At 44.6% G+C, this 60,001-nt stretch overlaps 1 protein-coding gene across 1 annotated transcript; it reads left to right on the top strand.

The window, feature by feature from the left end:
* Nucleotides 1-20,978: 20,978 nt before the first annotated feature.
* On the top strand, nt 20,979-36,368 carry LOC119376484 (growth hormone-inducible transmembrane protein-like). The gene is given in 5 exon segments (XM_037646294.2): nt 20,979-21,156; nt 22,209-22,300; nt 22,302-22,504; nt 33,164-33,335; nt 36,105-36,368. Coding segments are annotated over 5 exon segments (711 nt in total). The 5' UTR covers nt 20,979-20,997; the 3' UTR covers nt 36,190-36,368.
* The last annotated feature ends 23,633 nt before the right edge of the window (nt 36,369-60,001 follow it).

Here is a 60,001-nt window from a genome sequence, read left to right as displayed (position 1 = left end):
GCGTCCGTAAAACGGGCTGTAGTTTGAAATCGATAGGTTTTCTGGAAGTATTGGGCCCTTGCTCTCCTTCTGCCGCTGTGTAGGTTAGGGTCCATGTTGCGTGGAATTGGGGCAACGTGATAGCCCTCCCGGACATGACGAGGTATCTCGCAGGTTTCCTGGGCTCTCGTTGTCGAGGCTTGGAATCCTGGGGTTTTTAGGACCTGCTGGCCCATGCAAGTACGCTCAAGTCTCTGTTGTTGTGAGATGTGAAGGGCTTCAACAAGTTCGCCGAGGGTTTTATGAAGCCCCAGTGCCATCAATTTCTCTGTGGATGTACTCGTCGGCAGACGGAGAGCACTCTTGAATGCCATTCTCAAGAGGTTGTCGGCCCGTCTGGTCTCAGATTGTGTGAGATTATAATAAGGTAGGCTATATGTTATTCGGCTTACCACCAGGCTTCGAACAAGTCGAAAAGTGTCTCCTTCCTTCATCCCTCTTTTCTTAGATGTCACCCGAGATATCATGCGTGATATAGCCTTGACGCTGGTTTGGAGGAGCATAAGGGTGTGGGTGGCTCGTTGGTTACTCTGCAGCCACATGCCCAGGATCCTGATCAATGGTTTCTCTGGTATGAGGTTTCCATTGAGGTATACCTCAAGTTTTTGTGATGGGTCTGTGGAGGCTGCGTGGTTACGTCTGCTTCGCCATACACATAAGATTTCAGATTTCTCTGGGGAGCACTGTAGACCCCGCTGGCTGACATATTCTTGGATGATGTGAGCTGGAGTTTGCAGGCGCTCTTCCTTTTCAGCGAGTTGTCCTTTTGTGGTCCAGAGTGTCATGTCGTCTGCATAGAAGGCGTGTCGGAGCCCTTCTACCTCCTGCAGTTTTCTGGCAAGGCCGACCATGGCTACGTTGAAGAGCGTGGGTGATATTACTCCTCCTTGCGGCGTGCCCTTGTTGGGAGGTTGGTATGCAGGAGTCTGGAGCTCTCCGATATTCAACTCCACTGTGCGTTGGCTTCAGGGGCGGATCCAGGCGCTTGCTTTGGGGGGGGCGGTTGGTTGTTGGGGGGGGGGGGGGGGGGGGGGGGGGGGGGCGTTGCCCAACTTTAAAACTTCACGTTAGTAACCAAATGCTCATTATTTTTGTTCTCAGTTGCATTGCTCAGTGCCATTTCATTATCTAAAATAATATCTCGTAGAAAACCACGTGCAGTTTTGAAAACAATTTATTGACATGATGGGCATGGTCAAATCTTGTAATATCACAAAAACCTAAAAGTTTACGCAGGAATCTGAGTAATATCGGCGACAAATATGAACACAAGAGAGAATGCAAATCACGCAAGCAGCATTAACCAGCATAGAGCGGCGATTTGTACGTTTACACGAAGTCTCACCGAGCTTTGTACATAGGAAAGTAGAGCGACACTCATCATTCATGAGTCATACACAAGAAGTACAATGAGGTATCTAGAGTGATACAAAACAACTACAATAATGTTTACTAAAAGTAAACATAACTGCATTATACAGGGTTGATGGCAACTTTGAAGAAAACAATTCAAGGGTTTTTAAGGACTTTCAAGCACCTAACGAAGAATTTTCAAGGACTTCAAGCAACACTTGTTGAGATCGTAGAAAAAGGAAACACCAGCTTTTACAGCATGAAGCACATCCTTCATTGCACACAAGCCAAAGTAGGAATATTTTCACAATTAATAGCTAACTAAAGGAATTCTCACCGTTCCTTTTTCGCTCATATTTTTTACACTGTTTTCCACGGGTTTCAGTGTTCTTCTGCTAAGTTGCTTAAACTGATTCACCTCACAATATGGATGTATTGCGTGAGCGCGTGTGCACATGACACATACACAAAATGTGCATTGCCAGCCTTAAAATTTTTTCAACTTATATGTATATAAGACATAATCGCCGCTAATATAACACAAAAACGCAAGAAAAAACACAAACATGACAACATGGGCAGCACTTGCAACTTATTTTGTGACATTTTAGGGGCAATTATGTCACATATAGCAAGTACCAACTAGGCGATGAACACGTTCACCTGTTGAGCATATATGCCCACACACACACACATATGCAAAGGGGTCGGGCTCCCTTCACTCTCTACTGCCACAAAATAAAATCCTCGTCAACCCTCTGATCAAAAGTAGGCTCGTGCAAACATAACTTTCTAGGCTCAAAGTGAATGGCAATTAGTGTCGAATAATTTTGTAGTGATTTCATATAGTAGCGGGATTTGAATTGTAGTAGGATGCAAACTATATGTGGAAAAATAATTTAAGTTTTAAAATTTCTCATACGTAAGCAATATAAGACGATAATAAAAGGAATGACTGAAGTGCAGAAGTGTGGCTTCGCGCTGGGACGCATTTCCCCTGACAAGGTGGTTTTTCGGCACAGCAGTCCCGTGTTGCAGTGAAACCATCTTTAAAGCGGGTTACATGTGTTAGAATATGTCTGTTCGTTCTTTTTAAATACTTTCAAATTCTAAATTAATGTCATAGCGAATTGGAACCGTGTAATATGAGCTCGATTATTGGCACAGAACTATCCAAAATGCAATTGCTAAAAATTGGCTCAACAAAAGTGTATTGACAAAATTCAAGGACATTTAGGGACCTACAAGAATTTAAGAGTTTTCAAGGCCTTAAAAGTGCTATTTCAAAATTCCAGGGTTTTCAAGGGTTTCAAGGACAGCTACGACCCCTGTAGCATAAGAAAAGGCGGCAATCTTAACCAACGAAACAAAAGTCGGAAAGAAACATGTGCAGCAGAAAAACGATATTTACACACGAATGAATGTGTATATTCGTGATAAAAAGGTTCACAGGTTTGTTAGAAAAGCATGCGGGGTTGGCATCTTCGGCAATTAAGCTTGTAAAGACTCAAACTATGGAGGCTGGTTAAATCACAAGCTCTAACCTCCGCTGTCCGCTACATTTGGTTGCGAACCGCTCAATCACTTTACTCGTGTCAATGGTAATGTCCCTATAAGCATGTAATAATGCCAGCCCAGTCAAATGCTCTTCACCCATTTGAGAGCGCATCCACGTCTTCAGACGTCGTAAAGCAGAAAAAGACCTTTCGGCACTGGCCACACTTACGGGTAGAGTGGCCAGTATCTGAAGAAATGTGTGAATTAAAGGAAAGATTTCCCTGTCGCACGTGTCCAGTGCTCCCGCAGCGGTAGTGGGAACTTCCCTTCCGTCTTCGGCCTCGCGCATCCATTTCTGTCGCCATAAACCTAGCTCAGCTTCAGCCATCTTTGCTGTCGTTGACACATTTGTGCCCATGAAAGCGGAATAGCGCCGAGAAATGTTTGCGAGATACTTTTTGTCGTCCTCTTTTGTGGCGTGACTTTGGGACGGCACAAAAAGAAAAAGTTCGTAGGCACTTTCCGCACAACAGTGAATCGCGATTTTAAGTCAGTCAACACATTGTCCAGTAATGGAGCGTAGACTGCCGTCCTATAGTAGCTCTCTACATCAGGCATAGGGGCGTTGCATCTGTACGTCTGTCTTTTAGTAATGCGTGGCGACCGAATCTCTGTTTCCAGTTCATCTGCCAGGACGACGGCGTCCTTGTAGAGTTGCGAAAATGTTTCGGCAGAGTCCACTCTTCGCTTATCAAGAACAGCCATGGTGTCCACCAATGCGTTCTTGGCCGTTCGGACGTCAATACACTGTCTCTGGAAGAGACGACTGAGCGGAAGCGTATGGGCCAGCATGTCGGCCAAGCAGATAATAGTAACCAGGAATTCGCCGTCTTTTATGGCGGCAAGGAGCGTTTTAGCTTTCGCCGAACTGTGCATTTCAGTCCTAGTGGAGATGCTCTCCAAAGCCTTGGCCACGCTCCCAAGCGAATCACGAAATCTCATAACGCCGTCGTGCCTCTCAATCCATCTCGTTTCGCAAAGACCTTTCAGTTGACCACCAAGGATGGTTTTCAAAACAATATTTCGTTTCGGTGACGCTGTAAAAAAAGAAATCACCTCTTTCATAACACCAACAGCATTTCTAATGGACTGTAGCCTTGATGATTTTGACAGCGACAAGTTTAGTGCGTGGTTGAAGCAAGGACAGTGCACAGCATTGGGTGCCGAGCGTTTAATTCAGATACAGCGCCACAAATCTGAGAGACCATGACGCTGCAGCCATCGGTACCTATACCAACGCACTTTTCGAGATCAACTCCTAATGCCTTCAGTGCCTTAATAACTTGTTGCCCGAGCGTTATTCCTGTCACAACGGGCTCACTTATGCCAGAGCCAACAGCCGTGCTACCAATATCACTACGAATGTCTACGAACTGTACGAAGTCTTCTCGAATGACGTTGTTGTGGACATATCGCAGAACAAGACACAATTGTGACATATGAGCAACGTCAGTAGTTTCATCAAACATAACACTGTACATGCCGGATTCTTGTACCTGTTGAATTATCATAGAAAGCACTTCTTCCGCACAGCACGTGATTAGTTCATTCTGGGTTGTCTTGCTTATATATGTTGCCCGAGATGACGCATTGGCGAGATGCCTCTCGAGTTCCTTGTCACCACTGGAGACCCGAAAGCGCAATAGTTCACGAAAGTTTCCCTCGTTAGCGACTGGTGAAGCCTCTTGTGAGTTGTCGAGAAGCGAGCCATCGTCTCTATGTCCACGAAGCGGTATGCCTTGACGCCCTAGAAATATGATGCTTTCTATGATGGGTATCAGACGGTTTCTATTCTCAGTCACTTGAAGTAGACGCTGTTTGGACACTTGGTTCGCGACATCTCTTTCCGGTGCACCAGCACAAGCAAGAAAGTTTTTTGCGGCTTCCACTGCTTCCTTGTGGTATCTGGTGGCTTCATGCCGAGGAAGATCGCCATCCTTGCCTAGTAGCCTCGCAAATGTCCTGAGCGGTCTCGTCACAAGTTCCTGAAGTGGAACATTTCTTTGGTAGCCTCCAACGGCGCCTGTTGCGAACAATGCGCAGTATTTGCAATATAGACCTTTCTGACTGTTCGACAGAACAAGCCACTTAAATTTAAGCAAATGTGCACTGCTCAAATATCTTTTTTCCTCTTTGCCCCCTTTCTTGTGGATGGAGTGCGGGAAGCTATAATTTTGTGGCGGCTGCCAATGGGACTCCAGCAAACACCTCTTGGAGAAGTTGTCAACTTGCTTTTCCACGAAGTTTGCAATGTCCAAAGAACCCGACACCATGGCAGTGCCTCCACTGTCGCTGGCTGTCAAGAGCGTGGCGTCCGATCTTTTGCTTTCGTGTTCGGCATTCTGCATGCAGACAACATTCGCATCAATCTCATCTACGTGCAACGAAGGAGCGGGAAATGGAGTCTCCGTACGACTGGCTTGAGAGTCTTCTTGGCGAGTCTTCTTGGCAGCTGGACGGAAGAAACTGTCGATCGTTTTAGTACTCGCCCGCTTCATTCTTCACAGTAACTGTAAAAAGAAAGGAAATTCGCACTAAACGTTTTTCACTATCGAAGAAAAAGATGTAGGCAAAACAAAGCTGAATTTTTTTTTCAACATTTCTTTTGGAATGGTTTCAGAAGTGCAGATAAGAAATTGTAAAACAGTTTTCATTTTCAAACGGTATTACACAAACGTACAAAATCGTTTGCAAGCGTGGTAGCAATACAAGAAACGAATAGAGCGTTTTAGAAAATTACGGTAATACCGTGCCATATATGGTACAGTATTACCGCACCACTCCTCCTTTCTAGCTCGTTGTGTTTTTGCAGCTCCCCGTACCAGTTACTGTGCGTCCCCCGAACAACAGGTTCCTCCTTCACCATACAAAGACTGAGAGGCAGCACTTAGGCGTGACAATTTCATAGTCATTTTTGAAGAAAAGCATTTGTAGAGCTGATGTACCCTCACTGGAATTAGGAGCGGCAAATGCACAAGAGAGAAAGGAGGAGTGGTGCGGTAATACCGTACCGTATAGGGCACGGTATTAGCGTAACTTGCTAAAAACACTAATAGAGCGTTTTAGCAAGTTACTGAAATACGGTACGCAAATCGGTAAGGCAGTATGGTAGCGTTCCTCCTTTCCCGCTGGTTCTTTTGCCGCTCCCCGTTCCAGTGACAGTGCGTACCCCAAACGACAGGTGTCTCGTTAACAATGTGTAGGCTGACAGGCAACGATCAGGCGTGACAACCCCACAGTAATTTTTGAAAAAGCTTTTGTGGTGTTGGGGTTTATATAGGTGATTCTGTTCAGAAATAAGAAGTGGGGTTTGGTGTGCACGATAACTGTCTCTCGAATAGGACACCTCAACCAGTACACACACGGGGAAAGGGGATGAAAAGAAGACAGAGAGGAGGAAAGACACTAAAGGAGAACTTGCGGGAAGGTAGGACGTGCCTTCACTGGCAAAAGGTCGACGACCGGGAAAGGAGGAGCGGTACCGCCATACGGTAGCTCCCACGCTCAAGTTTGCGCAGCGCCGTCCACCGCCCCAGCGGAGAGAAAGGAAACCTCTGGTAGCTCGGACCGGGCGCGCTTGCTTGGTTTTCCCATTGCGCGCGCGGAGAACGTGCTCTCCGGGGCTTTTATTTCGCATTTTTCACGCTATGGGTGCAGCTCCTTCCTCGTACTGGAAAGCAGGCACGCAGCCCTGCTGCATTGTGAACTGTCACAGAAGTTTAAAAATGATGAAGAGCCAAAAACTCCCCGTCAAGTTCTACCGTTTGCAATGCAAGCAGTGCGAGGAGCAGAGGCGTCAAGAGTGGATTATGGCAGTTAGCCGCACTAAGAGAGGAGCTTTCGCAGTCTTGTCACCTTGAAGCAATTTTTTGTTCTACACAGTATTACGAACTATTAATGGGGAGAAACGCGATGATCGTGCTCATTTGAAAGGGAAGTGCGTTTGTGAACCGAAGCTACAACAAATAGACAACCGCTGTACATTTCGAGATTGCGCGCTTGTTTCCGAGTCAACCATTTGTAATGTGACAGCAGCGGAGCATGTTGGCTTAATGCACAACAGTTTAAATACCGCACCGTGAGTACTGCAAGTGTTTTATTCAGCTGATTGCGGTACATTTCCTGTCGCGGCTAACTGTAAACAGAATTAAGCTGCATGTTTGCACTGAGCGTTTATATTAATTGGCCTTGCATGCAACACGCCGTGATTGCTTAGCAGGCTGAGGTGTTGCGCTGCTAAGTTCGAGGTCATGGGTTCGATTCCCGCATACGGCACCTGCATTTCGAAGGGAGCGAAATGCAGTAACACCGGCGTACTTAGATTTAAGTGCACGTTAAAGAATCCCAGGTGGCCGAAATTAATCCGAAGTCCCCCACCACGGCGTGACTCATAATAATGTCATGGTTTCGAATAGTAAAATATTATAGGCTTGCATGCGCGCGAGCCGCGGGCGATATACAGCTGCCGCTTTGGAAACGAGCTGACAAAAAAACCAAGGCGGCAGTTAAATTTTCGATTGATTGAAATAACTTTAATGTGATTGAAATGACTTTAATTTTCGATGGCTTCGCGAAATCAGACGGGCTTAGCATCGGGCACAAAGCTCGGCATTATCATAAATATGCGCGATCCCAGTGGGTATTGTATAGTATGATGCTGACAAAGCGAGCTGTCGAAACAACCAAAGTGACATTCGAATCAGCGAACAAGGTGCATTATCAGGCTTCGATATTATCCAAAATGAAACAAGACTCTGCAAGAAACATGCTTGGTCGAAGTGGGTATGAAACATTTTTTGCTCGCATCATTATGCTATCCAAGGGAGCTCTAAAAAAATTCAAGGCGATCCGACGTTGTTATCATCCGATGCAAACCTCGGCAAAAGTGAAACTCCCACGAAACTGAACACTGCATGCGCATTGCGATCCTGCCAGGGCAGATGTAAAATTTATGCTCTTCACGCTGAGCTCATAATAAATTTAAAGACATGCGACAAACTTGGCATCCAAGCAATCGAAAGTTATCAATCGAAAGCGCACGCGAAAGCGTGGTGGTTGTTTGCTGACAGCAGACACGACTGCCGCAACGAAGGTGTGTTTTACCGGTAACATATAATTACAGAACTCGCGCAGTCACCTCGCTATTCATGTCATAGAACTGTGGCCTTTCACCATCGGCACGCACGTAGCGCTTGCCCAAACAGCATCGTCCTTGACGACCTGCTCGGTCCCGCAAAGGTGGTCGATCAACCGCTCTCCTCTGGTGAGATTTACACCGTGAAAACGTTTTTCCATCTTTTCTACCCTTCTAAACCTTCAGAGCAAGCGACAAGTGAAGCTGCACGTGCAAGGCGAGCAGAGAACAGCGCGTGCAGGGTGCGTGAACGTGCTGAGACAGCGCAGTCAAAAGGCAGGTGCGGGGAGAGCAGCGACCGGTTTTTGCAAGAAAGGCGGCGAAACGCGCGCGACGCAGCGTCCCCTGGCCGAGCTTGGGAGGCCTGGCCGGGTAGACTGCACGTGCGCACGCTTCTTTCCTTAGCGAGCGCGCACGTGCAGTCTAGCCCGGCCGTGCCGTAACTAGCTAAAAAAGGAACAAGAAAACACTGCATTTTAAGCACAACACTCGACTTCGCCATTTTTTTTCGCAAATGTATCGCATTTTTAACTTTAGAAAATTTCGGGAAGTAATCAAAACCATTTTCTCCTGTCCCCTCCTGGCAGCTAAACTCTTAAAAAACAAAGGTCGGCAACATCACTAACCTAATACTAACCGTTTACTAGTCACAAAAGCACTACCGTCTTGGCAATGGAAGATAATAAAATGCGGGTTAGTGAAATTCACTACCGGGCTAGCAAGTGAATAGTAATAACTCGAACGATTAGCCCATTCTAAGTTCTTCGTACGCATAGGTCGGCAAAAAATGTGGAGCTCACTCAGACTCACTCACTAAACATATCTTACCCTTAGGGCTCACTCGGACTCAGACTCACCAAAATATAATTCATTCGAACTCACTCAGACTCAGGCTCATGGCTCGATCTGAGTCTGAGTGAGTCTGAGTGAGTCGACTCATGAGTCCGCTAGCCTATAATTAGCCTTTTTCTAACATAATGTCAATGCTCTTTAACGCCAATATCTCGCATAATCGGTGCGCTACTTAGCATCTTTTGATTTCGTACCTTCAAATACGAGTTATCTGAGTTTGTAGTTTCAATAAGGACCTTTTTATTGAATGAGATGACTAAAACACGAGATATTTTTATCAGTAACTTCCCGTGAAAAAGTTTGGGGGAGAGGTCAAGGCGACTCCTCCCCCTCTCCCTCCTCAACTCACGCATCTGATCAATAAATATTGAGCTGACCTATGAACGGTAGCGCGTTGAAGTATGTGGGACTATACGTGAGTATAAACGTGAGACGACATAAGGCTGATAGCAATGCTGAAGTTGAGTAGACAGGACCATAGGTCGGCAAAAAATGTGGAGCTCACTCAGACTCACTCATGCAATATATTTTGGCCTTTGGGCTCACTCGGACTCAGACTCGCCAAAATTTTTTTCTAACCGGACTCACTCGGACTCAGACTCACCAAAATTTTTCCCCGACCGAACTCACTCGGACTCAGACTCACAAAAACTCTACTCACCCGGAGTCACTGAGACTCAGACTCACGTCTCGATATGAGTCTGAGTGAGTCTGAGTGAGTCGACTCATGAGTGAGTTTGCCGACCTATGTTCGTACGGCACAGCCATGGAATTTAGACTACAACTGATCGGAACGGCCTGCCCCGCGACATTGCCGAAATCACCCGTTCAACAACATTTACAATAAAACTAAGATCTAGCACCACTTAATAAATGTATGGAGCCACGAATTTGAAGAACTTTGTAAACCCCACTTCTCATGTAATACCTCAAATGTGACGTTTGTAAGGAAAATAAAGTGAAGTAAAGTGATGTGAAGGGATGATCAATATTTGATACCTGATAAACGCAAAATATGGCTTTCACTTCATTAAAACCTTGCTAGGTGACACACAAAGGACAGCGCCATACATTTTACCCGCAGCATTTCATATGCAAGGATTAATAATAACAAAATTTTGAAAAACTTACGCATTGGTCGCCGCAGTAGGCACCCAGGAAACTCGGATAAAAAGCTGGTCACCGGCGGTTCACTCTTCCAAGTGCTAGTAGGCCGGAGTAACGGTTCCTTCCATGGGTGCCCGAAGACCACGATGGAGATTGGGCGGAGACGAAAAATGGGACTTCGGAGCTGACACTCTACAGTGGCACCTGAGAGTCCTCACTGAGAGTACCCTCTGACAGTATTGCGCTGCTGCTTAAATACTGGTCCAAGGCAGGTGCCGCCGAGCAAGCTTGCGAGAGCAATTGAGCGTTGTCGAATCAGTCCATTCAACAAAATTCAGCAGGCATTCGTCAATTCCCCCTCGGTGCATGTATAACCGTGTACTTGGGAGGACCTTTTTGCAAGTGTGCGGGGTATAATCGAGCGCGACTCCGAAAGCTCCGTTTGACCGTCCTTAGGCTGCGGAGATAGAAAAGGGCATTTTCTGGCAACACGACCGGCCAGAAACGTTTCCGAGAAAAAAAAGAGAAAAAAACAGGGGTGGTAGGACCATTAGATCGCAGAAGTCTTCTTCATTCTTAAAGTGGATAAGTAAGTTGCCCAGCGGTCGTTAACTTTCGGATAAAGTAGGGATGGATTATCTTGGTGCTTACTAAAATGACCCGCCACGTGTAAGGGCTAGCCACGAGAGGTCAAAAGCGTTTTTTTTTTTTCATGTGCTCTGGGATGAATAAAAAATGTCAGTTGCCAGTTAGCGCCAGTGCCGTCGCCTCGTCTTCGGGCTCCCCGTTTCTTGTGCACATTTTTTCTTCCAATGATACCAAGGAGCCCAACATTCCAGTCTCCTCAAAAAAAAAAGGCAATGGGGAGGAGGGGGCGGGGTAACAAAGGGAGGCTTACTCCGAAACTACGTTCAAGGAATACTAGAGCTCGCCGTTGTGGGAATACTCATTTATCGAGCAGGTGGCCTGCCCTTCCCTCTTTCACCCTCCTCTTACCAACAACACTGATACGTGTTCCCCAATGTTTAGCGGAAATATGCGTTTTCTTCATCATCAAACCAATACTGTTCATTCATTAAGTGGCAGCGCCAACCCAAGACAATGAACGAGAATGGAATGCAAGGGACCAGACAAGCGCCGACTCGTTGCTCAGTTTACTGCGGAAAGGCAGTTACATGAATATGCAAACTCTAGTAGCGCACGTGAGCAAGGCCATACAAAAAAAAGGTATCACATTGTACAACCAATTTGCAAAATAAAGTATTTTGTCTACAAAAACCACAAAATAATCACGTGACACTGCCACAGGAAAATTCTTCGTTAGTAAGCTTTACGGCTCGCTTACGCAGTTATCTGAACGTCTCCTGATATGTAAGGCATCTGTTATATTACGTGCAATTTTGTTTCTGTAAGCAAAGAACATCTTTGAATCAGGCCAAACTGGCTCACAAATTGACACTCTTTGCAATGATCAGCTAAGTGTGAGTAATTAATTATTTTTGCCTGGTGGTTGTCCATGCTGTTTCAACCGGCTGTTATTATACCAGCCGGTCTAAACGATGTAAACATTATCGTAAGTTGGTGGCTACATGTAAACTACATCCAGCTGAATATCTTTTGTTTTAAGACGCAGAATTTTCGTTGTTTCTTTTGTCGTTTTTTATCGCCCGCACGGCAGATTCGTTTAAAGGTATCGGGGGCATTAAAAACATTAAAGGTATCGGGGGCATTAATGCCGAAACGGCTGCTTGCGTCCGTGGAAAAAAGCGATGTATACATAAGGCAGAGCAGTGATGCGTTTACGTTGCGGCTTGCGTGTCGTTTCTTACACTATTGTGCTGTGGTGCAACAGGTTTCATTATCTCAATTATTCTTTAAGCCACTCACAAGTAATGTTTCCGCTAATCAAGCCGCTTTGAGTGGGTTAATTTGACGTGAAAATGCCAGATGCATTTTATAAGGGCACGATTTTTAACAAAGAACAAAAAATATAATTGCAGCACGAGGCTCCAATTACGTTTTTTTATACTTTTATAATGGCCTGAGTTATGTTTAAGAAGTGATTTTATTGGTGTTAATTCATATGAGCAACAACGGTGTTTGGAGGTTAGCTGTGGTGACAAGTAAGGAGATGTAATTCTTTATGCTGTGCAAGTTCATTTGCGAAACTAAAGTCGATGCCATTATCGCGGAACACTTTTAACGCATCAAGAACAATGCACCCTCGTACAGCTTTGACATAATAATCAAATAATCATCTAAAAACCGAAAAAACGTTTTAAGTAAACCATTTCCAATCTTTCTGTAAACTCTGGCCAAGCAAATAGCCCTGAACATTGAGGCAACGTCGAGCCAGTACATAACCCATAATTCTGGCCATACGTGGCGCTTTCGTATCTGATAAATATATATTTTACATCGGAAGCTACAATTTCAAACAATGTTTAGCAGATCTTGTGCCATTATTTCCGAACTTGTCTTTCACAGATACTCAATATGCAGCTTGTTAGCTAGTGTGAAGAATCGAGTAGTAGAAGTGCATGTATAGTGAAAACACCACAACCCACTGGATTTTTTCTCTGAAATGCCTGACGACCACTTCAGAATTCGGTATGACAAGTGGGTCGCAGATCTTTAGCCTCGAAAGCTGATCCTGAATAAAGTGTGCTATATGTTGTCGCCACGTGGTTCTTTGAGTAAAAGTGGCTCTAAATGGCCTTGTTTTTGCGCTTTTTGCAAGAAAATTACCTTCAAGTTCAATATGAATGTTTTCATTGGTTTATGGGGTTTAACTTCCGAAAGCGACTCAAGGTATGAGAGATGCCTTAGTGGAGAGCTTCGAATAATTTCGACCGCCTGGAGCTCTTTATATGTGCAGAAATCGCACAGTATACGGGTCTCTAGCTGTTTAATTGCCTCCATAGAAATGCGAGCCGGCCGTGGTTGAATTCTGCGTCGTTCGGGTTAGTAGCCTTCCACCATAACCATTAAGCCATTGCGGCGGCTCTTCAAGGTGCATATTTCTTGTTTTCTTAACCGAAGAATACAGACGTTCTGAAGTGATCAACAAGTAATTCCACAGCGTGATGCTTAACCTTCTGCAGTCTGTCGTCTATTTTCCCTTTTTTTATTGGCATCACCATGGTTTTATACAAAACATGTCATGCGACATTAATGCACAAAGCCGCCTTCTTTTTACTAGCAGTGATAATACGCCTAGAAGCGAGATCAACCTTCGGGGCGTTGTCCATCGTCACCCCAGCTATCGCAAAATGCATCTAGCATTTTCACGTTAAATTAACAGATTCAAATAGGCTGGATTGATAAGATAATAAAAACTGCTGAACCAGAGCACTCTAGTGTAAGAAGCGATACGCAACGTAAGCGCGTCACTGTTCGCCTCATATACAGTCGGCGTCAAAAGTTTAGAGACGACTAAGTCTGCATCTGACAAAACTTTGAATTTAGTGATTTGTGAGTGTATTCGGTCGAAATACACAGTACATGTTGTTAGCACATTTTTAACACTGCGGAAATCTAAATTCAACGGTGCCTGCCAAAGCAATCGGAATATTCAGCTTTTACATATGTTTCATGGTCCACAAACTTTTGACGCTGGCTGCACATGTATACATCTCATTTTCCACGGAGTTAAGCACGCAAGCAGCCGTTTCGGCATTAACGTTTGTTTTTAATGCCCCCATACCTTTAAACGAATCTGCCGTGCGGGCGATAAAAAAACGACAAAGAACAACGAAAATTGTGCGTCTTAAAACAAAAGATATTCAGCTGGATGTAGTTTACATGTAGCCACCAACTTACGATAATGTTTACATCGTTTAGACCGGCTGGTATAATAACAGCCGGTTGAAACAGCATGGACAACCACCAGGCAAAATAATTAATTACTCACACTTAGCTGATCATTGCAAAAGAGTGTCAAATTTGTGAGCCAGTTTGGCCTGATTCAAAGATGTTCTTTGCTTACAGAAACAAAATTGCACGTAATATAACAGAAGCCTTACATATCAGGAGACGTTCATATAACTGCGTAAGCGAGCCGTAAAGCTTACTAACGAAGAATTTTCCCGTGGCAGTGTCACGTGATTATTTTGTGGTTTTTGTAGACAAAATACTTTATTTTGCAAATTGGTTGTACAATGTGATACCTTTTTTTTGTATGGCCTTGCTCACGTGCGCTACTAGAGTTTGCATATTCATGTAACTGCCTTTCCGCAGTAAGCTGAGCAACGAGTCGGCGCTTGTCTGGTCCCTTGCATTCCATTCTCGTTCATGTCTTGGGTTGGCGCTGCCACTTAATGAATGAACAGTATTGGTTTGATGAAGAAGAAAACGCATATTTCCGCTAAACATTGGGGAACCGTATCAGTGTTGTTGGTAAGAGGAGGGTGAAGAGGGAAGGGCAGGCCACCTGCTCGATAAATGAGTATCCCACAACGGCGAGCTCTAGTATTCCTTGAACGTAGTTTCGGAGTAAGCCTCCCTTGTTACCCCGCCCCCTCCTCCCCATTGCCTTTTTTCTGGCCGGTCGTGTTGCCAGAAAATGCCCTTTCTATCTCCGCAGCCTAAGGACGGTCAAACGGAGCTTTCGGAGTCGCGCTCGATTATACCCCGCGCACGTGCTCTCGGAGGCTTGCTCGGTACTTCGGCGAATATAATTCACAGCACCACTGCCTGCCTTCCTTCTTTTTTTTTTTTTGGACCAGCCGCTGAAGGTTGACTAAAAGGTAACTTGTTCTGCACGCTTTGTGGGACCACGGCCGGGCTAGACTGCACGTGCGCGCTCAAGCGCGCACGTGCAGTCTAGCCCGGCCGTGGTGGGACGAAAGATGCCAGTTTGATGACACAGAACAGACTCCTGTCTCTGAGAAAAAGATGGGAGAATTTGAAGAACCCCTCGCTTTGCTGAAGAGCTGATGGCCCTGGGAGTGGGGAGGAAACTTTAGCTCGCTTCCATAAAGGGCAGCAGTTTGTTTAGCAAAATAGTTGAGGCTTGTGCTCGTCGGTGCCTATTGTGAAAGATGCAGGACGCAGAAGAAATCTTTTCTAGAAAGCCTGTTTCGCTCTTAACAAACGCTGGGCTGTGTGAGGGGTGCTTCCCTAGTCTCGGATTGGGGATGGACACAGCGACCACCTGAAAAAATTCTACGTTCTGAAAAATGGCCTTCAGTGAGGTGAAAAGCGGGGGGGGGGGGTTGGGTTGGCTTATAGCTTTGGGGGGGCGATCGCCCAATCGCCCCCCCCCCCCCCCTGGATCCGCCACTGGTTGGCTTAAGAAGCTCTGAATGTACTTGTATGGTCTTTCACCACAGTTGGTGTTTTGCGAGCCCCTCCAGTATTCCTTGGTGGCTGATGTTGTCGAAAGCCCCTTTAATGTCGATGGCTAAGAGGACGTGTTAACCGTTGCGGTGGAACGTTTGCTGAGGAAACTCTTCCTTGATTGTATAGTAGTACGACCTGCGACGACAGGCCAGCACGGAAACGCAACATGGGGTCGGGCAGGTGCTTATTATCTTCCAAGTGCTTCTGCAGTCTTGTGTTATGATTCTTCGCGTACACCTTGCCGAGGGCAGGATGTCAGCGAAATGGTCTGAGGTCTGAGGTCTGATGTCCGATTGTAAGTGGTCCCTAGATTTTCAATATACTTCACCTCATCACACCCCGGTATATTGCGGCACAAGCTGCCTTTCAAGCTCTGTTACGGTCGACCTTAGCCAAAAGACAGTCAACGTCCTGTTCACCGGTGTTAGAATAGGTTAGGTTGTACCGACGTTCCGCCTCCGCCGCGCAGCCTCCTCCGCCGAACATGGGGTACGCGCTTCACGTTTTTTCTCCGACAGAGGCGCTGGGTGTATCGAGGCTCAGGTCAGCCGCTTCAACTGGGGCCGGCGTCGCCTACAAGAGCTGCATTTGCGACAACTCTTCAGCTGCTGGCTCAGGGTAACCGCACATATCAATCTGATTTGAAAGTAAATGCACAACATCAAGAAATTCAGTGGCTGTAGCCAACAGATGGAAATACATAGGAAATAGAGCTTCTGCAAATAGCGATAATAGGTTTACAGGTGACACGAATTTCAAAAATATTTTAGCTCGTGCACAATAAGGCCACCGTGGCAAATTGGTTGAGGCCGCCGCGACAATCTGGTTAATACTAAATCTGGTGTTTTACGTCCCAAAACCACGATATCATTATGAGAGACGCCGTAGCGGAGGGCTCCGGAAATTTCGACCATCTGGTGTTCTTAACGTGCACTGACATCGCACAGGCCTCTACCATTTCGCCTCTACCGAAATGCGACCGCCGCGGCCAGAATCGAAACCCGCGACAACGAAACACCGTGCCTGCGACCTTCGGGTCAGCAGCCGAGCACCTTTGCCATGGTCCACCGTGGCAGACCCGAACTGGGTTAGTCAAAAAGAAAAAGGTATTCCCTGAAAAGAAAGCGGGGTTGAGGGGGGTTGACGTCTCACTATATGATGCTTGTAAGAAGAAAGCAACACATTTGACAATGGTAGGTTAGAAATTCCTTTCATGGGTTGTCGTTGTGCATGCACCATCGCATGGATTCAAGCAGCCGCCCACGGTGTTAGTTGTTCAGCCGCCTTTGCAACGTTTACACGTGCTGGCTGGCGCGTGGTAGGGAAGATTAACGTCCGTTTACCGACCAATCCATCAGACTCACCATGTGCCATTCTGATTCTGCCTCTCGTTATTTGTCACAGACATGCTGTTTGTTGCAGTAGCAGAGTAGAACTTTGTGCCCTGCTCTGGGTGCCCAAACGTGAAATGGTCGTGCCGTTTCCTTTTCAGCGTCCTAACCATTGCTTTCCGGTTTCTTCTTTCGGGAATGACAGGAATCGAGAGTGACACCATATTCCGTGACGTCACCCGTTAAAACTAACACGCCAAACCAGACGAGGCCCCATTCGTGCACATACGTTCGCCAGTCGAAACGCCTGCCGCCTAAACGCTATAGCCTATTTGAAATAGCTTATCCTTGTTCATCGTGTCCTTATTTACACAACTTATATTGTCCAGATGGGAAAGAAGTGCTTTGGGCCGCGATGCAACTCGGGCTACAAATCGTGGAAAAAATTTTTAGCGCTGCAAAGTTGAGGACGAAAAACACATGGACAACACAGACGAAGCGCATGCGCTTCGTCTGTGTTGTCCATGTGTTTTTCGTCCTCAACTTTGCAGCGCTAAAAAATTTTTCTACAGTATGTTCCAACTAGCCCCCACCCAAGCTCTTCTACAAATCGTGCACGGAGAAAATTTGCTTTTGCGCTGCTCCGAAGGATAGTGACCGCTTGAAAATGTGGCCACTGCTATTCCACGGAAAAATCGCGAGTTGCAAACAAACACATTTTGTTTGTGAAAAACATTTTGATGCGCGATTTGTGACCAAATCATGAGAAGCGCTATTTAAAAGGACACGCGTTCTTGTGAGGAAACATTCTCTCGTATCATTTAGCCGCACCATACAATACTCGAGCTAAAGCAGCTTTTTTGGGCAAAAATATGTAAAATTCGTAGATAGTGCCAATACTGTGATAAAATTCTCGGCGCACCATAACGTATATCTTGCAGTCTATTTATTTTGAATATGTCAAAGAGCGGCTTCGTAGTCATCGGCCACAAGCTGTCGCCCACTTCATTGCATCTCTTTCAATCATGTATTTTCCGACGTGGGAGCGGCGCGTCACCTGCTAGTGCACTAACGTCGAAGTCTGGGTCAGTTTCGGGGCGTGCACTAGCACGCCCCGAAAGACCTAAATAGATTTTTTATTCCATTACGTCAAAGCGTCCGTCTTCTCGCAAATGTTTACGGAATTTGCAAATAAGTGGTTCGTAGTAAAAGATTCTGAAGGCTCACTTGATCTCATATGCGAAATGCCCCTTAACATGACACCTGCTCTTTATATGATGTTGACCGCAAATACATTAATTAATCTTTCGAGGGCAAATGAAGGGTGAATTCAACACGCGTCACGCAACTGCAGATTTACATTTGTAGACAAATGCGGGCACGATCGCCTAGGCCATGGTGTTGCCGAGGCCGAGGTGGTGTTTATGAGCTTCACGCCGCATGCCGAACCGTCATGCATAAAAACACTACTAAGTGTTTATATCTAACTTATGTATATGATATTACATACCACACAATCCTCACAGGGCCTTGCGATATTGCTAAACACGCTAAAACACCGAATGTTAGAAGCGTCAGTTGTGCTGGGTATAGCCAGGTGGCCACCGTCCCGCGCGCGCCTCCTTCGGCAAGAAAGGGAAAGAGGTCCCCGATTTCTCCTCATTCCAATGCGCCGTTGCTCCACCTAAACTATTCTAACACCGTGGTCCTGTTAGAAGTGGTCCCTAGATTTTCAGTATGCTTCACCTCATCACAACCCCGTATTGCGGCAAAGCTGCCTTTCAAGCTGCGCTGCGGTCGCAAATGTACTAACTCAAGAAAACGCTGGTTCCAACATGAGAGAAAGATGTGGCAGAGGTGGGGGCTCAATTTATGCTGTTTTGGACCTGAAATTCGGGCAGGAAGTCCAAATAATTGGAAGCCGAAGCTTTTTAGCATCCAAAATTTCAGATGTTCTTATATTTGACGTCTATGAGACATATTTGGAACTCCGGACTTGAAGGGAGCACACCCTTGTCCGCCACATCGGTTGGGCTTCCACAGAAGTTGAAAGAGGAGGAGAGGCTGAGGAAATGGCATCTTTGCCTATCAGGTGTAAAGTGTTGTCGGCAACCTTTTGGTTGCACCAAATCATGTACATAAATAGAATTCGGCCTCTACATTGCCTCATTCTTGATAAGACAACTATGAAACACCACCCCGCCAGTGCTTCATCAACCTTCACCACGTGGATATGCTGTGATTTTTTCTGCAATTTCGCTTCAAAGTATTTGAAAAATATTTGATTCGATTCGCACTCACACTTCAATATTCGAATTCGCTTCGCACCCAAAATTTTGCTATTCGCACAGGTCTACTTTTTAGTAATGAATGTCGTTGACCATCTTCACTGTCAGCAAGCCATTGAGAGAATGACGGCATTCTGTCTGGAAAGGGGCGTTTTCTGGACATGTAAGTTTTTTTCCATTAGATTAGAAATGAACAAAAGTTTCCAAGTCTTGCAGTCTCCAACCAATTCTTGTGCTTTGTCACGGCATCGCCAATAGCCCCATTAGCCTTTTATTTGTATGCACGTAATGATGACTATTCGAGACTCCCTGTAGTGCGCTGTTCTATCTTTCGGACTATGCCTTTGGGACAGCATGAAGACACGGGCATTACTGCAAGCAGAACGCAATTTAAAATGTAAACGTCTTGCTTTGCTACATTGCCAGTGCATCCTCGAAACCAAAGAAGTGCAAGAATGCAATTTTAATTTACACATGTTTGTTTTTAAGCAAAATGAGCCTACCTGCGAGGATTTCTGGTCCTAGCAGTAGATTGAACCACATCGGCGTTGGGTGACGCTAGCGGTTATTCTTTCACGATTTTCAACATCGAATTAAAAATATAATTCCTTTTTTATGGGACAAAAGCATGCTCGTTGCCGCCGATGTGACGAACGGTCTTCTCATTTTCACCACAATCAGAAAAATTTTTCCGAGCAGTAGACAGTCCCTTTAAGATTAATCAGTTACGCACAATGTAAGTAGCAAGAAATTAACAATAGATGCGAAAATTAGCACAAGAATCACACTTCACTAACGGTTCAAAGTATATGGTCAACAGTGGTTAGCTGAAGCAAATGTTCAAAAGTAAACAACAGATGGCATGCAATGACCGGGTAACGTTCATGAGTCCCAAAAGCCAAGAAGTCTAGCAATCTCACAGAGTGCTGGCAAGTCTCCTTGCATAGAGTGGGATTGCAGTGCCTTTTTTGCCAGGAGTCTAGTTCTGAAGGCCACTGTCGAGCAGGTTGAATAACTTAAGATGTACCATAGACTTCTGCAGCCGCACCCCACTTTCTTGAAAGATAAAACCCTTTCATTGTCAAGCTACAATGGTGTTTAACAATGCCGACTCTACAGCTTATAATCCCCATCCTGCTAGTCAACGATACTTGCTCCTTGATGGTCGCACAGGAGCGCGGCACCCATTAATGAGTGTGACGTCAGGTCGCAAAAAATGGCAATCCGTGACGCCATGTTTATATGGCCAGCATGACAGTGGCCAGAGAGAGTATGCTGGCCTGGTGGCATCTTTATGTAAGCATGGGTACACAGCTGTAAATTCGCAAGCTCTCCTGGCCACTTCAAAAATAAACACAATTTCTTGCTGCAGTAAGTTCTTGCTTTTGCATTTTGTTTTCGCTAACTTTTGTTGTTTGGCATTTCTGGAAATTTCTGCCAAGTCTGAATAATTCATCAGCTATTGTATATCACCGTATATCAGTGTGCAAACGTAATTTCAGTCTTTTGGGGCATGGAACCCCAATGGCACCTTTGCCTTATGATTGAATGAACATGGTAGTTGAATGGAAAATAGCTACTGAAGAGGTTGCGCAATCTTTTTCGTTATAGTTGAGCAAGGTGGTTTGCTGGGCCAGTTAGTGCATAGCACTGTCCTGTGTGTTTTCTTTTCCAAGTGCTTGCGTAGCACGTGCTGAAACCATCGCACAGTTTTTTTTTTTGTGAATATTTTCTGTATTGACCTCAAGCAAATAACTAGCCTTGCAAATTTTGAGTGGAAGCAATTCTTTCACTTGCCAAGTCAAAATGGGAGAGACTTCCCCTTTTGTTTACATTATGTTGTGGCTGCATCGTCTTTATTTTTATATACTATGAGGCGTGAAGTTTTGTTAGACCCAGCAGTTGCGTTTCTAAGCTCACACTCTGAGTGGTTATTCCTCCTTCATGTGCACTCTCTGATCTCACTTTTCTTTTAGTTTTGAATGAGTGTTGCATGAAAAAACATTGCAGGGTGTGGCCAGAGTACGTGCGGCAGAGGGTGCGTGACACCTACACCTACTTTGGAGGTAGCATTGTCATCACGGCAGCTTCAGCATTGGCAGTGAGCCGGCATCCAGCCATGCTGAACTTGGTGATGCGCAACTCGTGGCTGGTGAGTGTGGTGTTATCCAGGAGATGTGCAGGAGAGGGTGATTCAGTCTTCCTGTGCATGCATCCTCCTCAAGGCGACAGGTAGCCAAATGCATAGGAAGCCGGTACCCCTTGCAGGCAGAGTTCTTCACTCATACCAGTTGCGAAACTCTATTCCAAGATCCGGACATGCCCATGGACAACATCGCGGAAGATAGCGAACTGACGCGGCACCTGGGAGTGACGGTAGAAAACACACATCAGTGCCACGATCGCTGCAGTCTTCGCTGTCATTACACGAGTTGCCATGGCGAGAATTAAGAATCACTTTCAAGAAAGGTCGCGAATAGTTCTACGGCTGCAGTACCATCTGCAAGTTGCAAGCTGCAAACATAAACACACGGCTCGCTTCATCAAACAGCATTGCTTACGGGCTTGTGCAATGCAACACAAAATGCCATTTATTTGCTTGTTTTTCCGCATACGGGTGCCACTAAAATCTGAAGACCTTCTCAGTTTTTGCTAATGGCATGTGCGTATTTGGATACATGGAGCCAATAGGGAGCTTCACAGCTCGTATAAGTGCAGAACTCTGCTTCGCAGGTAATCTGTGGGGAGGGGGGGTACAAAGGTCGGGCAAGCTGAGACAACTGGTAGCTACATGTGCACTATTTCCTCGCATGCCTAGTATAGGTAGTTGGGCTGTGTCAAAAGCTTCAGAGGCAACTGACACAACGTTTTTCTGGAAGGCGCAAGAAAGTTTGTTCAAAATAACCTTAAAGTAGCTTTTAGAGTTTGAATTCATGGGACTTTTTTGTTCGAATGCCTACATCCTTTCAGTAACCAATTGTGCAGTTCGAATTTAGAGGTGCCCAATTATTGAGATTATATTGTAGTGTAATTCCATCCTTTGCACCTTCCCATGAGAAGCGGCATAACAAATGTAGTTGGCTTCTCCTTGTCACCTGTGCTGTGCAGACAGTGTTATGTCGTGTTCCACTGCCTTGCAAAGCTTTTCTTCTCCTTTTGTGCCATACTGATGAACATTGCTTCTGTCTCCTTGCAATAATGCAGGCCATAGGGGCAAGCTTTGCAGCCATGATCGGCACAGGCATGGTCGCTCGCTCGCTGCCCTACAGAGAAGGGCTGGGTACCAAACAGGCGGCCGGGCTTGCACTGTGGCGTCATGGGTGCCCTTGTGGCCCCCCTCTGCCTCTTGGGTGGCCCTATAATGATGCGTGCTGCATGCTACACTGCTGGCGTGGTGACGGGCCTGTCCACGGTGGCTGCCTGTGCCCCAAGTGACAAATTCCTCAACATGGGTGGGCCCCTCGCCATCGGACTGGGATTTGTGTTCGCCTCCTCTCTTGGTGCGTGCCTTTCTCTTGCTTCTTGGCGTGTGTTTCTGGTCCGACGATAGGCAACTAATAAGTGGATCCTGCATTGAAAGTCACAAATCTTGAGGCATGTTAGGTTTCATTAGCAGGCACCAAGATAAACTGCTAAAATTGAGTTTCAAGCTGTCTGTAGTGTAAAGTTGAACTCCTTTTATAAGAGACACTCACAGGGGAGCAGTTCTTGTCACTCTCAGTTTGTAAGGCTTGGGTCAGTTACAGTGTATACTTTGAAGTGCAGTACATTAGTGATTGAAAGGGGTTGTCAGAAGAGGGGGGGGGGGGGAGCGCACTGCGCAAGAGTTGCTTCGCTGCATGTCATTATAGTGATTGCACCCGTCTTCGTTCACTTCTTGTTCGTGTTTCCTTTGTGCAGCGCCCTGTTTAATGATGTACGACCGACTCACCCAGCAACATGCATTATTGTCATTATGTTCCTCATAATCAGGTTATTGATTTGGCGTATAAAACCAGAACTTCTTTTTATCTGTACACCTACAGTAAAACCTCATTAATTCGAACTCGGTTATTTCGAAATCCCGCTTAATTCGAAGGGTTTCTGCGGTCCCGTATTTTGCAATGTAAATCTGAGTGGATATTTGAAGCGGCGGTCAGCGCCAGCCCGGTTAATTCGAAAACTTTGGGTGCCATGTGCCAATTCCGATCCCGATTTCGCCGCAACTCCGCGGAAGCGACGGCCGTTAGGAGCCACAAGGCAATGCAGTGTAGCGATCTTAATGAGTGACAGTTGAAGCAACCCAGCCTTGCTAGTGCTAGCGCAAAAAAAAAGTAATAAAGAAAAAAAACGCGGTCTCGTAGTCAGCTGCAATGTGCGCCGGCTGAAAATAAGACGGCTTCACTGCAGCACAGCGGGGACACGCGGGAAGCATGTCACATGCTTCTCACAACGTCAGCGCGTCATGAATTACCCATTCTTTTGGGAAAAGAAAAGATAATAAAGGACGACCTAACAGAATTCATGATGTACGCGAATCTCCGACTGGCGGTTGCTCCGGCAATTTGCGCACTTGCACTGCTGGCGGAGTTCTTGCCTGTAACGCCTACTTCGAAAACTTCAATGATGATGTTTTCCAGCCAGAACAGATCGCGGATTCCGTCACACTGGCCATTATCATATCTTTATTTTACCAGAAAGAATGGGCGAATGGTCGCATCATGACTCCGTGACGCTGCGAGGAGCAGGTGACATGCTGCCCGCGTGTCACCACTGTGCTGCAGTGAAGCACGCCGTTTTTTTCCGCAGGCACGCATTTCAGCTGACCACGAGACTTCTTTTTTTCTTTTCTTTTCTTTTTTTGCGCTGACAGCAGCGAGGCTTGCCGTTTCCCGGGTTTGCGGCAAAAAGGGGACGGGTATTGCTGAAAACAACCCTTGGAGCCGCAAAATAGAAGGCCAAACGACCACCTCTGATTACTTTAGTAATTCAAATTCCTTGCATCCCGCTTTTTGTATGTTCGTTAATTCAAAAAACCGCTTAATTCGAAAGTTTTTCACAGTCCCAGTGACTTTGAATTAACGAGGTTTTACTGTATAACTCGAACTTTATTTCTGAGGCTCGTTGAAAAAGCATGCAAGCAAACCTAAAAATTGCACACTGAGCTCTTATCGTTTTCTTCAAAACGTTCACTGCTGCAGCTCAATGTCTATATGGTGCTCTGCTGCTCAGCGCAAGGTCATCGGTTCCATTCTCGGCCACTGCTATTGCACCTCGATGGCGGTGGAGTACAAAAAAAGCACCCACATACCGTGCCTTGGGTGCACATTAAAAAATAACACCTCATTGTCAAAACCAATCCAGAGCTTTCCACTACGGAGTCTGTCATAATGCACTGTGCAGCTTCGGGACATTGAACCTCACAATGCCACTGGGAGATGTAAAAATTGGTGCCGATGAGCTGCATGTAATGCGTCATGCGTTACTCAAGCATACAAAAGTTGTCTCCTTTTGATTACTTTTCATGATGCTTCCACTCATATTTCAAACAAAATTTTGCATGAACTCATGCTTTATATTTAGGGCTCCTTGTTCTCGGATAAATAAAAAGAAAAAAACTATAAGCGCTAAAATTTTAATGTTTAACTGTAAATTTTTGACAATTCGGAGTTATCCGATCAACTCCAATTATATAAGGCTAGAGCTGTGCGAATAGCAAAATTTTGGGTGCGAAGCGAATTCAAATATTGAGGTGTGAGTGCGAATCGAATATTTTTCAAATATTTCTAGAATATTTCTAGAATATTTTCGAATACTTCAAAGCAAAATTGCAGAAGAAAAAGTTAGAGAGGATTCCTAAGCATATTCTTATGAGATAGCAACATGAAAGTGTTTCTTTTCGCTAGGTTGATGAAGCACTGGCGGGGTGGTGTTTCATAGTTGTCTTATCAAGAATGAGGCAATGTAGAGGCCGAATTCTATTTATACATGATTTGGTGCAGCCAAAGTGTTGCCGACAACACTTTACACGTGATAGGCAAGGATGCCATTTCCTCAGCCTCTCCTCCTCTTTCAACTTGTGGAAGCCCAACTGATGTGGCGGACAAGGGTGTGCTCCCTTCAAGTCCAGAGTTCCAAATCTGCCTCGTAGACGTCGATATATAAGACATCTGAATTTTTGGATGCTAAAAAGCTTCGGCGTCCGATTTTCAGACTTCCTGCCCAAATTTCAGGCCAAAAACAGCATTAATTGAGCCCCCAACTCTGCCACATCTTTCATCTCCATGTTGGACCAGCGTTTCTTGAGTTAATACATTTGCGACGTAGCGGGGCTTGAAAGGCAGCTTTGCCGCAATACCGGGGTGTGATGAGGTGAAGCATATTGAAAATCTAGCGACCCTTTCAATCGGACGTTGACTGTGTCTTGGCAAAGTTCGACCGTAACAGAGCTCGAAAGGCAGCTTTGCCGCAATACGAGAGTATAATGAAGTGAAGCATATTAAAATAGCTAGGGACCACTTCCAATCGGACGTTGACTGTGTCTTCGCAAAGTTCGACCGTAGCGGAGCTCGAAAGGCAGCTTTGCCGCAATACGAGAGTATAATGAAGTGAAGCATATTGAAAATCTAGGGACCACTTCCAATCGGACGTTGACTGTGTCTTGGCAAAGTTCGACCGTAACGGAGCTTGAAAGGCAGCCTTGCCGCAATACCGGGGTGTGATGAGGTGAAGCATATTAAAAATCTAGGGACCACTTCTAATCAGACGTTGACTGTGTCTTGGCAAAGTTCGACCGTAACGGAGCTTGAAAGGCAGCTTTGCCGCAATATCGGGGTGTGTTATCGGGGTGTGATGAGGTGAAGCATATTGAAAACCTAGGGACCACTTCCAATCGGACGTTGACTGTGCCTTGGCAAAGTTCGACATTAACGGAGCTTGAAAGGCAGCTTTGCCGCAGTACGTCAGTGTAATGAGGTGAAGCATTTTGAAAATTTGAAGGGGTCACTTTCAATCGGACGTTGACTGTACTTGTTTTTGGGAAGTTCGAATAGTAAAATTCAGTGCGAATCGAATCGAATAGCAAACATTATTCGAAAAATATTCGAAATTTCGAATATTCGCACACCCCTAATAAAGGCCAATATGACCGTCTTCCATTCTTTATCCAGGGTGGAAGTGCTGCGCCATTTGCGCCACGCTGCGCCAATGCGCTTCTGCTGCGCCAATCTGCTCCAAAACGCATTATTGCGCCGAAACTGCTCCCAGGTGGCCTTTGTTGCCTTCATGTGCCGTTGTCATCCTCGGCGTGGCGCGCCCGAGTGAGCTCATATCAACCTGGCGCGCTCTCCGTGACACTCGTGACGGCACGAAAAAGCTAGCGAGCAGAAAAGGGCAGGAGAGAGCTGGCTACTGGAAAGTAGCTGCTCAGTCGCTTTTCCGTTGTCACACCAGTGGTGACGGAATATTTTGAAGATTTCAGTTCTCTCGTCTTCTCATTTGTACATTTCAGCTAGTGTTTCGTTAATATGAACATAAAAAAAAATCTCGGAAGTGTAGTCAGGTTTAGCTACGCAGTGCATTGCTTATCTATATTTTCCTGTGGGTTATCATGTCGGCTGTGGGGCTTTAAGAACGGGAGCATTGGCTTTTTAAAGGTATATTTGTCGAGTCTCATTGTGTCTAGAATAAAGGTAACCTTTATTAGCTTAAATGTTGTCTTTCTTCAGTTGTTCATGTCAGCTGCGGAACATGAACGTTTACCGTAAAATTCAGAGCAAGTGCCCCCCCCCCCCCCAACAAGCCAAAATATCGGCAAAGTGGGGGTCGGAAGGCGGATTCCTGGAACGGCACGTAAATTCAAGATGGCGGCTGCAAATTTCGCCCGAAAAATAAAAATAAAAGATGCATGCGGACTTCCTCACAAGTCTTCCGCTTTCCTTCGTGGCACGACGCATAACAACGGCCCTCGAGCACAACAAACGCAATGGCAACGCGATCAAACCGCGGGAAGCATGACATGGAAGCACCCGATGATGTTCCAACGCAGCAGCGCTAAGCAACAAACACCGGTCTGGAAGGCCTTACATTAGCTGACTACATCGTCATAGTTACGACCTTGGAATATAGATCTCGAAGGCCATGCTTTTGCTCACGGGACCCTGAAAATCGTCATGGATGCCTTGCGCTAAGTGCGGGGTGCAATCATTATTCGGGAGAACAAAGAATCATTTTTACAACATTTCACCCGCAGGCGCTTAGAGATTGGGCTGCTAAGCAGGTTTGGATGGGATTCAAGGAGGCTACCGTTGCGTTGACGCTTACGTAATCGGGGTACGAAAAAGGGCGGGGGGGGGGGGGGTGAGCTTTCCCGGAACTGCGTGAAAATGTGAAATTAGCAGTGGAATTTGAAACGGCGCTTGCTCGAAATTTTACGGTAGTGCAGCTATCCAAAGCATCGCTTATCTGTTGTTTTATCTTAGTTACTGCTGCGCAAGCTGTGATGATTTATCATGGAAACATATTTTGTGGCAAGTATGGTCGGTTCATCAATATTCAATGTTTGGTAAAAACCATTCGAATTTTTTTTGTTTACCTGAAACAGAAATTTCAATTAACAATGATGTTTTACCCTAGAATGTGCTCCAAAACTAACTTGCATTGCTCCAAAACACACGTTTTGGTGCTCCAAAGCTGCTCCAAAAGACTGAAGCCCGCTTCCACCCCTGTTTATCGAAAGGACATGTTCTGAGCAGTAATTGATAAATGGGCCGGTTTGGCTGATATAAAGTTTGCTTCACATCAACAGTATCTCGCAGACTGCAACCCATCACACATTTAACAAGGGCTTGTCGTGCACATTGTGAGAGACGTCATGTATGTAGGGCCCCGGAAGCGCGAGATGACATCTTGATATACGGTCCCCTGGTGGCACTGGGCATGCCAGACGACATCGAAATACGGACCTCTTAAAGTATGCTTGCATCTATTACAGCAAGCTATAAGGTTGTAATATGCACAAACGTAGGTGTTTTGTAATCAAGTACTTGTGCTTTTGTATATGTGTTTGTGTGTTCATACCTTCCAAACAAGTGAAATACGCTTCATGTGTTCTGATGTTTTCGTTTTCAGATATCATTTCATCTAAAATTCGAGTATTGAGAATAATGCAAAGTTAAGCTCCGAATTTCGGAGAATTGGCGATCTATGAGAAATAACTCCGATAAATGCCGAATGTCTGCCAAAAATAAACTCCTAAACTCCTTCGAACTTCAAGAAAATAACTCCGAAAACACGGAGCCCTACTTAGAGCATATCTACAGTGTCTGATACTGTGCTCTCTACACAGTCCCTTCTTTTTTTAAATGGCCTTTAAATCCACAAAGCATACTGTATTATTTTTTGTTACACTGAGTTTGATGGCTCAGATTAAATTTTGGCCACGTGAAACATTGCAAAAAGCCCTGTAACAGCTTCAGCAAACTTATTTGCCAAAGCAAGTTTAGAAGTTAATAATTATTGCTCTAATTACCGCGTGTTTCCAATTACAAGTAGACTCCAAAATATCCCGACAACCCCCTAATTTGCAACCCCTTTAGTTAACTCAGAGCACACCTAAAGCTGTGGCTCTAGCTCACAAAAGGTTTGCAGAAGATCGAGTCCAGCAAAGAAACATCTATTTGTCCGTGAGAAATCACTTACAACTCGTCGCTTGAGAGAAGGATGCAGTCGCGGTCATTGCCATCGTGTGAGCCACTGCGGCTACTCGCCATGGGCAGCGGTGCCGGCTGTACCGAGATGCCGCACTTGGAAAACTCCACATGGACCATGTCGGTTGGCAGTCCATACCAGGCATCGCTTACCTATTGCACCACTTTTCTCAGAGAAGTACGCTTCAGTCGCCCTGTCGGTGTCTTCAGGTTTTCCTGTTGGAGTCATTCGTTGTAGAAGGTGCCGGTGAGGTCTTTTAATGGCTTATTCAGCGCCACGTCGAGCGGCTGAACAATAGGTGTCAGTCTGCCCAGAATGACGACCAGCTCACATCCAGAGTCCGCAATCGCTTTCTTCCGCTCGATCCGTGACGTGGCCGCAGAAAAAATCTAGGATGACCATGCTACGGGGCTCCTGCACCACACAAGACGAAACCATTCGAGGACGTTTCATCGTTAAAGAACCCCGTTTCATTCGTGCGCATGATAACTTTCGGCAGGAGCTTTTCTTTCATTGAGATTATTTTCCTTTGGAACAGAAGAAATAGTGGTAGCTGGTGCCCGTCGCCGTACAGCACAATATGACAGTGAAATGGTTGGGCATGTTGCCCATTGTTACAGGGGAACCTGGCGCTCCCATTTTACAGACACAGTCCTCTTGAGGCAGGACTGAATGTTTACCATCGGGTACTCGTGTAACGTAAAAACGCGCTTTCCTTCTTCTTTCTCTTTTCTCTCTCTCTTTTTTTTTATGCTTTGTGTACATTTGGCATACGATCATGCATCCTCTTAGGCTCAGGCCATTGTGCTTTGTGAAGTTCGTGATCCATTGCTTGGATACTTTGAACTCAGTTTGCAAGATGCATGTATCCTCCGTGACAGTACGTTCTTTTGCTTTAATATTATCATAGCAAACACTCAGGCTTTTGCTTCTGTGGTCCTGAACCTAATCTCGAACTGCCTCCTCAACGGCAGGATATCGTCTTGACCTCGGTCCACGAAAAAGACCGGCCTTTAGCAGCACACGCAAAGACCTTGCTTCTCTGTTTTCTGCATTCCTAACACTTTTTTTTGACACATCGAACTTGCACCTTGTTGCAACGTTTTCCAACTCTACCTGGAGTCACTTGCTGCTTGAAAGCAGTGCTGTACTGTTGCTGGTGTGGTGGCAGTATTTGGCGTCTGTTGAGCAGCAACAAAAATCGCACACTACTATTTGCAAGCGAAGCATAATGCAGAATGGAAAAAAGGCACGCAAAGAGTGCAAAACATGCGAGAACGCTTGTGGGTGCATGGGTCTGGTCATGCGGTTTAGTTCCCCACGAAGTGCTGCCAGCTTTTCCGTGGAACGCCCACTGTCTGTCAACAAAGTGTTTCTATCGTGTGTAAACAAAACTTTGTGGCAAATCATAAGATAAACACCTCTTTTAACATCGAAGCCGTTTAAGCTAGCCATAATGTGTCCGACCCTATCTCGAAAATAAATGGGTATGTGCCACAGAAATTGGGTAAATCCCGCTACTCACCTCTGGTCCAATAAAATGAAGAAGGCAACAGTTAGCCCAACAAACGGGTATGTGCACAGAAATGCGTAAATCCCACTGCTCACCACTGGTCCACTAAAAATGAAGGCAATAGCTAGCCCAACTGTAGTGAATGGAAAAGGCAACGGTGGCTATGAGAAGACCCCAAAGCGATTGAAGGCCTACACCAACGACGACGTGCCCATAGATCTATAAGAGGTGCGAACGTTTGGTTTCAGCGCGGGTTTCTGTCTCTGGAGTTTGGACATCCGTGTCGTGTCTGTGACTGTGTGTGGTTTAACTCGAACCTCTCTGCGCTGAAAATCAACGTAGAAACAACCTAGCATCACCTAGCGAAAGCCCAGCAACGGCCTAGAAGCAACCTAGGAACGGCCCTCATCACCTAGAAGCAACCAGATTAGTCTTAGAATCGTCCAGTTTCGCTGTTTCAAGGCTTGCGCGGCTTAGTGCTTAGTATAAGCTTGGCCAATTTTTTTTAAGCGGCCTGCTTTCGCACCTTGTGTGATGGCTATTGCAGAATTATGCAAGCACAGTGTGTTATACTACCTGCAGCTTGATCAAAACTACTTTCACCCCCACAGACAATTTGACTCTACGGCTCCGATTAAAGGTCGACCCCCAAACTTTAGAAGGTCATTTTATGAAAAAAAAATGTCGACTTATAATCTGCAATATACGATAATTTTTGTTCAAGTAATATATCATCGTTTAATTGTTTACTGATGTACTCTTCATGTTCAGAAACAAAGGTGAACATATTGTCCCGATTTTTCATATCAGATTCATACCAGGTTAGTGAAGCTGTTGCTTGCAGCATTTGTGCACTACCTTATATAGATAATTAAATTGAAGAGCCATGGGTGAATTCTCCTTGGAGCTAATTGCTAGCGATTTTCATGAGAAGTGCCAGCACCTTCATCATTTTAAAGCAGTGGCAGAATTCATCATTTAACCCTATGAGGGTTGATTTTTTTCTTGCAATGCGTCCCAAAAATGTATGTTTTTTTATTTCTGAATAAATTAAGTTCTTCAGACGAATCTATACCAGAAAAAAATTCTCTAAAATTTTTTTGGGTGACCGTAAAGTGACAAAAAAATCTTTTGTGATGTTACCATGCACATGGTTTTTTCATGAGTAACAGCAAGGTAAATTCTAAAAGAAAAAAACCTATATGACTGTTAAAAAGTTATGCGTTGCAATAAACGTCTGTTTAGTTCATAGACATACAAAAATAAGCGCACGTAGTGCCGTCAAGTGGAAACATGGAGGGAGAAAAGCCACTTTTTATCCAGTCGGCATCGTCTCGCCGTGCACGCTTTTGAGATGTCGCTCACTCCTCAACATCTGAATCTTAACTTGTAAGTAACGCCTCGTGTGACGGGCTGGCATTTACTGAATCAGATTCTGATTTGGCCGGTCGAGCGGCGATTCCTCCGAATCGCCGCTAGACTCACTTTTGCAGCCGAGAAACCGGCGTGCATTTCTTTAGCGCAAGTAAACTGCGCAGGTGAGTGCACTGAAGAAAATTGTGTAGTTGTGAGCGCGTCCAGAAAGCAAAAACAAGTCTGAAACCTATAATAATCATTTGTCTTATTGCCAACAGAACGGAAGCGGTTATTGCAAGTTCCCAAAACAGGAAACACAACCACAGCAGCACACCGTTTGTGTCAGTCAGCACCTGCACGGAAACGGACGTAATCGCGTACCGGGGAGCAATGAACGAGATAGTAACAAATCGGTCACCTTTTGAAAGATTCTAAACCAGAAAGCCATCAGTTGTGCGGGCGCAACAAGCGGAACCGGCCGAAGAACGAAACCAAAACTAGCCGGTGCACCGCTGTAGTAAAGCATAAAAAAAAACAGACATATCGGCGCAAGGAAAAAATTCTACGCATTCCCGCAGTGTGGCAGCACATGCCAAGCAAGAGAAATGATCAAAAAAAGGTGCACGTTTTAAACATACTGGCATGATGTACATGTACAATTGGCGTCAAATGAAACCCAAACAGCGGCAAGCCTTTCCATGGTATATTGCGCGTCGTCCTGTCATCACATTGACAGGCACACGCATCCAGTTTGACCACACTGCGCATATGCGCGCCTGTCCATGGTGATAACTGGACGGCGCGCACTATACCATTGCGAAGGCTCGCCAGTGTTGGGTTTCATTTGACGCCGATAGTACATCTTTGACCCTCAAAGGGTTAAAGCAGTGATTTCGGGAGAGTGACCTAAGCACATAAAATGCTGCTAGGGAAAGCATTTGCTACCTTGACGAAGGCAAGTCCCCTTGTCAAAAAGTTGGCTCCAGTGACATTCATTGTTCAACGACATTTCATCATATTCTATAGACATTTCCAGTAAATTTCAGAACATTCGTATTTCATTTTATACATGTATTTAGCTTTCTGCTCACTTCTATGCATGTCTCCTCCATTTCCGTTGCAATGTATAGGAAATCTTGTCATGCGCTACCACAAGTCCAATCATACACCGTTTTTGAATTCCATTTATAAGTTGTGTAGTCGTTTGTATGTACTATGGCAGCTGAAGTTTCGAAACAATAAATTATGCTGATGATGTTGCCATGGTATCTAGCTGAAGGAAGTGCTATTAAGCTTAGAGTTAGCCAGTTTCAATTTTTCTGGAGTCTACTTTCACACCACCATGCATTGCTTGTGTTTCTCTGTGAGAAATCAAAGCTTACACAGACCACATGGTGTGTGATGCTCGCAGAGGTAGGTTTGATCTCGTGAACATCTTCAGTTGTGTGAATGGTCTACATGTAATGGTGCAAATCAGCTCGTACCTGTGTATACGTTGTATGTGGCACTGATGACTTGCAGTGGAGTTTTTTTTGCCATTGTGCAGCCATCACTTTCTTTTCTAGGCGCGCAGTCTGAATTTGGCTCTCCTCTCGTTTTCTAGGCTCGATGTTCCTGCCTCCCACCACAGCCTTGGGTGCTGGCCTTTACTCACTGAGCATGTATGGGGGCTTGGTGTTATTCGGCGGCTTCCTCCTCTACGACACGCAACGCATTGTCAGGATGGCGGAGACTTACCCACTGTATGCTGCAAAGCCCTATGACCCTGTCAATGCGTGAGTACAGCACGCCTTGGTTCTCCGTGTCTTGGGGCGGACGGACCGCATAACAGTCACAACCGACACAAAAAGAACCTTTGTCATGTATTTTATTTCTTACTTGCCGATATTTGGGAGGATCTTCTTAGGCTTTCCTTAATTATGTGTGTCAGGGTTAGTTGTAACAATGTTTAACTCTACACTAATATCTTGCATGACATATTAAATTTTTAGATTAAGCGAGTTTTGCTTGTGTGTTACCAGGGTAAGGAGGCTGTAAACATGCAGCACATACTTATAACTGAAACCCTCGCTTCTTCCACAGTAGTCTGTGGTTTCAAATGAGTCCTGATCTAAAAAAAGTATGCAAAGGTGTCTGTTTCTGTCATGTTCCGAGTCCCTGTGCCACATATGGGCTGCAGTTTGTAATAATTTCTGCCTCCTTCTGGGCTAAAAATTTTTGCGGGGCCTGATTTCACATAGACAGGGATGCCACAGCTGCGCCAATCGCGCCAATTTGATACAATTCCTTATTTTTGCGCCAAGCTGAGCCAAAACCGTGAATTTGTTAAAATTGTGCCACGCTGCGCCAAAATGCCCGACCAGATTAAAATTTTTCAGTTGCGCAAATTTGAGCGAGAAATGGAGGCCGCATTGGTCATCTGCAGTGTGGGCATCGTCATCCAATACAGACGCGCAGACCCTAACCCCCCACGAAAAGAAGAGAAAAAAGTCAGTTTTACTGGAAGGACGAAGCAATGAATGCGATACCCAACTGAAAAAACGACCTCGGCTCTATGCTGGCCCAACGTGCATGGCCGACGTTGGAATTGGTTAATAGCCTTACACCGGCCGACCTTTGGCTGCTAACATAGGTCCAAGGTCGTAGGCCGACCTTGCAGACATCAGGCGGTGCACAGCTGGATCGAATATCTTGTGCGAATAATGTAGTGCAAAAAATGACAGCCGACGCTCAACACTCATAAAGAAATTTTCGCTGACCAAGGATAATGCGCATGGTGTAGGAAAAAAAAATTTGCGCCCACAGATATAAAGCAATATCGGCTGGTCGCTGGCTCATAGTACCTGGCCAACGTGGTAGGTAGCAAAGCATGGCCTTACGGAGGACCACATTTGGTCTCCCGAGCATTGGGTGCCGACTCTTTCCCTATCATTTGCCGACCGTTGGCTGAACGTCTTCGGCCAACCAATAGCCAGCATAATTGGTTGCCAATCAGGGCCCCACTTTGGGTCACCATTGGTCGGCCAACAATACCGGTTGCCGAGGGCTGCCCATTTGTTTGCCAACCATCGGCCGTCGGCCAATTTCAGTTGGGTAGTACTAGCTGTCAGGGACACAGCACATTTTGTTCCTTAATTACTCATTCGTGCACGCACCGTATAATTATGAGTACTAGTATGATCGCTGACGTCTAAAAAATTTTGGAAATCATTTGGAGCTGCTGTGTATGGCGTTTCTGCGGCCTTGAGAAACAATAGACAAAAGCATATGCCAGTTTTCTTTTTCGCTACCCCCACTTGCTCCTGCTTTACGAATCTCCCAAATTTTTAGGCTGCGAGGTTCGCAGGTCCACATTAGCATTTCCAGTGCCTGTCGAATTATTTGACAGGTCCTCCAAGTGCTAATGTGGACTTAGTCATTGTTTGCACTGTGGGGTGGCTCAGCACACTACTTTTATTGAAATAGCAGTGTTCATGTGCACCTTGCACGAATTAGGTGATGTTGAATGGTTTTTACGTATTTTTGTTTTCTTTTCTAAAAGTAAGCCTTCTTTGTTATACTGCTCCAAATTTGGGATTTCGGGCTAAACAATTCAGTTTTTTTTTTTTTTTGTCTTTGCAACCTGATCCAAATTTGGATTTTTGTGCTCCAAAAGCAACATTTTGCTGCTCCAAAAATTGCTCCAAATCCTATTTCGGCTGTTGCACCCCTGCATAGATTATCGGTCCACATTCAGTTGCAATTTCACGTGACATTTTAGTGGCACAGTCATATCATGACATATTGAACTCTAAGGAGATTGCGAAATAGTTTGATAATCGATGATTTGATCAAAACTGCAAATTTGCTGATTTGTTTCTCTAAGACCAAGTCGAAGGCATAAAGGTTTTACCTCCTATTCATTTTCCATCCACGCCTTATTGTGGAACATGTTTATCAGACCAGGTGGCCTTTCGCGTTCTCAAAGCAGTCTGGAGATCCTCTCTCTGATGACATTTGCAAGTAGTATGCTTCACTGTAAGACGGTTAATTCTTTCTGCTGTTATTCTTCACCACATTGCATGGCTCTGTTGGGGTGAAGCTTACTGAAGCAAATTCGTAATTATAGAGCACAAATAAAAATCCCTGCTGCACGAGCCATCCATGCTTCAAGGCGTGCACCCTTCTCATTTTCCTTCACAGCTTGCACTGCCCTTCAGATGCAATGCCCATTTGTCAGCATTTGCCAAAATAGTATTGTTTAATCGGCGTGAATATCTGCAATGAAGCAAATGATCGCAATCCACTCAGGAGAAGCACACATGCTTCATTGTAATGTATTTAGTAGAAGTGCAGATAGGAAGTGTTTTTTGTTCTTGTTTTCAATCTGCACTTATCTTTTTATTAACTTCTTATTTTGACCTTTTTTCCCCCCCTTCTTTCTCCCTCTTTCCTTTATTAATTTCTTATGACAGTCAGGTGTTAAACTAAAATTTAACATGTGGTGTATATAATATACCATGCACACTCGCTCACAGAAACCAATACCTCCTGAATTTTTTCAGCTCCATCTCCATTTATCTGGACACACTGAACATCTTCATCAGGATTGCCATGCTGCTGGCTGGTGGCGGTTCACGGAGAAAGTGAAACGGCAAGATTCAAAAGGTGCAATGGTTGTAGTGCTACGGCACTCATGAAGATGCAAAATTCTCTGCTCTTGAAAGAAGAGGAAGCAAGTTCTGTGAAAACAAATCCCTCTGCAAAGTCTCCAGTATAGTTCTAAGCAGCAGGTTTAAATAAAGTAACATATAACCATGTTCAACTTCGTATTTGTCTGGCATTTCTTGTAAGTAAAAGTTGTTTGTAGTTAGAGCAACGCATATGGAAGAAGTCTTCTATCGTTCTAATCTGGGGCACTCAAAGAAAAGTAAAGATGGGAATGATACGCAAATATTTTTTTCTGTTGTAAAAGTTGTGAAATGCTTCTATGAGTTCTCGAGCCATCTGATCTTTGTCTTGTATTTAAGGTTGTAATTATGAGTGCATCCTATCCTGCTCACATCTCTATGCCTACTGTAGGTAACATGGCTGCAAATATTTCAGGGATATGTGTCATTGCACAAAACTTGGAAAGCACATCAGCTCATGCAAGCATTCCATGTCGAGATAAACTACTTGTACAGCTTAATTCGTCTTCACACGCTCCACTTAATTGAACCGCTCATAGAAAATTGTCCAACCATGATAAAGTACAACAACCTGCGGTTATTTTTACTCAACTAATAATACTAGGACATGTATGGTCAGGGTGTTGAACAAAACCAGAACTTTGCCTGGAAGTGAGCCAGAACCGATATTCTTGAACTTACCCAAGCCATACCCAAACCAAAAAATATGTTGGTTATCAGTTCGGAACAAAGTGGCTCAAAGTAGAAATGATAATGGTTGTTGCAGTCTACATGGAGAGACTGATTGGAATGGAGATTCGTCAAGCGATCTTGGTAAATTGCTTTTTTTGCGTAGGCGACTGGGTCCCTGAACACACAAAAAAAAAAGGTCACTTACGCAAAATAGTTACTCGCTGTTGGAACATAAGCATGTCTTTCCTTTACGCAGCTTATCAATTTGCTGTTTTGATTAGGAGGAACCAAGTTGCTTCACCCTTTGAACATGTTTGTATTCCTTCAGAATGATGCACAATGCTGTGACCTTTAACTCAACAAGCACTGCACTCCACACTAGATGCATCTATGACATACTGCTCTTATTTTATTATTAATTTCAATGCAGTCACGCACCAGATGTAATCCTGCCGTGTCACGAATGGTGTACATGCATAGAATTACGTAAAGTTTTGTTGCTGAATAGACTATACAAAGCTCTTCGTTTTACTTCATTTCAATCGATATTCGATGCTCTTCTATTTTCTACAAAATTCCTATTTGAACGGGCCTGAAATTCACTCTTTGAATATCCACACAAATTTCTTTTGTTTTACCCATTCTCAATATCATTAGCAATAGAAAAAAACGGGGGAAAAAAGTTCAGAATGGATACGTGAAAGGGCTGCTCACATTTGCCATACAGCGCAGGGCGAGAATATCCTGTTTACCGAGCATACCTTCCGTAGCTGTTTTCACTAAGTGTCACTGATATTTATGTAAAAAAAATTGCCGACAATTACGATACTCCCTAATGTGATATGCGAGCACAGCTATACACGTGTTTGCCATTCAGCATTCTATTGAAGCAAAGAATTTTAAAGAGGTGTCTATGTACGTACAGTAACAGAGTGCTTTTTTTATGTTTATTTATATTTCTTGGCTTGCCGTAACCAAGCGAACGAACACAGCGAAAGATGAAAGGGTGAGGAGGAATGCCTCGCATACCACGACGCTTGTATGTCCGCTAATCGGAGTTCAGAACAAAGTCACATGGTGTGACATTTTGGTTTCTTCCGATGCCACCAGATGGCCTTGCCCACTGCGTATCTTGGCAGAGCTGGCACATGCATTCAAACCTTTTGATGAAAGCCATACTGTTGGTGTTAACATGCATTTGTGCATCGTGTCCACCTTTCGCTTCTCACTGTCACTGCGTAATGTTCAAACGATAAAGCAACATTCAACGATTGCACAGCAATCGTTCTTATTGCAGTGTGCAGTAATTTTAACAGTATATTACCTGTGCGGAAATGCACGCAATTCATACCATTGTTATTGTTGTCTTGCAACCCGGAAAATGCATAGAGCTGCACTCAAGTTTTGTATTGGAGAGTATCGAAAAATTTTATTTTTCCGAACCATAACTTGAGTGGAGCAAAATGGGGTGCGTCGAACTCGAACCAAACCTGTATTGTTTTTTGTTCAACATTCTGCATAAGGTACACGCTCTTACCTTTTGACCAGTGAATATCTCCATCCATAGTAAATGGGCCAAACACTAACCATCCTACACCTACTACAACATCGTCAAGCAGATGATAAGAAAGAAAAAGTACTTTTCTTGAACATATAAACAATGTTCCATTACATCCAGCATCATTTCTTGGTGCAGAACCATTATTCAGCACCAGTTCATTTTTGAGTTTTTGAATGACATGCACTTGCAGCATGTTATTGCCCCATAACCTCTCTCGAGAAGCTGCTGCTGCAACCCTTTCATTTAGTATTGCAAGCGTTTTTGGGCCTTTGTGGTCAAGGCCCTCTGTGAGGCAATATTGCAACATGTAAAATAGCGCAACCATTATGCTTTAATCTTTCATCCCTTTCTATAATGCTTTTAGGCTCAAAGCGTAGTCATTGTCGTATCTTAATAGACATAGATTTGGTGCACGTTTGCAGCGCATGATTTTAAAGCCCCTTTACAACCATTCTGCACCCAATTCATTTGTCATAGGCAATATATGCAGTCGGACCAGCATATATCGAATCTGAAGGAGATCACAAAAAAGTTCTATATGTAGGAATTCGATACATAAAATATTTTATGCATACAAAATATATTCAAGGGATTTGCAATTGTTCAATATACACAATAATTCGTAATATGTGGGTTCAAAATATATGCGGGTTCGAATGTATGTGGGGCAGGGAGACATGCACACTTTTTTTTTTCTGGCTGCCATTTTCACCTGTTAGCGTTACAAAGTGCTCTGCACAAGATATGTCTTCATGTCTTGGAACTTTCACTCATATCGCTGCTTCTACATGAAAGTATCCTGTCTGTAATGAAACTGTATGTGCAACAGGATAGTAGTGTACATGCTAAATTGTGTGCGAGCACCAGTGACTATGTTGGAATACGTATAAATAGCCAATGCATTTGACCCATGGATCAGGTTTCAACAACCTAAGGCTTTTCTCATCACTATATGACTGTGCTATGAGTGTTGTTTGTTTTGCTGGGCACTAGTTCAGCCCAAGAAAGAGTCCAACCCTAATGCTTTGCAGCTCTATCCACCAACATGATATCCAATCAGGTTCTTCTGAGTTTATGTTGTGGACAGCCCCGCAAAGTCATGACCCTAAGCTCTGTCGAGAACAAGTGGAGTTATCGCACTGAATGTGCGCTTTCTGCTGTCATTGCCATGAGCATGCTGGAAGCTACACGGGAGGAGATGGCAAGGAGGCAGTGCGCCACCCAAAAGTTATGTCAATGTATGTCATGACCTTCAGCATGTTCTCTTTTTTTTTTCTGATACCATATTGGCCACTGCTTCTGGCCACTACTGTGTGCACCTACCATATTGGCCACTACTCTCCATGCACCTGCATTACGTACACGATGCAAGGTGAATGTGCCAGGTAGGTTGCATAGAATCAATGCACTAAGCAACAGCTACCGCCATACTCATCCTTCTTGCCCATACCACATTCATCTCCCTACCCTATCTTTTCCCTCAAGTCTCTTTACCAACATGGAGTAGCAGGCTAAAATCGCAGCACTGAGGCAAACCTCTCCACCTTCTTTCATAAAGTTCTCTCTCTCTACACAATGCAGCATGTGGCCTCAGAGACTATCCTGCATGCAACCACACACAGAGCAGCCCAGTAATAGTCAATTTATTGTGAAAACACATTAGCAACAAACACGTTACCATCACATGACGCTAGCAACATTTTAAGCAGTACAAGCAGAGCTGCCGCAGTGGCTAAGTGATTACCGTGCTAGGCTGCTGACCTGAAGGTCCCAGATTCAATCCTGGCTCAGTGGTCTCATTTCAATGGAGGCAAAATGCTAGAAGCCCACGTACTTAGATTTAGGTGTGCATTAAAGGGGCCATGACACCAAATTTTCTATCATAATCTGTGTTATGTGGGTTAATCCTTGTGCATTCACAAATAAGCTGGCGAAATTTTAGCGCATTTGGTCGAGTACTTAATTTATAATTGGGTATTTTTATAAACACGCGAGCAGCCTGAGAGTCGGGCACACTGGCGAGTAGTGACGTAAGCAGCTTGCTGTGCGAACGTCTTCATTCCGACGAACGATAGTGTTCCGTGTCAGCTGCGCATGAAATCCGAGATATTTTAGCTTCCTTCAGCTTGGCAATGAAATTGAACGATTTGCAGCGGCTGAAATTTTGGTAGGAGTCAACAACTCCACTCCATGCAGCGCATGATGCCACGGATGCAATGGCAAAATGGTGGTCGCCGGCGGTAGGCGGGGTTTATAGCCAGCAACTTCTAGGGCTTGTTTTGCACTGAATATTCTTTTGCAGTTCACTTTTCATATATGTAGGTGCATAATAGACCTTGCACTTCTATTTATCGCCGAAAACCACAATTTGTTGGGTGACCCTGTCATGGCCTCTTTAAAGGGGCCCTGCAACACTTTAGCATGGTCACAAAACGCTGCCAGTAGGTAGTCGAGGCTCCCGAAACGTGATCCAAACATAAGAGCAGCACGCCCCAGCCTGGAATTTACAATTCTCAGTCAGCTAGAATCGCCTCCCTCTTCTCGACAAATGATGCCATAAACCCAAATGACCGCGTCATAAACACAAAGTCCACGACCAATGGCTGATTTGAGCATCGTGAGCCACATAGTTGCCCCAGCTGCCGCGGTAGCTATGCCGCGACACGCCCATGTGCGCGCTCGCGATCGCGATCACACTTAAAGTAAGCTGCGCGTTAGAATAAAAAGAACAAAAGTGCTCAACGTCATGACATGCCGACGAATGGACCTAGCTTCTTGCCCCTTTGTCATCTCCCCTGAGTAGCTTTCAGTGCACTTGCTGGTACAAAAGGAGAGAGAAATCGCTTTAGGCGTGCAACCAATCTATGCAACTCCGCTCGTACTTGATGGATTCAAGAAATTTTCGCGGCAGTCGATTCGCGAGGCAATAAACTCCCTAATGCAGTCATTCGACGATTACTTGAAGTGTTGCAGGGCCCCTTTAATAAAGCAGGACAAGGAGTGAAAAGTGATGCTACATCTTGTACTTTCGACAGGTGTTGCCTATCTGGTCGTATTGCAACTTCAGCACTTGGAGTTGCACAGCGCAGATTCTTTAGAGACGACGGTGCCGCAGCTGTGAGCGCCTGCACCACAGTTCAATTGCTTATAGACATTTCATTGATGCTGCTTGGGCGACATTTCGTCGTCCAAGCAGCAGTTTTAGCAAAGTTTATTTCGTTAGGTTGCCTTTTTTTTAAAGTACTAGGACAAACTGTCCGTGCATCAGAAAAACTTACCTGTGTTCTAAACACTAGGTGTGTAGCACAGTTTAAGAAGAACATTGCAAAATGAATTTTAGTACACTTCTGCAGCAAATGAATTTTTTTTAATTGCCTGCTACTGGATGCATGGGTTTCGACTATACCGAGATGCTAATATCGTAACACTTCAATTTCCATGGTGCTTTTTTACTCCCTTCAAACATCATTACAATATTTTTTTGTTTGTCCCCCCAAGTCTTACAGAGCAAATGACACAAGTCACACAAGTTCAAATAATTTATTTTGGTAAGTATGTTCGATAGAAATGGTGAAATAAGCAGCAGCAACATTTGCACCCCATCCTCCTCATTTTTTTCGACCCAAACCAGCTGGGAACAGAGGCTTTATGGACCGCACTTTCTCGAACCAAATTCAACCCGCTGCTTCTAACAAAACCTCCAGAAAACCTGCCTAGTTAAGCATACCATAAACACACTTGTAGCAGCTCTTTTCATGTCTTTCATTTAGAATTTCAGCATGAAAAAAAAGGCATCCATATCTCAGCCAGCAAACACATACATTTGTTCACAAAACAAATATGTCTGCTCTTAAAAAAAGGTAACAATTTACTGCAAGTAAGCAGCCATGCACAATATTAAAACAAAACAATGACACCAGCGCAACTACAGACTGGAGGCAAGTCACAGGGAGGGAGACAAAAGCTTGATCGTGCGAAAATAAAATAATAAAGTTTGCATTAGCTGGCATCATCAATGTATCAATTAATGCCTTAGTTGAGTGCACTATGACTGCAACCCCTCCCTTATGCTGCAGCTTGTGACACAGTTGATAATCTGCAACAGTCATTTGAAAAAGTTTAGAATAGCAGAAGCAGCCTGCCATTTTGTATATTAGTACAAGTGTGATCAACATCATGGGAAAGCCAGTCATCTATGCATTAGAAACATTGCACTACAGCCAGTCATAAGCATTAAACAATGTGCATGATATGTCAAGAGGCTATGGGGGTAAAAGTACACATGAAAATCTAGCCAATATCACAATAGGTTTAAACTATAGACTAAGTCACCAACAATGGGGATGTAGTCTGTGCAGATATACCAGTTTTCGACATAACTTCGGTTGGTGTTGTACATAAAAACTGTTCCAATTCAAATATTGCATCCCAAAGTCTTGGAAAATCACCACTGGTAATAGCACCATAACATATGGCATTGGGTGCATGTCAGTCATTTTACTACCTTTACACAGACTGTTATCAATGTAGAGAACTGTTGTGACCACCCTACGCATTCATGTACAGCAGTTTCTTCTATGGAACTTGGTTTCTGCTAAAAAAAAACAGCACAGGCAGCCACACGGGCCAACAAAATACACAGTTATGGTAAGCTCAAACACAGTTCTACAGACTCCAATGTAGCACTAGGACGCACTGCTGACATTCAAGACATTCAAGCACACATTGCGCCTAAAATAACAGTCGCAAGGAAAAAAAAAGGGATGTACAGCTTCAGCTTGTACAGGAAACAGCCTATTGCATCACATGCACTGACTAAAGTTATGTACAATATATTACAATCATAAGATTTAAAAAAAAGCTATGAAAAAGGGGCTATTTGCCTCTGCAGTTGCAGCCAGCCACATAACAGGGCGCCACTTACTATTAATCTTTGGACGTGTAAACCGGAGTGGAGACTGAGATGGGTGTTATACAAGTCGCACTACGAGAAGCAGCATAGGCATAACTGCACACAGCAACTTGGTTTACCCCCTCCTGTCTTCGTTCAATCACAGCGTTGTACGTGTGTTGGTGTATGGGTGGCCCATTCTTGGATTGCGCACGCCACACACCACATCAAGTCACGTCACGATGTCAATGCTTGGCACTGTGTTGTGAGAAGTGTTTTTTTTTCCTTTTCACAGCTGTTCTTTCACTGGCCAGTGTGGGCAGCAGTGAAAATAAGTTGTTGCTGTTGTTGCGGGGGCAAGGGTCGAGCAGCTGTTCTTGTCCCAAAGCTGTGATGGGGTTTGTCTGAAATGGTAAAGTGATGCATCAGTGCTTGTAGAGTGGCACAGAGCAGCAGGTATAGTTGATGCTGACAAATTTCAGCCCATTACTTTTTGTCAGCTAGTCACTGGCATGTAACCAAGAAAGCTACATTAATTTGCTTGCAAGTATATATACTGGTATGTTCCCTATAGCACTCACGGACACTTTCTGTGGCAATGAGTGAAGTGCATACAAGAACATTCCTAGAAATAGCCCTCATTTTTATCTGTACAAGCTTCAACTGTGGAAGGGAAAGCATGCATATTCTTTGCAACAGCCCATTAAGATAAATACACCAGTGAGTGTTCAATTTGACTTAATTTTCTATGTTCCCATCCACATTCACGTAAAGACAAACCCATTGCATGTGGACTATGCTGATTCAGTAACTGTTCGAAAAAAACGGAAGCGCTGTCAAGTGGCAATGCATTACTTGACACAGTAATACATTGAGATGTATCACCCACAGAGCTTTTTCCTTCATTTCTACAGAATATTTTCCACAAATACAACCATGGTATAATTACTATATCAGCTTGCTAGTTAATGGCATGTCATGTTAGTGGGGTTGTGTGGTGACCAATTGGTGTTGTGGACTAGGACTGTGTTGTCACATACTGAACAATCTGATGCCCAACCCCGCTTTTCAACCCAATCCACAAAGCACTTGGAAAACCCTGATATCTAAGGCAGCATAACCGCAGTTGATATCATATGCCCAACCAGATCATTGGCTGTGATAAAATTTTAATAACTTCTCCAGGATATAACAGCCAGTATGAAATTGTATGAAATACCCAAAAATCATACTAGTTGTGAAGCTACTATTAGTTCACAAAAAATAGCTTTGCAGCTGCAATGCCAGAGGTTGCACTCTGGGATTCTACCAAGTAGGCTACAATGTACTAAAGTGATGTGAAAACATGCTCTATACTTATTACGACCTTTTGCAAGCTGAAGTCATTGCAAACAAACAAGTATGGTCAATGTCCCAATGTATAGTGCAAGAACAGCTGCAGGTTCTTATAGTAGAAGCCACTCTCCCCCTGTCAGCATAGATGTCACAGTTGTGGCGCAAGTCAAAGGCATAACAAATGTAGCACAGAATAGCAGAAGTGGTGCAAACTCAAGTATTTCTGTAAATCAGAGCATGCAAGACAACCTCTGAAAATGCTGTGCAGCATCAAAAGAACAGACAAAAAAAACAAGTAGGGGAAGTAGGGGTTGCAGCATAAATGCCATGTGGGCCCTCGACTTCAATATGGCAGAGGGCTTTAAGCTTTAAAACTTCCAGTGCCCAATTAGAATAACCAACCATGTCTGGGGAGCATCCCTTTGATACTGCCACACAACGAGTTACAAACTTTCCACGAAAGCACTGTGCACCATTTGTTCAGGTGTGCTGCCTGAACCATGAAAATCACGCAACGCCTCTACTGGGGCTAATGCTATTATACTTACAGTGTGGTGCAATATCAGGTCCCTGAGCCGGGGGAAGACCAGCTGATTGGAGCCAAAGAACTGGCAGTGTCCAAGTGAGGCATCAATGAGGTAGTGCTTGCAGCGGTCCCCGGCCAGTAAGATATGACATAGCCCTTGATGCGCTCGTGAACTCGCACAAGGAATGCACCTGCCGCCGCCCCGCATGCCTCTGCAAGAGCTCCGACTCTGGCCGCCCAATGAAACCTGTAGAAGTTTAGGCCAAAAGCAGAGTTCCAGTGGGTGAACAGTGTGGCTATGCAGCGATGCCACTTACTGTGCTTGTTTATCTCTATTAAAGAACAATTTCTCAGACACACTTGTTGCTCATCAGGGTAACAATTTTTTCAAAGGCATCTGCCCAACCTGCAGAAGTGAACTGCTCCAGTTATCTAAACAATGGGATCACAGATGAATAGAATCAAGTTTGTGCTCCATTAATCCTGAAGCCTTACTTATAATTTTAAGTTATGCAGTGTCCCAGTGCGAGTACAGTTAGACTGCTTTACTTGCACTCAAAGATGCATGAAAGAGAAAACTGTCGTTAACCTGACAGCAGCAACAAGATACTAAGAAAACCTATACAGGTTTCCTTTGTAAAGAAGTCGAAGTCGCAGTGGGAAACAATTTTTTTCTTTCATGAACCTGTCTTCACAGTGTGGGCTTCTGCAGAGCTCAATTGCCATACTCTAAGACTATCATCGTCAGTCTTAATGTCCACTGCTGGACAAAGGCCTCTCTCAGCTATCTCCGATTACCACTGCGTTGTGCGAGCTGATTTCACGCTAAATAAACAAATTTCTTCATTTCATCACCCCAAGTAATTTCTCTGCTGTTTTCAACTACACGTCCCTTCCCTTAGCACCTGTTCTGTAACTAATATAGACTATCAATTAGCTACCTTTACTTTTTTTTCTCTATGTCAGCTGTAATATCAGCTACCCTTATCTGCTGTCTAATTCCCACTGTTGTCTTCCCGTCTTAATGTAATGTCCCATATTTGATTGCATCACCCACTGTGCAGCCCGTAATATTGTATAACTAACACACACTTAAAAAAAAGAATGCAACAGAGTCCTTCAATAGGCCAGTCCCATCAATCCTCCAAGAAGCACCAGCTTCCAGCAGTGCATTTCAGTGCATAAATATACACACACATGCAGAGTCTGCTTTAGTGTGCCACGTGACTATAGTACATAAAAGCATTCTTTACACAAAGAACAGTAAAAACTAAGAAATAGTCAACCCACAAGGCATATATCTTTATGTAGTCTGTGTTAATGCAAGCTGCGAACAACTAGAATGATAATAAAAGCAGGCACACATAAGGTGTCCATTGTACTACACAAACATTTGAAATCGCAAGTCCTTTCCACCCTATATATTAGCACAGTTCTCTCTTTGCATCCACATATAGACGTAAATTTAACACTATTTATTAGGGGTGTGTGAATATTCGAGTTTCGAATTCAAATCGAATACCTGATCAAATAATTCGATTTGACTTTCGAATAGCTAGTATTCGAAGTTTCGAATAACTTGACAGGACGAATATCTAAAACGTGACAAAGGCCAATGGTACAACTTTGTTAGGGTGGGGTGGCTAAAGCTAACACTAACGCCATTAGAGTAGGCCTTTCGTTAAAACTTTCATCAATATCCTGGTTCAAAAGCGAGCGAATGTTTATTTTAAACAGCATTTGGTCATTTCTGCACATCATGGCTCCAGCAAAGGCCAAAGAACAGGCTGGGAGGCTGCCGAACTGCTAGCATCAAAAATAACCAGCACACTGAGCTCAGACCTTATAGTCAAGAGGTTCAAAAATACTTCAACGAGCCCCTGATCACAAGAAAGGCTGATCCCCCTGATCTCAATAAAGGATGATCCTTTGAAATATTGGAATGAGCACGGAGCTGTACTTTATCCAGGCATCGCCAAAATTGCTTTGAGATACCTTCCCATCCCTGCTAATAAGGTGCCCAGTGAGCGCATATTTTCAACTGCAGGAAACACCGTAACATCTCGGCAAGACAGCCTGACGCCAGGTCATGCGGAACAGCTATTGTTTCTGCATCAAAATTTGTAGTTTTTTTGGTAGCAGTCACTCACAGCGTTATATGCTCGAGGACTTGAGCAGATTTCATTTCTTTGTTCTTTATTTCAATTCTGAATAAATCTTTTGTATTCAATATTCGATATTTTTTCCACTATTCGACACTATTCAATTGGATTTCTATTCGAGGTGAAATTTCCCTATTCGCACACCCCTACTATTTATCAAAAGGGTGTTTGCCATAATTGATTATAATTCATCTACTAAGTAATCAGATCAGATTTTAGAAAGTGGTTCTACTACACACAGAAAATGTTTTCAAATGCACCTACCGTGGAACCAGACAGCAAGGTTGTTGCCATTGTGGTCTGTCACAGCACCACGTGGGTACTCCTCCTTCAAGAACCACTGTATTATGTCGGCTCGACTGAACAGCTCAGCATCCTTGCTCCTAAGGCAAAGAGGCCAGCCAGTTAACGTTAAACAACATACGGAACTTATGTATTCAACTCACAACACTGAAATGGCCCACAAAAGCTAATAGTGTCATCTCCAGCAGCACAAGTGCATTTTCCCTGAATTTTCCCTAGAACTGCTTTGACCTAATTATGTCCAATTGCTTAAGGGGACCCTGGAACAGTTTTGATGATCGCATACAAACCCATTACTAAGCCACTAGCGTAAGTTGTTTGGATCATTAACAAACTGATTCAAAAGAAGTGCATAAAGTGTGTACATAATACCCATGCCACATGGGCACAAGAAATGGCATTCAGTAGTTGAGGCATTAAGTCCCTGAATGACATTTTTTTCGACAAAGCATCCACACGTCTAAATTTAATGGCATTTGACCAGATTATGTCGATAACAATGACTTTCGAAAGGAAAAGTTTTTGGGTAATAAAATATAAACACGCATTTTAACAACTCTAATCTGCATTCAGGGATAGTGAAATGTTGAAGTAAGGATATTATGGTGCCATTAGCTTGAGTTTGTTGCTATCTTTTACAACGTTGCAACTGATCACAGCAGCTTTGGTCATTGAAAGCTGAATCTGAAGCTCGAAATCCCATACGACGCCAGTCATGTCGAAGCCGTTGCAATGCTGAAGTGAATGTCGCTATAGTGAAACAGGGAAATAACATGCAAGTTGTTAAAAGTCATGTATAAAATAATTTTCAGATGGTAGATGCTATTTCAAATGTTTTATGTGTACTGCAGTAAGCAAGTTTTGGTGTCAAGAGTATGCATTTCTCAGTTGAATGGGCTCTAGCGAAGGCATTAGGTGATGAATGGTATTAAAGGGACACTAAAGAGAAACAATGAATTGGTTTAGATTGATAAAGTGTGCTCGGAGAACTCTTGTGCAGTTTATTCCACCACCATAGGTTTATTATTAGAGGAGAAAACCAAGTTCAAAGTTTCATTTCTAAATTTCGCGCCGAACTTTGTAATTCGTGACGTAAAAGACTTCAAGGAGCATTTAACATATTTTGGCCCCACTGGCTCTACGAAATTTCTACAAACTCGTTATGTCAAGTCTCTGGCCCCCTCAGAGGACAATGTACTTCAATTTAACCGATTAGGAACTACATAGGCCCAAGTAGGCGCCGTCAAAATATGTGATGTCACGGCAAATGGTGCGGGAATTCCAAGGTGGCGTCGCCACCTGTATTTTCTTTTTGCGCGTTTTCTCGCTTATTAAGCGTCTTTGCGCAGAAAGCGTGGTGTTTTTGGTATCGTGGAAGACTACTTTACTAATGCGAGAAAAATCGTTTTGCTCTTTAGTGTCCCTTTAAGGTTAATGCCATTTGATTCGCCAGTGTGGCACCGTGCAAATGGCATTAAATCTTAAGGCATTAGGAAGTTAATGCCATTCTGTGGCCATGTGGCACAGGTATAATTTATTATAAGGGTCTAAATGTGCGCGAAGCAGCATCACTACTTCCAAGTTTTCACTCTGAGGCAAAAACCAGTCAAAAAGACGCCGGACAAGGGGAAGAAGTGACACACACAAGGACTGTGTGTGTCACTCCAGTCCAGTCCTTGTGTGTGTCACTTCTTCCCCTTGTCCGGCGTCTTTTTGACTGGTTTTTGCCTCAGCGTCATGTACCAACTGACCCAGACTTCGACCTATTGCATCAAGTTTTCAGTTACCCTTGCATTTGAGACGTGACATGGCTTTCACACATCACTCATGCGATCACTCTTATTGGAATCTTAGCGTTTGTACTGAAACAAACAATGTGAGCAGCAGTGTTTGTGGTGTCACCTCGCAGCGCAAAGATCAACCAGACAAATATGAAGTATAACCTACGCGACCTTCCATACGCTGGCAGGCGACCATGGAAGGTGGAACTTAGCTACAACTGCTTGACAGAGAAGTTGAAGAAAAGCATGCCATGGAAGGAGGGTAGCATTTAACCAACCCAAGCCCCCTTTACACATGGTGCTTTCCCTAAATTACACAACAAACTACTACTTGCTTAACTGTAGGTTAACCACTCACATGATTTATAAAACTGTTTCAGGGATCCTTTCGGTCAATAATTTCTGTGGTTTTATGTGTCGAAACAATGATACGATTTCGAGGCACGCCGCAGTGGAGGGCTCCAGAAATTCCAACCTCCTGGGGTCTTCACATGCACCTAAATCTATGCACACGGGCCTCTAGCATTTTGCCCCATCGAAACACAACCAGCACAACTGGGATCAAACCTGCAACTGATCCTTTAGGTTAAAACCATTGACAATCTATTTAGTATTCCGAAGTCAGTGCACAAGCTTTGAATAAGATTAATCTTCTGATTATACCTCATCTCAACACTCTCACTTCAAGTTGGTAAAAGTCCTCTGAAGGCAAACAAAGTTGATAGCTGCACTTCAAAGAAATTTCTTACACTTGGGATGATTAATTTGGTTCCAAGCAATTGCAGTCCATGTTGCGTGCATATCCTTCTGTAGCACTCCGTAACCCAATACTTTCCTGTCAAAAGCGCTATGTCAAGCTGATATGCGCGCATGCCATTAATGACTTGGAGCACATGTGATATACAGGGTGTTTCTTTTTAGACAATACAGATTTTTTATAAAAATCCCATGACAGTAAGGCTCCTGCTGTTTTTGCACACGAACTCCACGCCGAGGCGGAAATACTTTCCCGCAGCGAAAATGACGCTGATGCGACTAATTAACGAAACTTGTTAATTAACTTTTTAATCATTGACTTGAGGGCAGGTGTTTATATATTACAAAGTTGTAGTGCATGCCAATTTACGGTATACCTATTTTTTCGAAATCATAAAAGTTGCACGTAGTTCGAGATATTCATCATCGAATTTCAAGGTCAAAATCGAAACTGATTGCACCCGGCGCGCACGAAGTGCAACTGTTCTGCTATGTCAGACCGGAACTATAAGTGACATGAGAGTGTCAAAATTTGAATGACGGTGTGCCGCGGCCATATGTTTCCGTGAAAAGCTGCAAGTCTGCAAGTCATATCACTTGTGCCCGCACATCGCTTTACTTTTGCGTGCAGTGTTTTGTGCTCATCTGCTTCTTTCGAACTGTGAGCAAGAAAACCACAATATCAACCTTTTTGTCTGTGAAGCATAAAACTCAGGGGTGGCCACTGAGGCACTTCTTGCAGACAAGTGAAATAGTTTTTCGTGCCTCTTTATAGTTTAAGAAAGAAACAGATAGGCACCACCCATTGCACGCAAACATTAAGCTGTCTACAAGTGTACAGTTGAAACCCGCAATAACGAAATCGGCGGGGAAAGCAAAAAATTTCGCTGTTGCGGGAATTTCGTTGGCGCGACGAGGAGAACGAGGCAGAAAACATGGAATTTACAAAAACACATTTTATTTCCAAAAGTCAGTAAGTTTGCTTTGGCGGGCCTTACCATGCAGCAATTTCATGCCTCTCGATCGGGAATCCCGTTTGCCACGGCACAAAGTTCGCCCCATGCACTGGTCAGTGACGACGGCACTGCGCTGTCACCAGTACCGTCATCAAGTGCGCCGACAGGCGAACCTTCTTCCGGCTCCGCTGGATCAGCGCAGAATCGTGGACAGCGAGCTGCGCGCAACGCCGAATTCTTCAACGATGTCCATTTTTCCCTGCCCTTTTCCACCTCATTGATGATTGCAGCCTTATCTTCCAGCGTGATGAACTTCCGCTTTTTCGTTGGAGGCGGCATCTTCGCAGGCAGCGAAACCGGACGAAGCTATCGCAACACACAGTTCACGTTGCACCAAGCGACCAAGCAAACGCTCCACAAATGGCTCCACACACGCGACCATGTGCGCGTAAAGCCGACAAAGCCAAACCAACGAACGAAACTCCATGAGGAATGGGGATTTGGCTACGTAGTCGCGATAACGAGCAGATGTTTCGGCAAGCCATCATCATCATTGTCGCCAGCTTTATGTTTTTTTGTAAACAATGATGGCGGCTGCTTCTCAAGTGCGCTGTAGCGATAGTTTAGCACAATCTAACAGTAGCATGAATGCATTTCAGCAGTTTTCGAATGTAATTAATGTTGCGAGAGTAGATTATTCGCGCACTCGTGTTTCAAAAATTTCGTTAATGAGGGACTGCGGTATGAATATCTTTCGTAGTCGCGAGTTACGAAATGCATTGACTCCTATGGGCGTTCGCCGGTGCTCCGAAAAATTTTGTTGCGGTGAGAATTTCGTTCCCGGGATTTCGTTACCACGGGTTTCGACTGTATTTCAGAATGCTTGCTGATTTTTCTATTTTTCTGACCAGGTTCTGCTGTGGTGCGCCTTCATTCAAATTTCATCACTTCCCTGTCACGTGTGATTCTGGTGTTCTGCCGCGCTCAGTGCGCGCCAAGCGCGATCAGTTTCAATTTCGCCCGTGAAATTCGACGATGAATACCTTGAACTACATGCACTTTTGTGATTTCTAAAAAAATATGTATGCCGTAAATTGGCATGCACTACAACTTTGTAATATAAACACCTGCCCTCAAGTCAATAATTAAAAAGTTAATTAATGAGTTTTTGTTACAATTAGTCGTGTCAATGTCATTTTTACTGCGGGAAAGTATTTCCGCCTCAACATAGGGTTCATGTGCGAAAACAACAGGAGCCCGACTGTCATAGAATTTTTATAAAAAATCTGTATTGTCTAAAAAAACACACCCTTGCTAAATGACAATTACATATTGCCTAAGAAAAAATGAGTTCCACTTCGTTCACATTTTTCTTAAAGTGCAGTTGTAGGGAATGGGCATAGACCAAGTACTGTGTGGTTTCTATAGACTGCCACGACTATTGTAACCATTATAGCTACTACAGGCTACTTCAGCGCTTTTATTTAGTGCACCTTTTTTGTGCTTCTCGCGACAAACCTTTAGTTGTTTCAATCTCTTATACAGTAATATATATCACACGCTTCCATCCATTACTGTAGGATCATTTCTGTGATAACCTCTATGGACTACAAAAATGAAGATTATTTGTAGGATTTCATCTTTCCACTCACCTGGATGTGGCATGAGAGGCATGACTGTGGTGGGGCTCCCAATGGTAGTAGTGTAGTAGTGGTGATGGTGGTAATGCCATTCTTGACGGAGCCATTGCTAGTGCCATTTATCACAAGGTTCGGAGGAGGCGTGGTAGGGAGAGGTGGGGGCACCACTTTGGGGGGAACGGGAGGCTTTCCATTCAGGCTCATCATGCTCACGGGGTCTCTCATGTCAACTGAAGCCAGTGTCTTGCCATTGCCGAGGTGCAGCGCTCTCTTGTGCTCTTCACGGGCAATGCGTGCTATCTCGCGAATCTGCTTCTCCACTTCTTTTGCTTTCTTCTTGCATGGGCAATGAGAACATGAGCTGGAGTTAGTTGATTCGCTATCTCGGAACAAGCGAGCCTAGTGACAGTAGCACTGCACAGCCACATTTCAGATTTGTGTTGCATGATCTGGTGTACGACATCTATGCTATAATTAAACTGTGCCACGTACATTTTTTTTCTACACCGATTTTTTATAAATTGCGTATGACATAAAGCAGGCATTCCTTGCGTTTAAAATACAGTCGAACCCACTTATAACGATCCCACATATAACGATCTATCGGTTATAACGACCATATTTGGGTGCACTTACCATTTTCCTATGCTAACCATAGACTAGTTGCAAAAAACAGCGCCATCTGTACATATGTACAGGAAGCAGCCAACGGGCGCCATTGTGCATGAGCAGTCCCGTGCGTTTGGCTGGACATGCATACCACCTGGATCACACAAAACGTTCACATCCAAGTGAAACGTTTATCTCACGTTCATAGTTCTTTTCACTCGCACGAGCGCCGCGTTCTTGCGTGTTTTTTAATGGTTCTCATGCACAATGGCGGCTCAGTCCAGTGTTGCCTGAACACTTTGGGGCTTTTTACAGTGTGCTGGCATTTATGCAACTCGTCTATTGAAGCTGCGTCCAGATATAGCGAACATTTTTCAAAGCCTCCTACTTTTACAACGAACACTTCAGACATGGACGCGGTAAAAATATGGTGCATACGAAGCGAAAAAAGGTTAAAACATGCCTTCTAAAGCGTGACAGGGGCGCGCGCTCGCGTGCCCCGCTCCAGTTTACTCGCGACTAAGATACCCAGATCGGCGAGCACCGCACGCAGATTTTGGACGCTGCGAGCGAGGTCGCTCACTTTCCAGGCGTTTCTTCAGTGGTAGAATGGCAGTGGGGGAAAAAGAATTGTAGGCAGCATGAAGCCTTGCGGTCAGCTTTCGCACAGTAGCCTTTCCCGACGCCGTTCTCTGCAGCTACGACCGCCTGAGATGAACCAAACAATGCCTTGGAACGCAAGAAGGCATAAATGCAAGAAGTGATAACCGCGATAACTTTCCATCGCAAAAAGGTTCACTGCGTCCCTAAACTTGTCGACGCCACAATGTGCCGCGAAAAGTCGTCCGTCTTTTCGGTAACGGCAGAGACCGGTCGATCGGTGATTACGACTTCTGCGCGATTTCGGCGATGCTTTCGCGGATAAGCATCAGAAAAGAGCGAAGGCGAGGTGGCAGCCGTCGATGAACGTGCCATTATGCCTTACAGCCGACAACCTTATCACAGTCATCTGTAGATATCTGCTCGGCTGCGCGTGTGGCGTATTAAGCCGTACATGTGTATGGACGGCGGTACGAGCACGCCATGCTTAGCCATGCTGCCGTTCGCAAGTTCGCCGCCGCCGCGTCGTGCGAGACCGCTTTAAAGTGCGCGTCGCTCTGTTGTTGAGCGGCGCGGGCACCGAGAAACGTCGATGCACTGACAGCGAGCGTATACTGCGTGTTTGACTTGGTGACAACAGAAGTGCGCCGCGCATCGTCGTGCAAAGCCGCGAGAGCATCGCGGAGACGTAGAGTGCGTGTTGCTTGGAAAATGCTTGTTCTCGCCGCGTTGAACGAAGAGGCTAGTCGCCGCACCCGTGCACGGTCCGGAGTGAAGCAAGCACGAAGAATGTACAAACGCGCATACGGCATACAGCAAGCGGCCCGGCAGTGACTCCGCGACCCGAGTAGGCGATGCGCTGCACGCAACTAGCCAGGGATGATCGGCTCCACGTCGCGGTACCGCGCTTCGGTGAAACGGTGTCAGCTCATTGCAAAGGCAGTTAATTCACTCGTGAGCACGCAGCGGGCGTCGCTTCACGACGCGAAAAGGCTTAGCTTGTCACCTAAGGGGTTGTTAGCACTTTAATAAAAGTGCACAAAGAAAAAAAAAAACGGCTTAGCCGCCAAGCGCACGTTTTTAAGGGCGAGTCCATATACAACGAACTACTGATAACGACCACTTTTCGCGACACTTTCGAGTTCGTTATAAACGGGTTCGACTGTAACTGTGTACTTTTGGGTGTCCTGTTTTCTGGTGTAAAAATCACACCTTTGTTTAAGACACACCCTTTACTTTTTGATACTTCAGTGGAAAAAATTGGTCTGCAAGGCACACCCATCTTTAACTCGGTCTGCATGATGAAATGCTATCACAACGCTTTTGCTTTGCAAAATGTCATACTCACGCACCGCACTAAATATATGGAAACATAATTTTCCCGACCTGCTTTTTCTAACAGGATAAAACTTTGAAACAATGCTCTCTTAAGTTGTAGAAAACAGATATTTATTGCACTTCACTCAAGTCATCGAAGGCCCCATCTTTTGACACACTATTAAAAAGTTTTGCCACTTCAAAAGCAGCGTCGTGGTGCTACTTGTATACAACATTGTCAACACCTGTACATCACTGTCATTGCCTCATAGCATGGTGTGATCAGAGTGAACACACGAACAACGATCACATCACACCTAAACACACACACAAAATAGAAAGGATGACCAGAAAAACGGACGATGTGACTACTGCCGGCATAGCTTCTGACAATTTCCTAAAGGGAAAATTAGTTCTGTGCACTTTTGTGTGCATGGGAACGCTGGGATACGCCGGATTCAGATTGACAACATTATCACAACATTATCAAAGAGCGAGAACACATTGAAGACTCGTCTACCTAGAAGAATTCCGTCTGTCACAATGGCTCATCTACTAGAAAAGCATGTAAAAAGCCGGTTATTTATTACATATAAACATTATTTAATTATGAGGATTTTTACTTGGATATACAATTAGTACAAATTTAAACAAAAGTATGGAGGGCAGACGAAGGACAGATGACAAGGTCAGTGTTTGCTCTTGACAGTTTATCATGTGTTTATTTTTAACTGCTTGAATTCACACTGTAAGAGTAAACGTTAGGAAAGTATGCTTACGGGTGAGTAAAAACGTAAAGATTTTACATTAACTCTGCGTCATTTACACTTCCATGTGCACATTTTAGGCCAAGCCTCACTGAATGCTAGCGACGCAAGGCTCGTAGACACACAAATCATCATTCCCATGATGGCATGGTGCCCATTAGAAAACTCGCATAGTCAGTGGAACAAGATTCCCCTCCAAGTAATATTGCAGTAAACTATGACTGCTGGACTGCCGAGAATTCTCACACGGAAACTTGTGATGACAAACAAGTGGCGCTTCATTTATATTAGGTAGGTGGCAGGCGTTACAACTTAACAATGAAAACAAGTGGAAATTTTTTTTTTATTTTGTCAATTTCATGGCTTTAATCATTGGTTTAAAAAAGGGGAAAAAAAACTAGCAACTACATATAACAGCAACATAGCACGTGTGACAACGGTGGCTATTACCAGAGCCACCATGCTGCATAGCAAGGAGCTACCATATAGCTATGATCACTTCACCATTAAAAAAAGACTCAAGGCATAGCCTTCCAATATCGAGTATCCTATGACCTACAGGTGCACAGGAGTGAGTAACAATTGCCCATGAAGCATGTTCACAACCACCGAGAGGAACTGCCCACCACTTGAATAGTAAAACAATGTAAGAAAGACATTGCATTGTTTCCTCTGAGATGTGTTACCTTGCTCAATCCAAAGCTCCTCCTGGACCATGCTCTCACGCTCAGCAGCCTCAATGCTTTTGCGCTGCTGTGCCTTGATTTCCTGGTATATCTCCTGTGACCGCTGCTCCATCAGCTGCTTCAGGCTTTCCTCTCGATTCTGAAAGCAAGAAAAAAAAGTAAAAGCCCTTAGAAGTGCCACCATCATATAACAATGAATCCAGTACGTATTTCACAACATGTTGATTAATACCTCATGAAAGTGAAGTACTATATACAACTACAGTAGCACACAGCACAATGCAGAATCTTGACTCAACCATGGTAGCAAAAACAGATGGGCATGCTTGATGCAACTGTGCTGAGCATGCTGCCAATAAGATTGCCACATGAAGAGGCAGAGTGCTGAAAAAAAGTGGACATTATAGACGAATTCCACCGGACATACGTCACGAAAATGCGGTGGCGCTGTCATCAGGCGTTTAGTTTCGTGCGATAGGCAAAAGCCGCTGTGCCTACCGCAGTTGCTGCCGTGTTTTCGCTAGTGCGTGCGCTGTTTGCCGTCGTGCTACGAAGAAGAAAGGGTGTACCGACGAGATGCGCTGCGGTTACTTACGTAGGAAGGCACAAACGAGGCGGAATAAGTTTTTGTCCACTTTTTTTTACGAAGACCCTCGCAAGAAATTGGCCGCAGCTGTTAAACATGAGAACTCGTCTGCGACACCGGCTGATCGGTAGCATTACAAAAATGGAGTGGTTTGCGGCTCATTTTATCTAAGGAAAACGAGTAGTTTTGTCAAATGTGTGTCATTGTGATGTGCCGCAACATTTTTTCTCATAAGCCTTGTGTGGAGCCATTGGAAGCATGTTGACCTCAGAGCACAAGTACGTAAGCGGTGTGGATAGCTTTGTAATCTCGTATGCGGAGAATTCATCGCGATTGAAAAATGTGAAAGTCAGAGGGTAAGAAGGATTTGGTAGTATTCGCGTGAACTAAAGGTGTAGCTCGGTTCATTAACGCAGCAGCATATGAAAGCACGACTTCGGCTACACTTTTCCAAGTTGTATGTGCGGCTGCGATTACACATGCAACACAAGTGCATTGGACACGGCTGTTATGGCAATACGCATTAAAGGGACACTAAAGGCAAATAACAATTTATGTCAGAGTGAAAGCCCAATGTATGACAACTTCTAAAATGGCAATATTATCAACAGCAGTGCCCTACTTACCGAGAAATTAAGCTAAATGATGAGCGCCACGAGTGGGACATTTTTGAAGTGATCCCGATGACGTATGGAAGTCGGCCTACAATAAATCACTAGTAATCAAACTAGCAGCAGTAAAAAAAGAACATTCCGAGCATCAAAAGACGTAATAAAATGCTGTTTGTTCGTTTCTGCTTGATTCATGTAAAACAAAACCTTCGTGGCGTTGCCATGGGGAACGGCGCGCGTGGTTCAAAGGTTCCGTTTTCGCCGAACTGCGCCTCGCCCGTCTAAGCGGTAGTTTCGGGATCGCGTACTGCTGTGCGTGTTTTGCGCGCTCGTGACAGTCGCTCTGACAGAAAGTTCGACAAAATGCCGCATGCGTGTGATATTGCCGGATGCCCGAATGGTGCACAACGCCAGTGCTGCAGCAAGGAAACCGGTGTGTCTTTTCACTGGGTGCCGCGGAATGAACCCTTACGCTCGAAGTGGCTTAGTGTCATGCCATTGCGCCAGTGTGCTGAACAGTCAAAAACTTTGCGTGTGTGCTCGCTGCACTTTCGTACAGAGGATTACGAGACCAACCGCAACTTGGTGAAGGCTTTGAATGCGCCCATCCGAGCAAGTCTTTGCCGCAGCACCGTTGTTGCTACTGTGGGTCCCGCTACTTCCGCTCGGCTGCTACTAGTGTTGGCGGCCGCGCAGTAAAAGCGGGCAACGTTGGGAACGGCAGCAGTGACGTATGAAAGTCGTATTTTCAGGCGGGAGACTTGAAGCGCGCTAACGCGATGCGGACCACTAAAAACGTGATTTTATTTCAAAATAAGCACTTCCTTGGCACAAAAGCAGCACTACGATGTTTCTGGACCGCTATTTCAACAATCAACGTCGACTTAATATTTGCCTTTAGTGTCCCTTTAAGACATTTCCATGTCTGTCAGACTGCACAGGCAAACTGCAAGCGTGAAATGTTCCGAGTCTGTTTACGGGCTGTAGGCCTTCGCGGCCTCGATTTCAGCGTGCGGGCAGAGCCGCGGGCCCGTACACTGAAGTGATAGCAGCCTTGTCCATGGCATGTAGTAATGTTTTAATACATTGTCGCAGCTGTATCGCCAATTAAAGTGTCACCGAGATTGCCCTTCACGCTTGAATGAGTAACTGACCCGGCAAATTTGTTTATATGCGAGGATTTACCGTAACGATTATGGACCTGTTCGTAACCTTACTCTGCGCATTTTCATACCGCAGCAAAGAGCGTCGTGCGGGGCTAGGAGGTCCGTTTTTGCATTAGTTAACAAACTGAAGTGTACACGTGTGACCACAGCAACGTCGATGGCATTTCGCGAATCAGTAACATTTGTGGCGTCAAGATACCTAATGTTATGGTGAGGTTATCAGAGGTAGAGTTGCACGTCAACATAGTTTTTATACGTTCATTTCAGAGTTCTTGTTGGGGCCACGGGAACTTCCTCTGTCGGGGCCGCTTGGCCGCCCCTTGTAAACACGCGGGAGGCGCCCCGACTTGCGGAGCTCGGAGGCAGCTTTGCAGCTGCTATGCTCGTTGTCACGTGGTCATAGAGGGCGGTAGCAAGCTTTGGGCTGGGCGGAGCCTACGCGCCACGACGTCGCTACAAGCGCCTCAGTATGTCGACGGCGCCTACCGCTGTTTACAAACATGGAGTAGGTCATACTCTGTTACGATCTAAAAAAAAAAGTCAGCTTCTCCCACAGCCATTGCTACGCCTCCCACTGAGAACTTGTACAAGTGCTCCGTCCAACAGTGCTTACTCATTCTTGTGACGTCAAGCACTCTCGAGTGCACCATAGCCGACTTTCCCATACAGACCCACATTTTTCAGGTCAGAAAGGTTTTAAGTCAGAAACTTGAACATCCTGGTACATTTCGTCAGGGATTCTGACATCACTGTTAACCAAAAATGATGTTTAGGTAATAATGACCTTTAACTCCTAATATACGTATGTTTGCATTAGCTGAGAAAATGTACTAACGGTTCGAGTGG

This window comes from Rhipicephalus sanguineus, unplaced genomic scaffold (genome assembly GCF_013339695.2).
Source record: "Rhipicephalus sanguineus isolate Rsan-2018 unplaced genomic scaffold, BIME_Rsan_1.4 Seq1225, whole genome shotgun sequence".
NCBI lineage: Eukaryota > Metazoa > Arthropoda > Arachnida > Ixodida > Ixodidae > Rhipicephalus > Rhipicephalus sanguineus.
This window is presented reverse-complemented; position numbering and strand designations above follow the sequence as displayed.